Source organism: Coregonus clupeaformis, chromosome 8 (genome assembly GCF_020615455.1).
Source record: "Coregonus clupeaformis isolate EN_2021a chromosome 8, ASM2061545v1, whole genome shotgun sequence".
Classification (NCBI taxonomy): Eukaryota; Metazoa; Chordata; class Actinopteri; order Salmoniformes; family Salmonidae; genus Coregonus; species Coregonus clupeaformis.
In genome coordinates, this window is record NC_059199.1 from 10432593 (window position 1) to 10504061 (window position 71469).

The 71469-nt window shown below is 44.2% G+C and overlaps 6 protein-coding genes across 6 annotated transcripts in view; 3 read left to right on the plus strand and 3 right to left on the minus strand.

The window, feature by feature from the left end:
- LOC121583556 (C-C motif chemokine 4 homolog) overlaps positions 1–2658 on the plus strand; it is a 6877-nt gene extending 4219 nt beyond the window's left edge. Inside the window, exons 2-3 of the mRNA XM_045221787.1 lie at positions 1330–1441; positions 1583–2658. Coding sequence (XP_045077722.1) covers positions 1330–1441; positions 1583–1679 — 209 coding nt within the window. The 3' untranslated portion in view covers positions 1680–2658. The remainder of the gene's footprint in view (positions 1–1329; positions 1442–1582) is intronic.
- A 21761-nt stretch (positions 2659–24419) lies between these two features.
- Positions 24420–29206, minus strand: LOC121572692 (pepsin A-like). Its single transcript, XM_041884713.2, has 9 exons — positions 29136–29206; positions 28848–28989; positions 27416–27533; positions 26935–27053; positions 26387–26583; positions 26065–26181; positions 25657–25801; positions 25241–25339; positions 24420–24857 (listed from the first exon to the last, which is right to left on the minus strand). Exons 1-9 carry the CDS (start codon positions 29192–29194, stop codon positions 24720–24722), a joined length of 1134 nt encoding a protein of 377 aa, XP_041740647.2. The 5' UTR covers positions 29195–29206; the 3' UTR covers positions 24420–24719.
- Positions 29207–35229: 6023 nt separating this feature from the next.
- On the plus strand, positions 35230–40058 carry LOC121571083 (actin cytoskeleton-regulatory complex protein PAN1). Its single transcript, XM_041882338.2, has 8 exons — positions 35230–35490; positions 36158–36340; positions 36865–36924; positions 37268–37418; positions 37627–37698; positions 37981–38277; positions 39030–39143; positions 39585–40058. The coding sequence occupies exons 1-8, from the start codon at positions 35421–35423 to the stop codon at positions 39694–39696; spliced, it is 1059 nt and encodes a 352-aa protein (XP_041738272.1). The 5' UTR covers positions 35230–35420; the 3' UTR covers positions 39697–40058.
- Positions 40059–41057: 999 nt separating this feature from the next.
- On the minus strand, positions 41058–42762 carry ccdc96 (coiled-coil domain containing 96). The gene has a single exon (XM_041882335.2). The coding sequence runs from the start codon at positions 42749–42751 to the stop codon at positions 41228–41230; it is 1524 nt and encodes a 507-aa protein (XP_041738269.2). The 5' UTR covers positions 42752–42762; the 3' UTR covers positions 41058–41227.
- Positions 42763–43091: 329 nt separating this feature from the next.
- On the plus strand, positions 43092–47022 carry tada2b (transcriptional adaptor 2B). The gene is made up of 2 exons (XM_041882337.2): positions 43092–43394; positions 43912–47022. Exons 1-2 carry the CDS (start codon positions 43125–43127, stop codon positions 45085–45087), a joined length of 1446 nt encoding a protein of 481 aa, XP_041738271.1. The 5' UTR covers positions 43092–43124; the 3' UTR covers positions 45088–47022.
- Positions 47023–47923: 901 nt separating this feature from the next.
- grpel1 (GrpE-like 1, mitochondrial) lies at positions 47924–56451 on the minus strand. The gene is made up of 4 exons (XM_041882339.2): positions 56324–56451; positions 54698–54842; positions 51317–51398; positions 47924–48831 (listed from the first exon to the last, which is right to left on the minus strand). The coding sequence occupies exons 1-4, from the start codon at positions 56389–56391 to the stop codon at positions 48479–48481; spliced, it is 648 nt and encodes a 215-aa protein (XP_041738273.1). The 5' UTR covers positions 56392–56451; the 3' UTR covers positions 47924–48478.
- Between the last annotated feature and the right edge of the window lie 15018 nt (positions 56452–71469).

Consider the following 71469-nt stretch of genomic DNA (forward strand, 5'->3'; position numbering starts at 1 on the left):
GTGCTACAAAGAACTGTGCAAGGCGTCCACTGTGGTGGGATAAACCCATGTGCATTTCCTGTGAACAATTTTTTTTTCTTCTACTTTTGAGATTAAGTGGAAACTTTTGTCACCTACACACTCTCCCCCCCCCCCCACACCCCTCCCTCTCCCCACCAAAACCACACACCTCCCTCCCCTCCCACCCCTCCTCCGATCATAAAGGACAAAAGACTCTGTCCTAAGTTTAGAATCCTTTACAGTTGCTGAGGTGTTAACAGTGTTGGTCATTGTCTGCTCATCATCAACCAATCATGCGGTCTGCTCAGATCCTTCTCCTGCTGTGCATCCTGGTAGCAGCCCTGTGGTGCGCCGCGTTGGCCAACAGTAAGTTATCCCTGCTTTGGAATCGATTCTTAACTACTATCAATCCTTCTCTTCAGAACATTGTCTAACATTTAGTGTTAATCATAGTGTTACATTAACATTTGAGTCATTTAGCAGATGCTCTTATCCAGAGTGACTTACAGGAGCAATTAGGGTTAAGGATGTATGGGAGAGATATGGGACTGTACTTATCAAGAGTCTGGTGATCTAGGATCAGTTCCCTGCTGTTTATCCAATCTTATTCATTGTGATCTAAAAGGCAAAACTACTCCTAGATCAGCACTCCTACTCTGAATTGTTGCATTATAAGCTGAAATGAAATATTCCATGTTTAAGTTCTGACTTATAGACGGGTTGGTTGTTTAGCAACACAACCGACATGTGTGCAACAATGGGGCAAAACAGCTGGGCTTGGCTTAGGTTGTTGACAACATGTAAACTATATTTAGTCTCCAATGTTTATTAAAACCAATAAAGTTGCATTTTATTTTACAAATACATGATTACACTTATTGGTTAGCTAGCTAGCTAAAACATTTTTGCCATATCAGCAAAGACGTGACATCAGTCAAGAACAAGATAAAATTGGCTGAAATGAGGCACTTCCGATTCCCCACATGGCAGCTTCTTGTCATTGTTGCTAGCCATCTGACCATCCTGAATCCTAACACACAGCCTTTTGCCCCTTTGAAGCGCTGGCATCGTTTTCGTGACGTTGTCAGCTAACCTGTCTATAGCACAGGAGGCTGCTGAGGGGAGGACGGCTCATAACAATGGCTGGAACGGAGCAAATGGAATGGTATCAAACACCTGGAAATCATGTGTTTGATGTACTGTATTTGATACCATTCCCCTGATACCGCTCCAGCCATTACCGTGAGCCCGTCCTCCCCAATTAAGGGACCACCAACCTCCTGTGGTCTATAGTATGTCAGAAAAATTACAGATGGTCTCTTTATACAGATGGAAATGGTCCTGAAGAATGCTGTTTCAAGTATTACACAAGAAAAATCCCCGCACAATTCATCAGGGAATATGAAATGACCAGATCTGACTGCCCTAAGAGGGGAATCATGTAAGTACAGTATTACACACACACCTACACACTGCAACACACTACACATACACACACATACACACACACACACACACACACACACACACACACACACTACACACAGGGATGTTTACTCGGATATTGTCTGCTCTCTTCCAGCTTGGTCACAAGAAAGAGCTACCGCCTCTGTGCCAATCCAGATGATCCTTCGATTGAGAACATCATGAAGTCCGTCGATGACAGGAAATTCCAGTAACCACTTCCTGGAAGAAGGCTGAAGTCTAAACATGTCATCTCCTGCTCCTACTTCATTTTCAGCTCTGTGTTAAGTAACTGTTTTACATGTAGTGACAGAAAGTGTCAAATGATATCCTAGCAATCATGATGATCATTTAGTATATGTATAACACATGTATCAGATGTAATGATCATGTTATGTATCATGTTGTGTATCACTCAACAAAAGGGTTTACCAAGGAAAACTTCCAAAAGGACTAATTTGAGTCAGAATGGAGTTGGAGCACTCCACAAAAAAGGCAGAGATTAATTTCTAATTTGGATGAGTAAAGGTGACTGACGTTTCAATGTCAAGCTGACGTCTTCCTCAGAGTGACCTGACAATTGCACTTTACTCCTATTTATAGCCTAGTGGCTTACTGAGACACATCAATGGAAAAATTAAAATAAGGTCAACAGGAAATTCAAGGTAAATGGCAAATAATAATACTATAAATCTGGTGTCTTCTTGTTGACCAATAGGTCATATATATACATTGGGGGTATTTGAGTGTTTGTGAAAGGGGTGGCACTGAGACCATAAAAATCAAGGCAACTACATTAGAAAAACCCTAACCTTGAATCATGTTATTTTTATTTGTACTTTGTTGTGTCTCAGTAGGTCACTATGCTATGAATAGGAGTTAAGTGCAATTGTCAGGTCACTCTGAGGAAGACGTCAGCTTTGTTGAGTTCTCCAAATATTTTCTACCTCTAATTAGTCCTTTTGGAAGTTTTTCTTGTTAAGCCTTTTTGTTGGAATTTCGTCATTGTTGTCAAGCGCTCCCTTTATGTGTTTGCTGTAGCGCGGACGCCTACCTGATCTCTTATCTATACATTATCCCTTTTTTATTATAAGCTTTGTTATTTTCTTCTCTCACAAACATTTAGCATGTATGAACAATACTGCATGTACTGGCCTTCTTTTTTTTGGAACTTAATAAATCATACCACTTTTACAGGCTCGTTTTTTATACAGTATTCTATGTTCAATTTGATGGACACAGACGTCTAAGTTATCTTAGATCTCTTTTTCTTCTTTGTATCAACCATAGTATGTCATCTGAAGTATCAATGAAATTCTGCCGTGTTTAGTTAGGTCGTACCACACAGATAAAGAACAGAAACCCACAATAGGCTTATTATCTGGTTTTTCTACTGAAGAACTCAAATAGACCTTCCATCATTTGTTTCATTTTAGCTTAAAAGTCAATCAGTGAGATTAAAAGATGAGGCTGTCTTTACTGGTTAAAGGGGTCCTCAGCCTGCAACAGCTCAGACTAAGTCTACCTGATTTATTCTGTAAATAGTATTGATATTTCCAAAACTGCTCAGAACTTGGGGGGCCAAATAAAACCAGCTGGGAAACACTGACATACACAATCAAGACATCTCCATTTTTTAAATTAATTTAGAAAATGTTCTATACTTTTTCTTTCACTTTGAAAATGTGGAGCAGGTTGTGTAGATCTGTAGGAAAACAATCTAATGTAATACCTTATATTTCATTTTAAGGCAACAAAGACCTTCAAATAAAAAGCATGAGCTGGCGCACACCCAGGGAACATTATTTAGTGTGGAGGTGCTGACTAACGACACACCCAGAGAACATTATTTAGTGTGGAGGTGCTGACTAACGACACACCCAGAGAACATTATTTAGTGTGGAGGTGCTGACTAACGACACACCGAGAGAACATTATTTAGTGTAGAGGTGCTGACTAACGACACACCCAGAGAACATTATTTAGTGTGGAGGTGCTGACTAACGACACACCCAGAGAACATTATTTAGTGTGGAGGTGCTGACTAACGACACACCCAGAGAACATTATTTAGTGTGGAGGTGCTGACTAACGACACACCCAGAGAACATTATTTAGTGTAGAGGTGCTGACTAACGACACACCCAGAGAACATTATTTAGTGTGGAGGTGCTGACTAACGACACACCCAGAGAACATTATTTAGTGTGGAGGTGCTGACTAACGACACACCCAGAGAACATTATTTAGTGTGGAGGTGCTGACTAACGACACACCCAGAGAACATTATTTAGTGTGGAGGTGCTGACTAACGACACACCCAGAGAACATTATTTAGTGTAGAGGTGCTGACTAACGACACACCCAGAGAACATTATTTAGTGTGAAGGTGCTGACTAACGACACACCCAGAGAACATTATTTAGTGTGGAGGTGCTGACTAACGACACACCCAGAGAACATTATTTAGTGTAGAGGTGCTGACTAACGACACACCCAGAGAACATTATTTAGTGTGGAGGTGCTGACTAACGACACACCCAGAGAACATTATTTAGTGTAGAGGTGCTGACTAACGACACACCCAGAGAACATTATTTAGTGTGGAGGTGCTGACTAACGACACACCCAGAGAACATTATTTAGTGTGGAGGTGCTGACTAACGACACACCCAGAGAACATTATTTAGTGTGGAGGTGCTGACTAACGACACACCCAGAGAACATTATTTAGTGTAGAGGTGCTGACTAACGACACACCCAGAGAACATTATTTAGTGTGGAGGTGCTGACTAACGACACACCCAGAGAACATTATTTAGTGTGGAGGTGCTGACTAACGACACACCCAGAGAACATTATTTAGTGTGGAGGTGCTGACTAACGACACACCCAGAGAACATTATTTAGTGTGGAGGTGCTGACTAACGACACACCCAGAGAACATGATTTAGTGTAGAGGTGCTGACTAACGACACACCCAGAGAACATTATTTAGTGTGGAGGTGCTGACTAACGACACACCCAGAGAACATTATTTAGTGTGGAGGTGCTGACTAACGACACACCCAGAGAACATTATTTAGTGTAGAGGTGCTGACTAACGACACACCCAGAGAACATTATTTAGTGTGGAGGTGCTGACTAACGACACACCCAGAGAACATTATTTAGTGTAGAGGTGCTGACTAACGACACACCCAGAGAACATTATTTAGTGTGGAGGTGCTGACTAACGACACACCCAGAGAACATTATTTAGTGTGGAGGTGCTGACTAACGACACACCCAGAGAACATTATTTAGTGTAGAGGTGCTGACTAACGACACACCCAGAGAACATTATTTAGTGTGGAGGTGCTGACTAACGACACACCCAGAGAACATTATTTAGTGTAGAGGTGCTGACTAACGACACACCCAGAGAACATTATTTAGTGTGGAGGTGCTGACTAACGACACACCCAGAGAACATTATTTAGTGTGGAGGTGCTGACTAACGACACACCCAGAGAACATTATTTAGTGTGGAGGTGCTGACTAACGACACACCCAGAGAACATTATTTAGTGTAGAGGTGCTGACTAACGACACACCCAGAGAACATTATTTAGTGTGGAGGTGCTGACTAACGACACACCCAGAGAACATTATTTAGTGTGGAGGTGCTGACTAACGACACACCCAGAGAACATTATTTAGTGTGGAGGTGCTGACTAACGACACACCCAGAGAACATTATTTAGTGTGGAGGTGCTGACTAACGACACACCCAGAGAACATTATTTAGTGTAGAGGTGCTGACTAACGACACACCCAGAGAACATTATTTAGTGTGGAGGTGCTGACTAACGACACACCCAGAGAACATTATTTAGTGTGGAGGTGCTGACTAACGACACACCCAGAGAACATTATTTAGTGTAGAGGTGCTGACTAACGACACACCCAGAGAACATTATTTAGTGTGGAGGTGCTGACTAACGACACACCCAGAGAACATTATTTAGTGTGGAGGTGCTGACTAACGACACACCCAGAGAACATTATTTAGTGTGGAGGTGCTGACTAACGACACACCCAGAGAACATTATTTAGTGTAGAGGTGCTGACTAACGACACACCCAGAGAACATTATTTAGTGTAGAGGTGCTGACTAACGACACACCCAGAGAACATTATTTAGTGTGGAGGTGCTGACTAACGACACACCCAGAGAACATTATTTAGTGTAGAGGTGCTGACTAACGACACACCCAGAGAACATTATTTAGTGTGGAGGTGCTGACTAACGACACACCCAGAGAACATTATTTAGTGTGGAGGTGCTGACTAACGACACACCCAGAGAACATTATTTAGTGTAGAGGTGCTGACTAACGACACACCCAGAGAACATTATTTAGTGTGGAGGTGCTGACTAACGACACACCCAGAGAACATTATTTAGTGTGGAGGTGCTGACTAACGACACACCCAGAGAACATTATTTAGTGTGGAGGTGCTGACTAACGACACACCCAGAGAACATTATTTAGTGTGGAGGTGCTGACTAACGACACACCCAGAGAACATTATTTAGTGTAGAGGTGCTGACTAACGACACACCCAGAGAACATTATTTAGTGTAGAGGCACTGACTAACGACACACCCAGAGAACATTATTTAGTGTGGAGGTGCTGACTAACGACACACCCAGAGAACATTATTTAGTGTGGAGGTGCTGACTAACGACACACCCAGAGAACATTATTTAGTGTAGAGGTCCTGACTAACGGGGAATAAACTCGATGCCATTAACAAAAGAGAGTCGCACACTCCATATGTATAACCTCCCAGTAATTTATTGGGTAAAAAAACCCATCAACATTTCAGCATCACTGAGAGAGAGAGAATCACTAAAGAGAGAGAGAGAGAGAGAGAGAGAGAGAGAGAGAGAGAGAGAGAGAGAGAGAGAGAGAGAGAGAGACAGAGAGAGACAGAGAGAGAGAGACACAGAGAGAGAGAGAGAGAGAGAGAGAGAGAGAGAGAGAGAGAGAGAGAGAGAGAGAGAGAAGAGAGAGAGAGAGAGAGACAGAGAGAGAGAGAGAGAGACAGAGAGAGAGAGAGAGAGAGACAGAGAGAGAGAGAGAGAGAGAGAGAGAGAGAGACAGAGAGAGAGAGAGAGAGAGAGAGAGAGAGACAGAGAGAGAGAGAGAGAGAGAGAGAGAGAGAAGCATCACAATTACACTCTTAAAAAAACACCAACATTTTGGCATCCCTGTGCCTTCTTCAGGGTGGCAAAATGTGACAACTGCAAGAGCTGTGTAGACTTTCACTAGACACTGTACATAACCCTCATTACAGCAGCAGGTCATTCGTCTTTATTGCTAAATAATTACACTGTTTCTTCAATCAATCATTGAATCAGTCTTCGGTTGTTCTCTTGTATCTCAGGCCTGTTCTGTTCTCTGTACTGTCTGTTATAACCACAGTGGAATGGTAAGAGCCTGTTGTCTCTGCTGAGTGAACAGGAACACAGCACCCTGAGTCTGAACCCCGCACTGTGCAACTGGGTCCTGGACTTCCTGACAGGCCGCCCCCAGGTGGTGAAGGTAGGAAACAACACCTCCACTTCGCTGATCCTCAACACAGGGGCCCCACAACGGTGTGTGCTCAGTCCCCTCCTGTAGTCCCTGTTCACTGTGACCGTGTGGCCACGCACGCCTCCAACTCAATCATCAAGTTTGCAGACGACAAAACAGTAGTAGGCCTGAAGACCTGCAATGACGAGACAGCCTACAGGGAGGAGGTGAGGGCCCTGGCGGAGTGGTCCCAGGAAAATAACCTCTCCCTCAACAAAACAAAGGAGCTGATCGTGGACTTCAGGAAACAGCAGAGGGTGCACCCCCCTATCCACATCGACGGGACCGCAGTGGAGAAGGTGGAAAGCTTCAAGTTCCTCGGCGTACACATCACAGACAATCTGAAATGGTCCAACCACACAGACAGTGTTGTGAAGAAGGCACAACAGCACCTCTTCAACCTCAGGAGGCTGAAGAACCTCAGAAACTTTTACAGATGCACAATTGAGAGCATCGTGTCAGGCTGTATCACCGCCTGGTATGGCAACTGCACCACCCGCAACCGCAGGGCTCTCCAGAGGGTGGTATGGTCTGCCAAAGGCATCACCGGGGGCACACTGCCTGCCCTCCAGGACACCTACAGCACCCAATGTCACAGGAAGGCCAAAAAGATCATCAAGGACATCAACCACCCCAGCCACGGCCTGTTCACCCCACTATCATCCAGAAGGCGAGATCAGTACAGGTGCATCAAAGCTGGGACCGAGAGACTGAAAAACAGCTTCTATCTCAAGGCCATCAGACTGTTAAATAGCCATCACTAGCCGGCTACCACCCGGATACTCAACCCTGCACCTTAGAGGCTGCTGCCCTATATACATAGACATGGAATCACTGGCCACTTTAATAATGGAACACTAGTCACTTTAATAATGTCACTTTAATAATGTTTACATACTGCTTTACTTATCTCATCTCATTTGTATATACTGTATTCTATTCTACTGTACTTTAGTCAATGTCACTCCGACATTGCTCGTCCTAATATTTATGCATTTCTTAATTCCATTCTTTTAGTTTTAGATTTGTGAATTGTTGTGAATTGTTAGATACTACTGCACTGTTGGTGCTAGGAACACAAGCATTTCGCTACACCCGCAATAACATCTGCTAAATATGTGCATGTGACCAATGAAATGAAATGTGATATGATTTGATGTTCAACCACCAGGGGAACAAGCCCTTTAAGTGTGAGGAGTGTAACTACAGCAGTGTGTATAAGATGGATGCCAGGTCCAGTATGTACACACACACACACACACACACACACACACACACACACACACACACACACACACACACACACACACACACACACACACACACACACACACACACACACACACACACACACACACACACACACAGGATGTCATCAAATGCTCTGCAGTACACAATAAGTACCAGTATGTACACACGCACACACACACACACACACACACACACACACACACACACACACACACACACACACACACACACACACACACACACACACACACACACACACACACACACACACACACACACAGGATGTCATCAAATGCTCTGCAGTACACAATAAGTACCAGTATGTACACACACACACACACACACACACACACACACACACACACACACACACACACACACACACACACACACACACACACACACACACACACACACACACACACACACACACACACACACAACAAGGACCAGTATGTACACACACACACACACACACACACACACACGGATGTCATCAAATGCTCTGCAGTACACAATAAGTACCAGTATGTACACACACACACACACACACACACACACACACACACACACACAGGATGTCATCAGATACTCTGCAGTACACAATAAGTACCAGTATGTACACACACACACACACACACACACACACACACACACACAGGATGTCATCAAATACTCTGCAGTAAACAATAAGTACCAGTATGTACACACACACACACACACACACACACACACACACAGGATGCCATCAGATACTCTGCAGTACACAACCAGGACCAGTATGTACACACACACACACATACAGGATGTCATCAGATACTCTGCAGTACACAACCAGGACCAGTATGCACACACACACACACAGGATGTCATCAGATACTCTGCAGTACACAATAAGTACCAGTATGTACACACACACACACACACACACACACACACACACACAGGATGTCATCAAATACTCTGCAGTAAACAATAAGTACCAGTATGTACACACACACACACACACACACACACACACACACACACACACACACACACACGGATGCCATCAGATACTCTGCAGTACACAACCAGGACCAGTATGTACACACACACACACACACACACACACACACACACACACACACACACACACAGGATGTCATCAGATACTCTGCAGTACACAACCAGGACCAGTATGCACACACACACACACAGGATGTCATCAGATACTCAGCAGTACACAACCAGGACCAGTATGTTCTCTCCTGCCACCATGTGGGACATTCCCCTGTGAGCTCCATACAACTCACAGAACCAGACCTACAGTGGTGTAAAGTACTTAAGTAAAAATACTTTAAAGTACTACTTAAGTAGTTTTTTGGGGTATCTGTACTTTACTATTTATATTTTTGACAAATGTTACTTTTACTTCACTACTTTCCTGAAGAAACTAATGTACTTTTTACTCCATACATTTTCCCTGACACCCAAAAGTACTCTTTACATTTTGAATGCTTAGCAGGACAGGAAAATGGCCCAATTCACGCACTTATCAATAGAACATCGCTGGTCATCCCTTCTGGACCTGATCTGGCGGACTCACTAAACACACATGCTTCGTTTGTAAATTATGTCTGAATGTTGGAGTGTGCCTCTTGGAATCCGTAAATTAAAAAAACTAAAAAATAAAGTTGTCTGACTCCAAGGTTCTAGAAGCAGGCTGTTGGACGGGCATTACCTCGGCAACCGCGGGGGCAAAAAGTTGTGACCTTTCAAGTGTCTGAGAGCGGTGAGACCGTGGTGCAGGAGGTACATATATGGCATATATTATTTTGTATTATTATGATATATTTATGGCCAATATACCACGGCCAAGGGCTGTTTTAATGCACGACGCAACGTGGAGTGCATGGATAAGCCCTTAGCCGTAGTATATATGCAATATACCACAAACCCCCGAGTAGCCTTATTGTTATTATAAACTGGTTTGAAACATAATTAAAGCATAAAAAAATCATATTTTGTCTTACCCGTGGTATACGGTCTGATATACCAAGACTGTCAGCCAATCAGCCTTCAGGGCTCGAACCATCCAGTTTATATGATTATATATTTGGTGCAGTTTGTTTTTAGCGTTTGATTTATCATGGGCTGGACCTTTACTTCTAGATGACGTTGTGTGGTGTTGACTGGGTTTGTTGTCTGTTCTGTTTGTTGGTGTTCATTTTTGTGTTTGTGTGAAAATCTATCAAAATGTTAATCACCAAAATAATGATCCATTAGTTCCAGGAGGTGCAGGATGGTTATGAGGCGGGACCAATGAGAATGGAGAGATCACCCAGGTGGTCATCCAGGACTACAAGGGTCAGAAGGCATGTAGTGCTCCCCTGTTTTCACTGTGTTCCAATGTGTGTGTGTGTGTGTGTGTGTGTGTGTGTGTGTGTGTGTGTGTGTGTGTGTGTGTGTGTGTTGTGTTTTCAGCAGTGGCGAGGGGAGTCCCCAGCCCATGGAGGAAGAGGAGGAGGGAAAATAAATAGTCAGAGAGAACGGAGAGAAGTCCTACATGACCTCCCGCCTGGGAGACGGGGTACTGCATCAGAACGGAGAAAAGTACAACCTGACCTCCGGGCTAGGAGACGGGGTGCTGAAGCAGGTCCAGGTAAGCCTGAAGAGAACCTCCACATCCATAGCTCCATCTATTTAAACTCAGAAAAAAAAGTATTCTCACTGTCAACTGTGTTTATTTTCAGCAAACTTAACATGTGTAAATATTTGTAAGAACATAACAAGATTCAACAACTCAGACATAAATTCAACAAGTTCCACCGACATGTGACTAACAGATATTGAATAATGTGTCCCTGAACAAAGAGGAGGTTAAAATGAAAAGTAACAGTCAGTATCTGGTGTGGCCACCAGTACTGCAGTGCATCTCCTCCTCATGGACTACACCAGATTTGCCAGTTCTTGCTGTGAGATGTTACCCCACTCTTCCACCAAGGCACCTGCAAGTTCCCGGACATTTCTGGGGGGAATGGCCCTAGCCCTCACCCTCCAATCCAACAGGTCCCAGACGTGCTCAATGGAATTGAGATCCGGCCTCTTCGCTGGCTATGGTAGAACACTGACATTCCTGTCTTGCAGGAAATCACGCACAGAACGAGCAGTATGGCTGGTGGCATTGTCATGCTGGAGGGTCATGTCAGGATGAGCCTGCAGGAAAGGTACCACATGAGGGAGGAGGATGTCTTCCCTGTAACGCAGTGTTGAGATTGCCTGCAATGACAACAAGCTCAGTCCGATGATGCTGTGACACACCGTCCCAGACCATGACGGACCCTCAACCTCCAAATCGATCCCACTCCAGAGTACAGGCCTCGGTGTAACGATCATTCCTTCGACAATAAACGTGAATCCGACCATCGCCCCCGGTGAGACAAAACCGCGACTCGTCATTGAAGAGCACTTTTTGCCAGCGACGGTGGGTTTGTGCCCATAGGCGACATTGTTGCCGGTGATGTCTGGTGAGGACCTGCCTTACAACAGGCCTACAAGCCCTCAGTCCAGCCTCTCTCAGCCTATTGCGGACAGTCTGAGCACTGATGGAGGGATTGTGCATTCCTGGAGTAATTCGGGCAGTTGTTGTTGCCATCCTGTACCTGTCCCTTCAGGTGTGATGTTCGGATGTACCGATCCTGTGCAGGTGTTGTTACACGTGGTCTGCCACTGCGAGGACAATCAGCTGTCCGTCCTGTCTCCCTGTAGCGCTGTCTAAGGCGTCTCACAGTACAGACATTGCAATTTATTGCCCTGGCCACATCTGCAGTCCTCATGCCTCCTTGCAGCATGCCTAAGGCACGTTCACGCAGATGAGCAGGAACCCTGGACATCTTTCTTTTGGTGTTTCTCAGAGTCAGTAGAAAGGGCTCTTTAGTGTCCAAAGTTTTCATAACTGTGACCTTAATTGCCTACCGTCTGTAAGCTGTTAGTGTCTTAACGACCGTTCCACAGGTGCATGTTCATTAATTGTTCATGGTTAATTGAACAAGCATGGGAAACAGTGTTTAAACCCTTTACAAAGAAGATCTGTGAAGTTATTTGGATTTTACGAATTATCTTTGAAAGACAGGGTCCTGAAAAAGGGACATTTCTTTTTTTGCCGAGTTTATCAAGTCCCATTCCTCAGCTTTACACCAAACCATGTGGTCAGGATTGTGGCTTTTAGGTTATTTCCAGTTGAACAGAAGTTGGCTGAGAGGTCATCAGAGTGGTCATTAGTATGGGTACACTAGACGATTTCGTCACGTTTTTACCGTCCCAGATGAATTTTCATGATTGGGGTGAAATCCTGTGAACTCGCGTAGTTTGAGTTGGTCTAGAACGCACCGATGATGGCTGTTCCGTTCTCCAGACCCCTGTCGGATGTCCCTATAATTTTCTGACATGTCAGAAATATTGATTGTGCAATTTGTAGTCTGAACAGCGCTACGACTCAATTGGGCAAGGGCTACTGCCAATAGCCAATGAGCACTCAGCATGTGAGACCAAAACAATGATGGCGAAGAGGAAATCAGCAACAACAACAACAACAACAACAACACAACAACAACAACAACATGCACCGTGGGGACCTAGGGGCTGGGAGAGAGATCAGTGGAGCTGTGGAGAGAACACAGCTCCCTTTTCAACGTTAAACGTTTTATATGACCTCTAATTAACTCTGTAGAATAGAAAGTCCATATTGTCCAAGCCTGCCCAACCATTGGCTGGTCCATATTCTCCGCCTCCATCTTTTTTTTGATGATAATAACGTGCAACTTGCTGTTTGCATGTTGCCATTTTTTTCCTACGACAACCGAGAAACGCAGGGCAGGATCAACTAGGTGTAAAGTGAGCACCCACGTCCTGGGGTTGAGGATGGACGGAATGAAAGATTTGGGAAAAGGAAATGTGAGCAAGTTGTCCAAGTTGTTAAGATTTTAGAAGTCATGTAGGGTATGGCCATTATTAGGCTGCAGAAAGCAGTCTCATCCTCCCTCTGTCTGAGGACCCAGGTTCCCCCTCCATGGAGGGTTTTCAGCACCAAGTCCACCACAAAAGTTTGCTGTCTGATAAGTCTCATCCACGTGCACTCTTTCTCTCTCTTGCGCTCTTGCACTCTCTCCAGCTGAGCAGTGAGGCCCCAGGTTCTCCCTCCATGGTGGGTTCCCCCCAGCAGAACCAGCTCAACCCTAAGAGGTTCTCCTGTCGTATATGCATGGAGTAGTTCCACGGCTTCAGTGACACGGAGAACCACAAGAGGGCCCACATCGACCCCTCCACCTTTAAGTCTCCCGACCTTGACAGCTGGCCAGGAGGAGGCAGTGAAGTCACAGTTGGCCAGTTGTCAAGGTTGGGAGGACTATCTTTTATCAGCTCTGAGACATTTGAATTACATGGTGAATCTCAAAAGGCTTTTTCTTGATTTATCTTATCCTCTTTCCTTGCCTCCTTGAGGAGAAGGTCTGAGGGGATGAAACGTTCTCCTCCAATGCATTTTCAGAACGAGGCTAGCAAAGAGGGCACAAGGGCAGCCAGGAGATTGGGCTTGAGGGCGGCTATGTGTCACGGCCGTCTACGGAAGGAGTGGACCAAAGCGCAGCGTTTGTAGCGAACATGACTTTATTAAAGTTAAAGTGCACGAACGAGAAAACAATAAACAATGACGGATAGTGAAGTCCTCAGTACACAGACTGAAACACGGAACAAAAACCCACAACCCTAAGGTGAACACTGACAGTTTAAATATGGCTCCCAATCAGAGATAACGAGCCGACAGCTGACACTCGTTACCTCCGATTGGGAGTCACATGACGAGACAAGACACTACAACCAAAACCAAACACAACCAAATGAACACACCCTGGCTCAAACTACACAGTCCCGGAGCCAGAGCGTGACAGTACCCCCCCCTAAAGGCGCGGACTCCGACCGCGCCTACACCCCAAAATAGGGGAGGGCTGGGTGGGTGTTGCTCCTCGGAGGCGGCTCCGGCTCCGGGCTTGACCACCACCCCACTTCACTCCCCCCGTAGTGCCCCCGGTCCGATCTGACCCAGCTTGCTGGATCAGGACCTCCGACGCGCACCCCTGGCTTGGCGCGTGAGGTAGGAATGGACCGGAACTGGCAGACGATACGCACCCTTTGCCTGGTGCGTGGAGCCGGAACAGGCCTCACCAGGCTGAAGACTCGCATCCCTGGCTTGGTGCGAGTAGCAGGAACGGGCTGGACCAGGCCGACGACTCGTACCCCTGGCTTGGTGCGAGTAGCAGGGACGAGCTGAACCAGGCTGACGACTCGCACCCTTGGCTTGGTGCGAGTAGCAGGAACGGGCTGGACCAGGCCGACGACTCGTACCCCTGGCTTGGTGCGAGTAGCAGGAACGGGCTGGACCAGGCTGACGACTCGCACCCTTGGCTTGGTGCGAGTGGCAGGAACAGGCCGGGTCGGGCTGGCGACGCACACCGTAGGTTCTGTGCGTGGAACAGGAACAGGCCGGGCTGGGCTGGCGACGCACACCGTAGGCTTTGTGCGTAGAGTAGGGACAGGCCGGGCTGGGCTGGCAACGCACCCCGTAGGCTTGGTGCGTGGAGCAGGGATAGGCCGGGCTGGGCTGGCGACGCACACCGTAGGTTTAGTGCGTGGAGCAGGAACAGGCCGGGCTGGGCTGGCGACGCACACCGTAGGTTTAGTGCGTGGAGCAGGAACAGGCCGGGCTGGGCTGGCGACGCACACCGTAGGTTTGGTGCGTGGAGCTGGGACAGGCCTCACCGGACTGTGGAGACGGATAGGAGACCTGGAGCGAAGAGCGGCCACCACCCGTCCTGGCTGGATGCCTACCCTCACACACTCTGCGTGAGGCATCCGCACAGGACGTACAGGGCTGTGAACCCGTACCGACATGACAGCACGCGATACGGGAGCAGGATATCCGGGACCGCGGAGAGGCACTGGAGACCTCGAGCGTAGATCCGGCACACTCCGTCCTGGCTGCATCCCCCCCTTCGCACGACACGTGCGGGGTGCTTGCACAGGACGTACAGGACTGTGCCGGACCACTCGTGGCACAGTACGCTGCTCCGCACACCGCGGAACCTGCCCCGTCTCATGCTGCCATGCCTGAGTACGGGAAGTTGGTTCCGCTCTACCTCCAGGCCTCGCCAACCTGCCTTCTGCCTCCCAACACCCGGTGACCACCTCTCCAAAACGTCCTGTAGCAGCCGCCTGCTGCCCAGCCGCCCAAGCCATGTGCCCCCCCCCAATTTTTTGGGGGGGTTGCCTCTCTTCCATCCAACGATGGCCCTGCTGACGCCGTTGCTCCTCTCCTGCCAGGTTCTCCCCCTTCATCGCCCTCCGGTACCGGACGGCCTCCTCCTGCGTAATATGTCCCCAGCCGAGGAGGACATCCACCAGCGTTCTCTCCTGCGGGTGTTCCTGTATACGCTGCTTGGTCCTTTTGTGGTGGGTTTTTCTGTCACGGCCGTCTACGGAAGGAGTGGACCAAAGCGCAGCGTTTGTAGCGAACATGACTTTATTAAAGTTAAAGTGCACGAACGAGAAAACAATAAACAATGACGGATAGTGAAGTCCTCAGTACACAGACTGAAACACGGAACAAAAACCCACAACCCTAAGGTGAACACTGACAGTTTAAATATGGCTCCCAATCAGAGATAACGAGCCGACAGCTGACACTCGTTACCTCCGATTGGGAGTCACATGACGAGACAAGACACTACAACCAAAACCAAACACAACCAAATGAACACACCCTGGCTCAAACTACACAGTCCCGGAGCCAGAGCGTGACACTATGAGATGGGGCACGATGGTGGCTAGGAGATGGGGTACAAGGGCAGCTAGGAGATGGTGCACAAGGCAGGCTAGGAGATGGGGCAGTGCATTCGGAAGGTATTCAGACCTCTTGACTTTGTCCACATTTTGTTACGATACAGCCTTATTCTAAAATGGATTAAATCAATGTTTTTCCTCATCAATCTACACACAATACCCCATGAAAAAAGGTTTTCAGAAATGTTAGCAAATTTATATATATATACAAAATATCTATATATTTACATAAGTATTCAGACCCTTTGCTATGAGACTCAAAATTGAGCACAGGTGCATCCTGTTTCCATTTATCATTATTGAGATGTTTCTATAACTTAATTGGAGTCCACCTGTCGTAAATGTAATTGATTGGACATGATTTGGAAAGGCAAACACCTGTCTATATAAGGTCCTACAGTTGACAGTACATGTCAGTACAAAAACTAAGCCATGAGGTCAAAGGAATTGTCCGTAGAGCTCCGAGACAGGATTGTGTCGAGTCACAGATCTGGGGAAGGATACCAAAACATTTCTGGAGCATTGAAGGTCCCCAAGAACACAGTGGCCTCCATAAAGTTTGGAACAGTTGTGGAAAATAACCACTATACTTTGTGGGATTAAGAATTACTTTATTATAATGTCACAAAGCCAGGCCAATCTGCAGATTTGCCCCCTCTTCTTCTCTCCCTCCATCTTATATAGTGTCCTCCACACACCATAGCTTTAAATCCCTCCCTCCTCAGTTTCCCGCTCGTTTATTGCTCCGCCCACTCCCTTTGTCTATGGTGGCGGCTACATTCGACTTTCATTCAGTTCAGAATCAATAGTAATACACTCAATCAATCCCTTATCTTGCAAAAATACTCATGTTTAGGTTAAACTCTGTTCAACCTTGGCGCCGCTCTTTATCACTTTGTGTGAGGAGAGAGTCAAAAGGCCACAAGCTAGTTTCAGTCCCTGATAAGATAAGACAGCAATTTATTTCAGTAAAGGCGAGCAATCAAACCCTGAGTCAGATTCCATATTTTACCCACACACACAGTGAAATGACCCAATTCAGTTAGCCACAAAGAATGTTAACTATATGTTGATGATTAACTCAGTTTTACCTCATAGTCCACTAAACAATTTCCAACATATCCCCCCATATGCGATTACTAATCACATAAACTTACAAACGTATATTATGTTTATGCTATCATTCATTCAAGGTTATACTCATAATGAACAACATCAATATTTCAACTTAAAATAATTCCAAGATAAGTGTTACTATCCTAACACATTAAAACTAACGTAGCGTTGTTTTAACCATACTACCTAGGACATGTTTAAGAATAGTTTCAACATCTTTAACTCACATATATTCATTTAGTTCACTCAGTCAGCTTACAATTCATAATCATAATCAAATTACCCAAAACAAATTTAGAATGACAATTCTTAGTTAGTCACCTTGGTTCCATCATTCAAAGTTCAAACTCTCACCTTGGCACATACTGACACTGACAGAATGTACATTTATATTATCCATAATTTTAGCATTATCTTCCTCATAAAGAGAATTACAACAAATCAGTCTCTCAATGCATTCCTAGTCTAAATTACTATACATTTAGCAGTGTATAATACCTCCATAATCAACCTACTACCTCAAATAATAATTGATTCCTCCCACGGCACTTAATCTTCTGGCATGTCTTCATTTTGTTCTCCAGATAGTTTCATAGTTCATCTTGGATTGCCCATGGCAATGTCCCAATTCCAATGTCACACCTGAACCGCCCCACCTCTACCTTCGTTCTGTTTTGTCCATTTTGTTAACCAGTATACCCAAACTATGAGAAATGTTATATTTTAATGGACCCCCCCACATGGACCCCTGTCACATTCTTGAAAGAAAAGGCATAAGAGAAAAGACAATTGATTGCTTTGATTTGATGCTGGTTCTGATTCAGGTCTCCTGGTAGAGGTGGTGCTGGACAGGAACGTCTTCAACGCCTTTGTTGCTCCTCTTCATCCGGGTAGAGGGTGTTTGGTTTTTATTGAGGTTCACACCGTTCTGGACCGAATTATCTCTGCTATGCTTTAAGACACCATCCGCAGTAACCTCAGGAAAGGACAGATCATAACAGTTCAGTTGAGTTCATTTCCAATCCAGCACATCCCTATCCCAAGCCTTGACTATATGACAAATCATTATGTTTCACCACTCATTCTTAATACCCATTTCTAAAACTTGATCCTGCTGCCTGATAGATTTTTATTTGAGGGGTGTCTGCATTCCAAAGGCTATCTGTATAAATGCCACATAGTTCCACATTCTCCCTTGAATTCTCCCAAATTATATAACCCAATTGTTTTATTGTAACACTCCTATATTTCCTCATAATCTATTTGACATTACTCTGGTGTTTCCCTTTTCCTTGTTCCTATTCTAACAATTGCTTACGCTTCTCTCCTCATTCTGGTTGATTATAACATTGGTCATATTTAGGATTTCCTAAATATACCAAACATTCTTCTGGCCAATATGGACTTTCCGAGTCCCTTAAATGACAGAAGTTGTGGTTGAACATAGCACAGTCCTGGCAACTCTGAGGATTTGGAATTACTGTTAATTATTTTACAGGAGATGTGGTGCATATTAGACTATTTTCTTTATTTAATTTTAATGTACTATATTGTGCTCATCTATACCAATCATTGTTTAACGGCTCCTTCCATCCCCTTTCTTCTGCAGTTGGTATGGCTCTAACATGTACAGGGTTTAGTGCACTTTCCCAAGGAATAACTACTTCACCAACACTCCCCCTGGAAACGTAGCACTAAGTACTACATCAAATTGTTTATCTAAGTCTTGGGCTTCTACCCTTATGTCTATGATCCACCTGTCTTTTTCTTTTATTATCTTAAAGTCACAGTTACCCCATGTGATTTCCCCATACGCCTTGTGCTGGTTCCTCCCACACCAATAACCAGTTTACCCCTTGTACTTTAATGGCGATCCCTTTCTGTATTTTAGTACTGGTTCCTGTCTGTGCAGGAAGTGACATTTTAATCCTTTCTATATCTCTATGTCTGGATATTTTGCTCTTGACTAATGTCAGTATGCTATTCCCCTTATTTTTAGGGGAACTAATCAAGGTCAGAGAAATCAATGATGGGGATATCTGGTGCGTCTTGGATGTATGAAATACCCTGAAGATCTAGAAGGTCTTGAAGGTCTCGAAAGTCTCGAAGGTCTCGAAGGTTGCCCCTCCGCCGAGGGAATCAGCAAGAACACGTAGGTCATCCCAACTCCAGCATCCTCAGCTCCCTCATCTCTAAGTCATCGGTTCCCTCGTGGTACTCTGGTACAATGGATTAGATGATACCAGGTCGCGCTCCCCTCTATCCGTACAGCCACTGGTGTAACCTGGATGATGATGTATGGTCACTTTAGCTGTTAACCTTCTTCCGTCACTAGGGTCTCCGGATCCGCCAGAGTCCCTCTCAATCCATCGACATCTGTCTGCGAAGAGAGTGTCCATCTACCAGCCTACCCATAGGGAAGCTCGGAGTTACTACTGCAAAGACACAAACACAGACAAACACAAAAGACAACAATGCTACCCAATGGCGGGGCCATCTTCCTCTCCTGGGGTTGGAACACCCCTATAGTGGGAAACATGGACCTAAGTATCTGTCACTGCCACTTTTACCATCATTGAGGTAGCCAACAACACCTGGGACGGGTCCCTCCACATAGGGTCTTTCCAGCTCTTCCTTCTGTAACCTTTTACCGTCACAGTCTCCAGGGCGCAAAAAATGCTCAGATTCTCCTACTCAGTTAGGCAGAGTTCACCCATGGGAAGAAAGTGTTAAGAACATTGTTAGGTTAGGTGAGACACAGTATGCTACTTATGTCCTCTCTTCTGTCAGGAGAAGCTTTGAGATTATGAAGCGCACCTCCTTGCAGCTTGTTGTAGTCCACTCATTTCATAGACAGACCGCCTCTACACCCTGCCTCCTATCACAAAAACTAAACATATTTAACCTAACCCATAACACATTATTACTACTGCTCATATCCTATTCAAAACCATTACAACCCCTGTAAGCCAAAAAACATAAAAACCATTAAAACCCTTGTAAGCCCCCCAAAAAACAAAAAAAAAACATTAAAACCATTAAAACCCCTGTAAGCCCAACTTCCCCCCTTTGGACACATGCATCACATCGTGATTCATGTGTTCAAAAAACAAAACAACAACAATATTGCCTGTTAAAATGACAATCTTTGATAATATCTTAACCTACTTGCATCCCATAACATTATTCAAGGAATATCTCTCCTTCCGGACTAACTCTCTCACTTCATCCTTGTCCTATTTGGAATGATATATAGGATTAATGCCAAATTATATACTTCTTCACAATTCCTTATTATAACCAACCCCCAATTCAGCATGCCTCTAGGATTTACCGTGCGGGTGATCAAGTCACACTATAAAGCCAGGAAAGATTGCAGAGGTCATTGAAATCATTCAAGGAATTGTTCCATCCAATAGTATACTAAACATTACCAACATTCAAAACATCTCATAAATGTTGTGTATACATTAAGTCCTTAGTACAACTCTTTTCAAAAGAAATCACACATAGTTACTCATCATTCAGTAAATAAAAGCCCACAATACATGTGTTTTCCCCCTTAAGACAAACCACTTCTACCCCATGAAAAGAACCCTAAAATAAAAATAAAAATCCTATACAGCTAACATTTCATACTAAATAGGTTGTTTGTGGTTATTTGAACACCATAGAGTAAAACAATAAATAAACAAAAAATAGCCAGGCCTTATTTCTAGTCTCTGAAAATATTTCAAAGAAATGAGAAAATCACTCCCCCCTTTTTCCTGGAAGAAAAAGTACACATTTAGTTAGCTTCCATTTTGATACCTCTTAATCAGTCCAAACAATTTAAACAATTCGAAATTCTCACTCTCTATTGAATATACTAGTCCACATCTCCTGATCCCCCCACTCAGAAAACCCTCAAGAACATCACTCGTGACTGCTCCCGTCCCCGTTGAATTCCACAAAATAAAATCCCAGAAGATTTAAACCCCTAAGCTTTTCCCTAGTCGCACTGCTATCTCTCGATCACGCCCAACATGCTCCATGACTTCGAAAACTGAAATCCCCAAATATGCTATATCTTGCCTTGTTGGTCGTCCTTTCCTACATGCCCTGTGGCCCCCCTTCTACCAAAATAGTTTACTAATGTGATGATGGTTTCGCCCATGATCTTCTGTGGACATACCCCTTCCTTAACTATTATTAGCCCCTCTGTCTGTGCATCTTTGCCTGACATGGGGAGGTGAGAGGCATAATTTGGACTTACACATGAGTAAGTTGCTCCAGTATCTATCATCATTGGTGTGCCTCTATTGTTCACCTGAACCTGCAGCATAGGTTCTTCATCAGCCTGCATAGTTACTGCCACTAGCTGACCCTCCCCTCTAGGATTCCCTGGGCATCCCTAGTATCCATGATTTGGTCCTCCCCACGGGTTCACTGGGCCCTGTGGAGCCTGTGTCTGAGACTGCCGCCATTCAGCTAAGCTGGGCCCATTTCCTTGCCAATTACCCTGTTGTGGTTGCCTAGGCCACCACAGCTTGGTGGGACAACTCCTTCTTGTATGTCCTGATTGATTGCACCTCCAGCAGACACCTGGTCTTCTTGGTTCACCATTCTGGTGTGTCTGATGCTGGGGTTGGTACCATTGATTCTTGGGTCCATTTTCATTTTTCTTGTTTTGCCATGGCCCAGGGGATTGGTGTGTATACACATTCACTACTGGTAAGGCAGGACCTCTTTGGCCTTGCTGCTGAGGCAGTGGTTGTTGACCTCCCTGGATGACAAGTGCCATGATGCCCTCTACAGGCGGCGCCCGAGTGATCACTGGGGCTTGTGTTCTCTTTTTTTCCTTTCTTGTCAGCTCTTCTAGCTGCATCTGTGTCAGTTTTCTTTGAACGTCTCTACCTTGCTCTGTCAGTTTCTGTTCGTCCTTCCTGTATTTCTCCACTGCGTGGATAACATGGTCGCGGAACTCTTTGTGTGACTTTGACATTAATCCCACCACATCTTCTAGTCTGCTTCTGACGTTGGCATTGCTTCCATCAATGATGTACTCTACCATAAAGGCCGGATTGGTGGAGTGATGCAGAGATGGTTGTACTTATGGAAGGTTCTCCCATCTTAACAGAGGAACTCTGGAGCTCTGTCAAAGTGACCATCGGGTTCTTGGTCACCTCCCTGGCCAAGGCCCTTCTCCCCCGATTAGTCTGGCCGGCCAGCTCTAGGAAGAGTTTTGGTGGTTCTGTTGGAAATTGTTTAGTGGACTATGAGGTAAAACTGAGTTAATCATCAACATATAGTTAACATTCTTTGTGGCTAACTGAATTGGGTCATTTCACTGTGTGTGTGGGTAAAAGATGGAATCTGACTTAGGGTTTGATTGCTCGCTTTTACTGAAATCCATCGCTGTCTTATCTTATCGGGGACTGAAACTAGCTTGTGGCCTTTTGTCTCTCTCCTCACACAAAGTGATAAAGAGCGGCGCCAAGGTTGAACAGAGTTTAACCTAAACATGAGTATTTTTGCAAGATAAGGGATTGATTGAGTGTATTACTATTGATTCTGAACTGAATGAAAGTCGAATGTAGCCGCCACCATAGACAAAGGGAGTGGGCGGAGCAATAAAAGAGCGGGAAACTGAGGAGGGAGGATTTAAAGCTATGGTATGTGGAGGACACTATATAAGATGGAGAGAAGAAGAGGGGGCAAATCTGCAGATTGGCCTGGTTTTGTTGACATCATAATGAAGTCATTCTTAATCCCACAAACACTCTGGAAGGATTGATTTGTAATAAAGTATAGTTGTTATTTTCCACAACATAATGGGCGATCCCGGCAGGACCTGTTTATAGAGATCTTTGAGTGCTTTGCCATCGGAGGAGGTTTTGACGAATCACACAATCAGTGGCCACTGTTTAAACAAAGGTAAGCAACGTTCTTACTTAAACTGTGTGTTTCGATCAAGCTGAATCTGAGGGTAGGGTACAGAAGGGTTCTCTCCAGAATTTAAGGACCAAATTTAGTAGAAGAGCAGAGTTTTTGTTGGAATGAGAACTAAGCATGCATGCAATGTGATTATAGATAAGTGTAAATAAGACAAGCAGGCTAGTAGAAAAGGTGTGTGTCCTGGATTAACAGGAAATCAGGAGTGTGTGTGTCCTGGTTTAAAGGGAAATCAGAAGGAGTGTGTGTGCCCTGATTTAAGAGGAAATCAGAAGGTGTGTGTGTGTGATTTTCTCGGAGGGGTATGACAAATCCTGTTGGAGGAACAGGTCACGTGTATGGGGGTCTAGGTAATTAAATTGATGTTCCGCTGGGACTAGATTAGGGTAAACTAACTTGTGGCAATAAAGAATCATTAGAAATACGAGTGGTTTGGTTAATATTCATATATTAAAATATGATGTACGTTATGTGCGGGTAATTGATTAATAGAGAGTGGATAAAAGTGGAATAATATATAAGTGCTGGCTTGCGCGCCCAAACACGTAGACGTACGTGGGGGGTGGGAGACAGTACATAGATCATGTGATAGAAATAAAATTAAGCATTATAATAACTATCTATTATTTCAGAAGCAGAGGTGATATAGAAGGCCAGACAGAAGCCACTCCTCTGTAAAAGGCACATGACTGCCAGCTTGGAGTTTGCCAAAAGGCACCAAAGGGGACTCTCAGACCATGAGAAACAAGATTCTCTGGTCTGATGAAACCAAGATTTAACTCTTTGGCCTGAATGCCAAGCGTCACGTCTGTAGGAAACCTGGCACCATCCCTACGGTGAAGCATGGTGGTGGCAACATCATGCTGTGGGGATGTTTTTCAGCGGCAGGGACTGGGAGACTAGTCAGGATCCTATAAGAGATGGTTATCTATGGCTCTGGGCCTACCTGCCTCCAGCATATTCAGGTCAATATTCTATAGTATTCTATTCTGTTCCTATCTTTTTCTTACATTAAGAGGTTCCACAAGAGGATAGTTTCACTTCAGGGAGAAAGAGCTATAGGCAACCAAACACACACACTTTATTTGCAATGCTAAAATTTATTTTATTCATTAGCAGCTGTGCACATTTCACAATCTACAACATTTCCCCAACCAAGACAATTTTAGTGCTATAATCACATATATAACATAACTGGAAGACTTAGGCCTAGATTTAATCCAGACTTTGGAAGATCTGCGTTTTAGCACAATTTAAATTTAAAGGCAATGTTCTCACATTAGCAGAGACTGCATTCACGGTAAATGCTGCATATGTCGGCTCAATCATAAATTACTTTTCAATTTCAATCCCACTATAACACGGTACTTACGCAGTACAGATTACATCTAGCCCTTAAGGATCTTTGGGATCAATGGATCTCTGTTGATCTAGTGGATCTCTCAGTGGATATCTTACGCAGCCTGGGCCAGACCGACACTGTTGTTCTGCCTGTCAAAGATGGCATAGTATTGCCTGATGAAGACATCTCCAAGGATCCAGAGCTGCTGAGTTCCACCATTTCCAAAACCAGTCATGCAGCCGTTGGAGTTCTACAGAGATAGAGAGAGGAAGAGGAGGAAAATCAGGCATATGAGGCCCTTTGCTCCTAGGATCTAAAAGAAAGGTCAAGTCTCAGATGTACAGGTGCTCTGATGAAGGAGCTTGCTCTGAAACACATCAGCATTGAAGATCAGATAGGGCAGATAGGTTGTATGTAACAACATGTATTTTAGTAGACTACCTGGGAGGTCATAGGTTGTATGTAACAACATGTATTTCAGTAGACTACCTGGGAGGTGATAGGTTATATGTAACAACATGTATTTCAGTAGACTACCTGGGAGGTCATAGGTTGTATGTAACAACATGTATTTCAGTAGACTACCTGGGAGGTCATAGGTTATATGTAACAACATGTATTTCAGTAGACTACCTGGGAGGTGTAGGCGGAGGCAGAGATGGTGAAGGCGTTTCCGTTGAGGGTGAAAGTCACCTCGGGCATGCTGGGAATGTTGTTGCAGTTCACGGTGGCCTAGGAGAGGAATAAAAATGTTCTAGTTTATTCTGTGGTTGATTACATTTGACATTTTAGTCATTTAGAAGACGCTCTTATCCAGAGCGACTTACAGTTAGTGAGTGCATACATTGATCAAAGGGGAGGCAGTGATTGAGGGAAAAAAACAACAATGAGAACAGATGTATGCCCTTTTCACACAACCATGCCGCCCCAACCACAATGTGCTGGTTCAGATATTTGCTCTTCCCACTTGCTGGGCTTGGTTCCGCTCAGTAGTGTGAAAAGCCTTATAGTTGGACATGTCTGTACCAGTCAGTGTGTGTGTGACTCACATCTCCATACTGGTCAGTGGTGGCTCCGACCCAGCTGTTCATGTTGTTGATGTCACTGGTTGGCCCGACGATCAGGGAGGTACCAGTATCTATGATAGCCTGACAGCCACCATTGCAAGCCACTGTGTTGCCGTTGATGGTAACACTGGAAGGACAAATATTAGCTGAGTTTACCTGTTCTTTTGGTTGTATGTATATTTCTTGCTGTTGGGTTTTTGTTGTGAGCAAATAAACATGAACTTGCTAAGTGCACAGCAAGATTTTGTCATAGGCTCCAGACTGGAAGTAGGCATGTTCATTTTATGTACTGTTCCAATGTGTTCTGGGTAATGGCATGAAGGGATGATACATGAATATTGGTATGGATATGGACCAGGATATGGGCTCTGTGTGGACTAGTGTACCTACCTGTCCATGTTTATCTGCCAGTAGGTCTCGGAGGACAGGGGGATCCAGGTGATCTGTCCGGTGTAGTAGTTAGACTCGATGTCACCGAAGGACACCACACTACCCTCTGCTGAGTTTCTATTGGAGGAGGAGAAAAGGTCAACAAGGTTGTTTAATCATCAACACATTTTGAAATGGATGTCACCTCTCCTTCAAAGACAATTAAAGCAGTTGTATAATTGTATTTAATATAAAATCACTGGTACATTCTTATTTATTAATATCACAACTAAGAGAAAATGCCACCTCCCATCCAGGTGTATTTGTACAGTTACTATGTTACCCGCTCAGGTAGACAGAGAAGAGGTTCTGGGACACCAGGCCCTGGGTCATCATGTTGTCAAATACGGGTGTGGCCCCAGAGGCTGCCAGGTTGGGGAAAGCCAGGCCCAGGATACCGTCGGCAACCATGTTGGCCATGAAGGGAGCCTCGGTCTGACTGGCACCAAAGATCTGCTGAGTCACAGAGATACCTCCCACCTGGAAACACAGAACAGCAGGCATCAGTCACTGGGCACCATAGAAATAGAATTACTAGAATGGGTTTTCCCATTCAAGTCAGTTGTTTGGTGATGTGTGGACCGGAGGCCATATTGAGTGTACCCAAAATAGTAATTATATTTCTTTGCTGAATCTACTGGAGTCAGTTACTAATATGCTTGGGTATTGTTTATAGCATGTGATGTTATAAAATGGGACCGTTAGGGGAGGACGGGTGCTGAGTGGAATATTATTTGGTGGTTGTATTGTATGTAATGTACAGTATGTTGTATTTGAAAGTGTCAATAAAAAATGTATCACAATAATGTGTAGCTAGCTACATTTACATACTGAAACAGTGTCGTATGCCAGCTGTCCAGTCATGCTGCCAGTTCCGTACTGAATGGAAACAGGCTTGTTGGCCCATGAGAAGGTGCTAGACTGTGCAGGGTTGAATTCGGCATGGTTCTCTATCCAAAACATGAACATCTTCATTAAGTACACACCATGCCATTGCAAAACTGAACATTCATTTCTTCGTTGGTATTGAGCTATTTTCCACAATCCACGCTCTAAATGGGACAATACAAAAATACATTCCTCCTATTCTATTGTTTCATTGTGTTGAGCGAACCCCTTTATGCTGTAAATCTCAAGGTGCTCCCCCCAGCCCCTAACCTCAACCCACAACCAAGTCTCCCATTCTCTGGCTAGGTACTCAATATGAAACAGTTTTTTGCAACTCTGTCACAAGAGACTACTCAGAAACAATTTGAAATATAGCTATTCTCCAACGTCAACAGTATTCTCCAGACCCCTACAATATACTCACGGCAGGCCTGGCTGGAGCAGTAGGTGGAGGGAACCCACAGGTTGGAGGAGCCAGTGTCAAAGATGACGTTGAAGGACTGGGGAGGGGTTCCAATGGAGATCACACCATAGTAGGACAACTGCAGAGAGACGTTGAAACAGAGATGTACTGTAAGTCAGGGTCACACAAGTGAACATTTCAGAGTACTATGAAGAAACAGACATTTGTCTAACTATGTAGCTAGTTACTTGTCAAGAAGCATGGCTATATGCTCAACTCTAAGCTCATAATTAATTTGATCATGCCAGTGTGCATGTAATTTAAGCAAGACATGAACACAAACTGTAGAGTCAATGGGTTCAAACTATGCAGTCACAATATCCAACATGTAATGACATTTTTGAAACAATAATCATATAGTCTATAGACTAGCCTGGTCCCAGGTCTGTTTGTGTTGTATACAGTGCATTTGGATGGTGCCAGGTTTCCTCCAGACGTGACGTTTGGCATTCAGGCCAAAGAGTCCAGTCTTGGTTTCATCAGACCAGAGAATCTTGTTTCTCATGGTCTAATAGTCTTTAGATGCCTTTTGGCAAACTCCAAGCAGGCTGTCATGTTCCTTTTACTGAGGAGTGTCTTCCGTCTGGCCACTCTACCCTAAAGGCCTGATTGGCTCTGTCAGAGTGACCATCGGGTTTTTGGTCACCTCCCTTCTCCCCAATTGCTCAGTTTGGCCTGGCGGCCAGCTCTAGGAAGAGTGTTGGTGTTTCCAAACTTCTTCAATTTAAGAATGATGGAGGCCACTGTGTTCTTGGGGACCTTCAATGCTGCAAAAATGGGGACCTTCAATGCTGCAAAAATGTTTTGTTACCGTTACCCAGATCTGTGCCTCGACACGATCCTGTCTCGGAGCTCTACGGATAATTCCTTTGAACTCATGGCTTGGTTTTTCCTCTTACATGCACTGTCAACTCTGGGACATTACATTGACAGGTGTGTACCTTTCCAATCAATTTAATTTACCACAGGTCGACTCCAATCATGTTGTAGAAATATCTCAATGATGATCAATGGAAACAGGATGCACCTGAGCTCAATTTCAAGTCTCTTAGCAAAGGGTCTGAATACTTATCTATATAAAGGATTAGAAAACGAAACAAAAAAAACACACATATATATATATATATATATATATATATATATATATATACATTTGCAAAATAAAATAAAATGTTTTCGCTTTGTCATTATGGGGACAATTTTTATTTAATCAATTTTAGAATTAGGCTGGAACGTCATAAATTGTGGAAAAAGTCAAGGGGTCTGAATACTTTCCGTTCCGAATGCACTGTAGACAACTCCCTTGGTCATTGACTATACAGCAAAAACAGATCTGGGATCAGTCACCAGGCTAATACAGTATATCACCATACTGGTTCTGTCTCTGCCTTACATCAGCATCGTTGGTCATAGCCTCATCACCGGTCTGGTAGAACTTGGCCATAGGGTTGTAGGGGAACTTCAGCCTGGTCTCCTCCCATATACCCTTCTCCATCAGGGTCTCTCTGGCAGTCTTCCCCTTGATCAGAGAGATCCTAAAAACACACAATCACAATCACCTTTATTCGCCAATTACATGTACCAGGAATTTGACCTGGTGAAATGGTGCTGACAACAATAAACAGAATATGCAGACAGAAAATAAAATTAAAAAGAAGAATAGAACAGGACTGGGACTTACTTGGTATTACACTCGGAGAGGACCACTAGGGCACACAGGACGACAGCCCACTTCATCATGGTTGCTTCTGGTTCTTCTTGGACTCAGTGAGTGAAGTTAGAGTAGGAGAACCCAGGCCTTATATACAGTTATCATGTACACCAGGACCCAATCCACAGCCATATGACCATGTCATGCCCTCCTTTAACACACAATATCACGCAATCGAGTGTCCCAAAATGGCACCCTATCCCCAATATAGTGCACTACTTTTGAACAGGGTCCATATGCCTCTAGTCAAAAGTAGTGCACTAAATAGGGAATATAGTGCCATTTGGAACACAGTTGATAACACAACTTCAGATAAGAAAAGTGTGATGTGGTTACAAATATAAAACGCCTATGTAGCAAAAGTGAATATGATTTGGAACAATGTTAATGAACAGTGTGTCATTATCTAACCTTGGGAAACAAAATATAGCTGGATACTAGTCTGTGCCACGGTGGCATCAGTTCAGTTAAACCTAGGGTATGTCAAAGTGGGGTGTGGGGGGGAGGGGGACATTTTTTGGAAGTTTAAGCTCATTTACTGCATTTCTACACAATTGAAAAACTCTAAAATGCTATTTAGAGAACAACAACAAAAAATAATAATGACCCCAGCCATAAATTGCCGCCGCAACATCTGGTTTAAAGGTCTGTGGAACGGCATTTACACCGAGTGCACAAAACATTAGGAACACCTACCTAATATAGAGTTGCCCCCTCCCCCGTCGGGGCATGCAAGTTTCAAGTTTGTGGAAGATCTTTTTTCACCATAAAATAGCATCTTTATATTAAAGGATTGCATGCATCTATCATCGCATTTGCAGACTTATGTAAGATAGGCTTCCACTCCTAATGTGATAAGTAGATTGAATAGTCATAATTTAGGCTAACAGTATAACTCAATCACTGTTAGCGAAACAAAGCATGCCTGAGCGCGTAGTGACAGAGTTGGCCTAATCAGAGATGTTTCTTCTCCTTTCTTTGTACATGAAAAAAATGTGGCCTTTTATAAACACGTATGTGATTAGTCAAATTCAAATGATGACAAATGCCTTCCTCAGTTGGGTTCGCCCCCCTCTAGGCCACAATTGAAGAGTTTTCTTCCCAGGCGTAATGCAAAGCATTATCGCTGGGATATGAGGTTACACCAGGGCTTGAGCCGATGTTAAAAGTGTTTACAAAAGTACAAAGCGTTAGAAATGTATCCGTATGATCACCCTGTCCATATGCTCTATTTAAGTTGTTCCAAGAGACCACTTTTTTTGGACAAGCTATGTTTTCAAAACGGTATCCTGAACAACATCCTGAAATATATGTAGATATCTTTGTTAGACTAATTACGGTTAGAGCATTGGGCCAGTAACCGAAAGCCGACAAGGAGAAAAATCTGTCGTTAACCCTAATTTGCTCCAGGGGCACCGTACTACTATGACTGAGCCTCTAAAACAACATACACTGCTCAAAAAAATAAAGGGAACACTTAAACAACACAATGTAACTCCAAGTCAATCACACTTCTGTGAAATCAAACTGTCCACTTAGGAAGCAACACTGATTGACAATACATTTCACATGCTGTTGTGCAAATGGAATAGACAACAGGTGGAAATTATAGGCAATTAGCAAGACACCCCCAATAAAGGACTGGTTTTGCAGGTGGTGACCACAGACCACTTCTCAGTTCCTATGCTTCCTGGCTGATGTTTTGGTCACTTTTGAATGCTGGTGAATTCCTGGTGCTTTCACTCTAGTGGTAGCATGAGACGGAGTCTACAACCCACACAAGTGGCTCAGGTAGCGCAGCTCATCCAGGATGGCACATCAATGCGAGCTGTGGCAAGAAGGTTTGCTGTGTCTGTCAGCGTAGTGTCCAGAGCATGGAGGCGCTACCAGGAGACAGGCCAGTACATCAGGAGACGTGGAGGAGGCCGTAGGAGGGCAACAACCCAGCAGCAGAACTGCTACCTCCGCCTTTGTGCAAGGAGGAGCAGGAGGAGCACTGCCAGAGCCCTGCAAAATGACCTCCAGCAGGCCACAAATGTGCATGTGTCTGCTCAAACGGTCAGAAACAGACTCCATGAGGGTGGTATGAGGGCCCGACGTCCATAGGTGGGGGTTGTGCTTACAGCCCAACACCGTGCAGGACGTTTGGCATTTGCCAGAGAACACCAAGATTGGCAAATTCGCCACTGGCACCCTGTGCTCTTCACAGATGAAAGCAGGTTCACACTGAGCACATGTGACAGACGTGACAGAGTCTGGAGACGCCGTGGAGAACATTCTGCTGCCTGCAACATCCTCCAGCATGACCGGTTTGGCGGTGGGTCAGTCATGGTGTGGGGTGGCATTTCTTTGGGGGGCCGCACAGCCCTCCATGTGCTCGCCAGAGGTAGCCTGACTGCCATTAGGTACCGAGATGAGATCCTCCGACCCCTTGTGAGACCATATGCTGGTGCGGTTGGCCCTGGGTTCCTCCTAAAGCAAGAAAATGCTAGACCTCATGTGGCTGGAGTGTGTCAGCAGTTCCTGCAAGAGGAAGGCATTAATGCTATGGACTGGCCCGCCCGTTCCCCAGACCTGAATCCAATTGAGCACATCTGGGACATCATGTCTCGCTCCATCCACCAACGCCACGTTGCACCACAGACTGTCCAGGAGTTGGCGGATGCTTTAGTCCAGGTCTGGGAGGAGATCCCTCAGGAGACCATCCGCCACCTCATCAGGAGCATGCCCAGATGTTGTAGGGAGGTCATACAGGCACGTGGAGGCCACACACACTACTGAGCCTCATTTTGACTTGTTTTAAGGACATTACATCAAAGTTGGATCTGCCTGTAGTGTGGTTTTCCAATCCAAATCCAGACCTCCATGGGTTGATACATTTGATTTCAATTGATAATTTTTGTGTGATTTTGTTGTCAGCACATTCAACTATGTAAAGAAAAAAGTATTTAATAAGATTATTTCATTCATTCAGATCTAGGATGTGTTATTTTAGTGTTCCCTTTATTTTTTTGAGCAGTGTCTTTCACTGCACCTATCTGGGACTAAGTAATGCTGAATGTAAAAAATGGCTCAACATACCCCACTCTCCCCTAGTACTCCATGAAGGGCATTGCATTATCCTTTGCTGTACCTTTTCATAATCTTATCAAAATGTCACGTTTCCATTTGGAAAGTAGATTAGCTTGCAATTGCCAAAGTTATTTGATATCAGCGTTCAACAACAACACAGCAATATATGAAGAAAAAGGTTAATGTCCCAGACGATACATACAATATTGACTGACCAAAAAGTCAACAAAAGTTTATCTACACCATTAATGAACAATTGGTCTGTAATCAGGCGTTGGTTATCAGTACATTAAACAAAATGTCTGAAGGTGTAGAGGTAGTCTCTGATAAAACATTTTAAAGATCATATTTTAACCAGTTTGAAAATGAAAATGCTTGTTTATTTTTCTAATTTAAAACAATAACATACAGATGACCTGCAGGACACAATTTGAACTCTTGAAACGATATCTACTGCTTCGGTATGGCACCCTCCACAATATACATAAAACGCTAATATAACTGGGAATATCTTTTATCTGAATGAGAAAACATCAGTAGATATATTATTTCTGGATAATAGAGTTTACAGTGCTATGTAATTAAATCATTCTGAAGTATATTGGTATACAGTATCGTAATCTGTCACAATGTCCTCTTCCCTATTGCAGGAGTTTCAGTATTGAGTGTCCTCTTCCTTGACTGACAGGTTTTCAGTTTCATTATTTGAGTGCCAAAATCTCTCTCCACTATTAGTGATGATGATGATGAAGATGAATGTGTAAGGAACAGTACAGGGCTCACTAAGATGGTTTCTAACTGAATGATTAACAAACAGCAGAATGCAGCTATGAATATATGACTTAACTATTTTCTCAGTCAGAGTCATGACTTGTTTTTACAATCAGATTGTTCAGTATGAAAAAATGTATACACTCACTAACTGTAAGTCGCTCTGGATAAGAGCGTCTGCTAAATGACTAAAATGTAAATGTAATTTTTTTTCACAATGACGTTTCTTTACCCACAACATATGTTGAATATAACCTTTGTTGTGGCCTCATTTGACATTGATTCTCACATGTTTTAGTCAAAGGAAAGACAAGGGCATCAGGAGAGTTTTGAAGAGGCTGATTACGGCCACATGATACTCAAGTAAAACAAAGAGGTGTGGACATATACTGAACACAAATATAAACGCAACATGTTGGTCCCATGTTTCATGAGCTGAAATCAAAGATCCCAGAAATGTGTTTAAATCCCTGTTAGTGAGCATTTGAGCATTTGTCAAGATAATCCATCCACTTGACAGGTGTGGCATATCAAGAAGTTGATTAAACAGCCTGATCATTACACAGGTGCGCCTTGTGCTGGGGACAATAAAAAGCCACTCTAAAATGTGCAGTTTTGTCAAACAACACAATGCCATAGATGTCTCAAGTTCTGAGGGAGCATACAATTGTCATGATGACTGCAGGAATGTCCACCAGAGCTGTTGCCAGAGAATTCAACGTTCATTTCTCTACAATTAGCCACCTCCAACGTCGTTTTAGAGAATTTGGCAGTACGTCCAACCGGCCTCACCACGTGTAACCACGCCAGCCCAGGACCTCCACATCCGGCTTCTTCACCAGCGGGATGTCTGAGGGGAGTGGACGCGGGGTGCTGAGGAGTATTTCTGTCTGTAATAAAACCCTTTTGTGGGGTAAAATTCATTCTGATTGTCTCGGCCTGGCTCCCAAGTTGCTGGGCCTATGCCCTCTCAGGCCCACTCATGGCTGCGCCCCTGCCTAGTCATGTGAAATCCATAGATTAGGGCCTAAAGAATTTATTTCAATTGACTGATTTCCTTATAAGAACTACAAGTCAGCAAAATCTTTGAAATTGTTGCATTTATATTTTTGTTCAGTATAATATTAGACATCAAATGTTGAATGTTAGACATCAAAAGAGTTAACAATTGCTTCCAGCAGCCCATGGGCCATCAAGGTTTTATCAGGTAAAAGATAACAGAAAATGAGAACAGACTGTGGTTTCTGTATGGAAATGTTCATTATTAAAGGTGCAATCTGTAACTTTGTGCTCATAACTTTGTGCACAAACAATCAAAGCGATCCGAGCTCCATGTGAACTAAGCAGTGTCTTACCCTCGATAAGACCCCACCCCCTTCCGCAGTCTGAGACACTCAAAGCAGAAATGAAACTACAGGTTGCACTTTTAACAATATCTTTCAAATAGCACCATCTGTTGTCTATTTCTCTTCAATAAATATTGTAATTCTGTAATAGACCATTATACAGCATCTTTATATCTGTTTGGGTCAACCGCATTTAAAAAAGAGAACAGATTTTGTTATTATATATTTGTGAGATGTTTGATTACCCATCATTATTTTCTCTGACATTCAGACAGTTTGTCTGTAGTGCAAGTGTGGCCATCTCCGGTCTTGGAGCGCCCCAGTGTGGCCATCTCTGGTCTTGGAGCGCCCCAGTGTGGCCATCTCTGGTCTTGGAGCGCCCCAGTGTGGCCATCTCTGGTCTTGGAGCGCCCCAGTGTGGCCATCTCTGGTCTTGGAGCGCCCCAGTGTGGCCATCTCTGGTCTTGGAGCGCCCCAGTGTGGCCATCTCTGGTCTTGGAACGCCCCAGTGTGGCCATCTCTGGTCTTGGAGCGCCCCAGTGTGGACATCTCCGGTCTTGGAGCGCCCCAGTGTGGCCATCTCTGGTCTTGGAACGCCCCAGTGTGGCCATCTCTGGTCTTGGTACGCCCCAGTGTGGACAACTCTGGTCTTGGAGCACCCCAGTGTGGCCAACTCTGGTCTTGGAGCGCCCCAGTGTGGCCATCTCCGGTCTTAGAGCGCTCCAGTGTGGACAACTCCGGTCTTGGAGCGCACCAGTGTGTTAAAACTTTGGTCCTAACCCAGCTTTAACACACACTACTCATGCTGGGCTGGAAAAGTACCTAGTACGACACACTGTTGCAGGATCATCATTGAAACATTAGGGGGTGTCACATTTAGATGCACAATACTACACACCTCTGACTCACTTCACTTTAGTAGTTGTATGAGTTGATCCGCCCATTAAACACCACACACATCTTCAGACACAACTATTTACAATCTGTCTCTCAGGAGAAGACCACTCACTATAAGGATCCAGACAAGCAACAGTTATCCATAAAGCTGTAGTCAGAGAGACTGTGGATGATGGGTTGTCTCATGGTCACCGGGGTGCTCCTTTTGACTCTACTGTTCCATCCTCCAGCTGCTCAGAGTAAGTTTACCATCTATGTTTAGTAAGTTTACCATCTATGTTTAGTAAGTTTACCATCAATGTTTAGTAAGTTTACCATCTATGTTTAGTAATTTTACCATCTATGTTTAGTAAGTTTACCATCTATGTTTAGTAATTTTACCATCTATGTTTAGTAAGTTTACCATCTATGTTTAGTAAGTTTACCATCTATGTTTAGTAAGTTTACCATCAATGTTTAGTAAGTTTACCATCTATGTTTAGTAAGTTTAACATCTATGTTTAGTAAGTTTAACATCTATGTTTAGTAAGTTTAACATCTATGTTTAGTAAGTTTACCATCTACAGTATGTTTATACAAATATGTCAGCTGTATCGGAGATGAGCAAATGTTACAATTCAGGGGATCAAAAAAGTTGACATACTGCTTTGTTTTTTGAATGTGTTGTTAATACCATCTTTATTAGTTACATTTCTAATGATGTTATATGATATTATAGTGTGTCGTTGAATTTTGCAATAATACTTCGCATTTTCCGTAATACTGACTGTTGATTTCAATTAGATTTGTTGACTTTGTTGACATCACATGCGTTAAATATATTCTCTCAATTATCAGTATATGAATATGTTGTGTATATTTGCTGTTATTGGTATATTTGTTCCTGTCATACTGTCATTACCACAGTGGAGAGCCCAGATACAGATAGTGCAGATCTGGAGGCCGTGAGGTTCGGAGAGTTTTGCCTGAAAATCTCTGATGATTCCCACTGGAAAACCCCTGAACCAGAGCCCAGGCAAACAGTTGCCAACAAGGAGGCAGCTGAGAGCACACAACTGCCAATGTCTTCACCATCGGATGACAAGGAAGGTGGGTCACTCTAGCTTTGAGACTTATAACAAGATATCTTCATCCATAGAGCACAAGACCTCATACCACTAGTATAGATTAGAGGTTACACACATTCAACCCATCGCATCCTACTTTAATAACAGCTTTTAGTCATGTATTTTGCAAACTCAACTCTTCCCTCTCAATTGCCTGTCAGTTCCCCATCACTTGAAGCTGAGGTCATGGGTACGCTATTTTAGACTATAGGTTCATGTAAATCAGATCAACATGCTGAATTGTGATAGAGTTGTGAGTCAACAATAACACGTCATATGTAGTCGCATCACAAATAGAGGTTTATCAATGACCGATTGACTTTGTCAAGGCTTCTCACCAGACAGTGGTGAACTGGGGCCGGTAGAGAGGGAAGGGTGTCTCTGCAAGACAAGGGTCACTCCCTAGCTTTAAGACATCACAAGTCATCTTCATCCATACATCACAATATAATACAGATTAGAGAACAGAATAAGTCCATCACATCCTGCTTTAATATCTTTTATCAGATATAAACTCCACTCTTCAACCGGCTGTCAATTCTTCATCAGTCGTGGCAAACATCATGGGTAAGCTACATATTTCAGCCTATAGACCTATGTCAGTCAGTTCAACAAGCTGAATGGATACAGTCTTAGAAAAAAGGGTTCCAAAAGGGTTCTTCGGCTGGCCCCATAGGAGAACCCTTTTGGGTTCCATATAGAACCCTCTGTGGAAAGGGTTCTATATGGAACCCAAAAGAGTTCTACCTGGAACCAAAAAAGGTTATTCAAAGTGTTCTCCTATGGGGACAGCCAAAGAAACCTTTTAGATTCTAGAATGCACCTTTTCTTTTAAGAGTGTAGTTGTGATACTGTAGTTGCATCACAAATAACGGTTTATCAATGACCGATTGGCTTTGTTACTGTTAAGGCATCCCACCAGGCCCTGGACAACTGGGGCCGGTGGAGAGGGAAGGATGTCTCTGCAAGACGTGGCAGGAACGCGCAACCCACCGGTCTCTTGTCAGGAGCATAGAGTACAGGTTCCCTGCACCAGAAGTGTGTAACTCCACAGAAATCATGTGAGTTTGTGTGTGTGTGTGTGTGTGTGTGTGTGTGTGTGTGTGTGTGTGTGTGTGTGTGTGTGTGTGTGTGTGTGTGTGTGTGTGTGTGTGTGTGTGTGTGTGTGTGTGTGTGTGTGAACCGTGTATGACATTGTGTTAATGGTCAAAGGCCAGTTGAAGGGTCAGTATCTATCAGTCATTAACCATTGCTGATATTTTCTCCTAGTGAGACACTGGTAGATGGCAGGAAGGTGTGTGTGAATACCTCTCTCACAAGCTTCATTGCACCACTCTATGGGTGAGTCTGTGGGTAAGATATAATACGATATGAGGTCTTAGTTAAATGTGTAGGTTCTCCATTGATGCTTGTTTGTGTGATGTTTTCTTAATCTAATAAAATCCCCTAACTGTCATATCTCAGATCAGAGGGGACTTTCTTACTCGTTTCCTGTTTTTGCATGTTGTGTTAAAGATAAGGTGTACACACTTTATCTGACGTCCTATTCCTCTGTGTCCTTGTGGTTATTTTAACTGAGCATGTAACAAACCGTAATATTTCGATATTTTCCCCATTCCCCAGGCTTTCAACTGACCCAGACTGGGAAGGGACCACAACCCCCAGCCCAAACACCTCTGCAGTGTCCTCGTCCCCAACCACACAGACAGAGGAACCAATGAGCATGACACCACCAAGGGAATCAAGAGAGGAAGTATTCTACCTTCTTCTTGAAACTGGTGAAATAGAACAAGAACCCCCAGCACCCCCAGCACCCCCAGAACCCCCAGCACCCCCAGCACCCCCAGCACCCCCAGGAGACCTAGGACCCCCAGGGCCCCCAGGCTCACTAGGACCCAAAGGAGCCTCTGGAGTACTAGAGTAACTCACTACAGTTGTTATTCTCAGTTTACTGTGGTCAATCAGTATGTTTGTCTGTCTTACTGTGGTGGGTTGTGGGTAGTATTATAGCTATTTTACCTCCAGCCATTTTGAACCTTCACTATTAATAACATGGACTAAACTAAATGTCTAAATGTTTATCCTTGTTTTCATACCGGAAGAAGTAATTACAGTAAAAACATATATTTAATGTCAAGCTAAACGTGTGTACAATTCGTCGGGGCATGGATTCTACAAGGTGTCGAAAGCGTTCCACAGGGATGCTGGGCCATGTTGACTCCAATGCTTCCCATAGTTTTTTTCAAGTTGGCTGGATGTCCTTTGATTGGTGGACCAATATTGATACACATGAGAAACTGTTGAGCATGAAAAACCCAGCAGCATTGCAGTTCTTGACACAAACCGGTGTGCCTGGCACCTACTACCATACCCCGTTCAAAGGCACTTAAATATTTTGTCATACCCATTCACCCTCTGAATAGCACACATACACAATCCATGTCTCAATTGTCTCAAGGCTTAAAAATCATTCTTTAACCTGTCTCCTCCCCTTCATCTACACTGATTGAAGTGGTTTTAACAACTGACATCAACAAGGGATCATAGCTTTCACCTGGATTCACCTGGTCAGTCTATGTCATGGAAAGAGCAGCTGTTCTTAATGTGTTGTAAACTCAGTGTATATCAGTAGTGAATTTGATCAAGTGTCTTTCTGTTTCTGTCTCATGCAGGCTTGGTCTGCTGCACTGCAAGTGCCACCAGGTGGAATCCAGACGCATAGGAAAGCTCATCTCGAAAGTAGAGTTGCACCCACCCTCTCCAAGCTGCAACGTTTTCGAGGCTATGTAAGCTTCACTGCTGTACTTTATTACTGTATTATTGGACATCACATTACTGTATTATTGGACATCACATTACTGTATTATTGGACATCACATTACTGTATTATTGGACATCACATTACTGTATTATTGGACATAATTTACTCACCACTCTTTGTTTCACAGCACTTTTTTACAGTTTTGCTTTACAACCACACCCACAGAGAGAGAGAGAGAGAGAGCGAGAGAGAGAGAGAGCGAGAGAGAGAGAGAGAGAGAGAGAGAGAGAGAGAGAGAGAGAGAGAGAGAGAGAGAGAGAGAGAGAGAGAGAGAGAGAGAGAGAGAGAGAGAGAGAGATAGAGAAACGTACATTTTCTTCTGACGGTAAAATATCCACTTCCTGTTGTGAATGTTTGAGTTACCATAGCTGTTTCTTATTACTATCCCCTGTTGTCCTATGCACAGCGCAACTCTGAAGAGGTCAGATCAAAATATTTGCTTGGACATCACTGCACCCTGGGTCCGCAGATTCCTGGAGAAAATCCAGTTACAGTCAGACTCCCCTCCTGGGAGTTAAACTAATTTCATCCTCCTGAATGATGCTAGGCTGAAAAAAAGTTCTACTTCATGAAAGCTCAGCACGGTATTGCTTTGACCTAACAGTTGTTAGTAAGTAGATGTTGCTGATTATCAAAGTGCTAAATGTGTCAGCAGTTTGACACTTCTTATTTGATAAAGATGTTTAATCAGTCATTACTAATTCTTTCCACCCTGGCCTGTACTTGATTTGACAGGAAATTGAAATGTTTTTTTGGCATCTGATTTCTGTTATCTGGGCAACTAAACCACTGAGAGAAAGGAAAATTGCAAATGTAATTTGAATTTCACATTTTAACAACAGCTTAAACTCATTGCAAATAAACTGCTCTCCAATCTTGAGTATGATAATTTCTTCATGATAACTGTTATTATATAATCAGGGTGTTGTAAATGCAATACAACTAAAACGTGTCAGCAAATAAAGTAACAGACTACTTATTATAATACATATGGTTTTCCTCTATGACCAGTTGGTGATTTCTGACTGATCATATAGACCTTTGGAGGTTATCAATTGGGATAAAAGTCTGTCCTCTCCTTGACTCCTCAGTCCTTCTTTCCTCCGTGACCCGAAAACCGATAAGTGGTCGAGGAGTGTCAATTTGTTAGTAGGCAAACCGAGGAGTGTCCTCCGGACCTCGATAGCCTCCTCTCACGAAGGACACTGTAGTGCATCCTCTGTGTATCCTCTGTGTATCGTCTGTGTATCGTCTGCGGAAGAGTTTTGAAATCCGCCACAACCCATTTGAATCAGCTGTTGTTTACTCCGACGAGAAAAGCATGCACATATTAAAAAACAACTTGCTACTTATCTTTTATCTATAACATGTCTTGCACAACTAGCTTCATCACTTTACACATTTATTTTTGTGATTCCACCCCTATAAATGTCATTTGCCTGATGAAGGAGAGTCTAATTTCCAACAAGAACATTTGTTTCGACATTTCCTCTCCTCGCCTCCGCTCCTTGACTACCTTTGACCTTTTTCAAAAGCAGGCGAGGAGAGGACGGAGGAGGGAGGCAGTAGGAGTCGAGCAAAACCAATTGAGATTTTCCCCTAGTTCACAGCACTCTCCCTCATAGGGTGTGAATTGTCTATTTTACAATATCGCCATCTGTTGACCATTAGAGAGAATGGTTGGTTCTCTTATAAGAAAAAGTTATTGCAATAGCCTACATGACACAAGTCATGACGTTGATAGTAAAATGACTTGACTGATGTGATACAATGGTGTCTTTTTCTAATTAGGTGACAAAGGATTCACTGCAACACTGTCCACATCCTAGCTGAGGTTGTAGCCTATTATAGTCCTTTGAGAAATAATACGATAAGGACGTGAAATAAACAGAATATTTATTATGAATGTAAAAACATATAATTCCTACATTATCTACGCATTCATGATCATGCAAGCAATTCTGCATGATGAGTGTGCCCTTATGACAACAAATGTGTGATCAATTGTTCATCCTGTTTGTGTGTCTTCCTGCGTATCCTCTTATCTCCTCACTGCGCTGTGGGTTTGGAGTGCTCCAGCTTCTTCTTGATCCCGGCACACTTCAGTATGAGCTCTGCGTGCCTGCTCTTCAGCCCCTCCAGCCTCTCCTCCAGGCCGTCTGAGGCGTCCACCTTCTCCTCAAAGTCCCTTAACAGGGTCTCGTTGCCCAGCAGGCCGCAGCGCTGGCGCAGCTTCAGGTTGTCCATGCGGAGACCGTCCCTTGCCTGCTTGGTACGGGTCAGCACGTCCCTCTTCCTGGCCACCACCACCTCCACCTCAGCCAGCTGGGCCCGCTTGGCCTGGTTCTCCATCTGCACAAACTGGAGCTTCTCCTTCACATGGGTTAGTACCTGGACTGTGCTGGTGATCTTCTTGCGCAGTTTAAGGAGTTCCTCATTGCGCTCCTCAATCTTCTCATTGTACGTCTGGTTCTCTATCTTCAGCTGCTCGAAGTCGATGAGGTGCAGGCCCTCGGCGAGCATCTCCTTGGCACGCAGCGTGGCCTCAAACCTGCGCGTCTTGTTCTTCAGCTTGACGTTCTCCAGGCGTACGGTGACCAGCTCTTTCTGCCGCCGCTGCTCGGCCGCCTGGATCTGCTCCACCTCGACCGCCGCCGCCTGTTTCCCCAGGCGCCGGCTCAGGGCCGCCACAGCCGCGTCGCGCTTTAGTGCCATGAAGGCGCTCCACTCAGCCTCCACCTGGCCCAGCTTCTCATGGCTCTGCTGCCTCAGCTCCTCTGTCTGCTGCTGGGCTGCCTCCGAGTCGAGCCGGTGCTGCCACTTCAGCTCCTCCATGATGGCCATGTATTTCTGGTAGCGCTGCTCCTGGTCCGACACGGCTTTCTCCTTCTCAGGACGTGCGTCATCACCTGTCTTCTTGCGGAAGTACTCCACCAGCTTGATCTGGAGCTGACCGTTGACCTGGCTCAGTTTGTCCTTCTCCGCCTGCAGCTCATTGAGGAAGTTCATGTACTCTTTGTAGTCGATGCTGGGGCCCGTCTCTTCGGTTAGAGAGGGACCCTCTTCCTCAACCTGCACAGAACTCTCCCTCTCCGGAGTCCCTGGGTCTAGTTTGGGCGGTCCGTCTTCATCACCGTTGTTGTCATCGTCATCTTCGAGCGTGAGGCTCCCCTCGCGGGAGAGAGGCTCCCCTATTAGAGGCTTCATCTCCGGGCCCTCTCCCTCTTCGAATGTCTCGCTCGTGGGTAGGTTGGCTCCTGTGGGTGACTCAGAAGTGGCTGAGTTCCCTCCCTCTGTCTCAGCTGAGATGCCCTCTGTTGCCTGTTCGCCTGCAGTATCTGGTGAGGATTTTTCAGACTCCTGCCCACTCTGCTCCTCTGCTCCCCCCTCCTCAGCCTCATCTGTAGCTGTGTCAGCTTTATTCTTGCTGTCATCTGCATTAGCGGATTTGCCCTCTTCTGAGGGCTCTTCAGCTGGTGTCTGCAGGAGTTGCTCATCGTTCTTCAGCTCTGTGTTTTCAGTGCTGGGATTGGACCCAGGGTCCTTCTGTTTCTGCTCTGCCTCCCCATCCATGAGAATGGGAATTTAGTTTTTCTGGCTAAAAACAAACTAGAAAATCACATAAGTGTGTCAATGAAGTCCCAAGTTTTAAGGCAACATTAAAATATATAAACGCAAATCAAATTAAACAAAGATATGTGTTTTCTAGGATAAAACGAGGTCAAGAAATCCTAAATGAGAACTTAACACACAGAAGTCACTGTTCGTTAATGAAACCATTCGTGTTTTGAGTTGTCCTGGAAACTGGGCATGTAAGCCAATCATAGGCGTTTGCGCCAAAGTCATTAATATTAATGAGACGCAGTAGTCTGACTGGAGACACTCCTGTACGCAAGCCCTCCCTCCGCGGCACTGCTGCTTCCAACAACAAGCAGAAGCCAGCAACATGGCCGACCTAGGAAAGAAGTATTGCGTAAACTGCCTTGCAGACGTTACGAATCTGCGGCTTCGCTGTACTGACTGCCCAGATATCGAACTATGTCCGGAGTGCTTCTCCGCGGGTGCAGAAATCGGTAATCACCGGCGATGGCACGGTTATCAGCAAGTCGACGGCGGGCGCTTCACCCTCTGGGGTCCCGAAGCGGAGGGAGGATGGACTAGCAGGGAAGAGCAGTCGCTACTCGATGCGATCGAGCAATATGGCTTTGGAAACTGGGTATTTCACTTTATAGCCTACCTACTTTTCTGATAGCTATAGAATACAAACACGAGCATAAAAATATGTAGACTACATGTGAATGAGTAAAGTTACTCCCGTGAAAAATAACACAATATGGACCCCTATACATTTGACAACTTCAGACTGACAGCCAGGTCCTGTCGAGAGTTGGCCATATCGATGCAATTCTTGAAATTCACTTTAGACCTGTATACAGCTAGCTAGCTAAGTTGTGATGAATGCAACTTTTTCATGCAAACGCACATTACAATCCACGATGTTGCAAACGTGCAATGCAATATGAACATACAGGAAACTTTTGGTGTAATGTTGGCTAGTCAGTTTCAATGGATCTGTTGGGATCTCCTATCAATGGAATTCAACACACGGCTATGCTAATAGTGAACGTATAGCAATGCATGCATTGTGTGTGTGTCTGTGTAGCCTAAATGCTTGCAGGGATGTACCCCCCCCCCCCCAGTAACACTGGCCTGTGTGTGTTCTGGTCTTTCAGGAGGACATGGCCACTCATGTAGGGGCGTCTCGGACCCCCCAGGAGGTCATGGACCACTACGTCAGCATGTACATCCATGGCAACCTGGGCAAGGCCTGCATCCCCGACAGCATCCCCAACCGGGTGACGGACCACACCTGCACCAGTGGCGGCCCCCTGTCCCCCAGCCTCACCATCCCCCTGCCTCCCCTGGACGTGACCCTGGCCGAGCAGCAGCAGCTGGGCTACATGCCACTCCGCGACGACTACGAGATGGAGTACGACCAGGAGGCGGAGAAGCTCATCAGCGGCCTGTCGGTCAACTACGACGATGAAGACGTGGAGATCGAGATGAAGCGCGCGCATGTGGACATGTACGTGCGCAAGCTCCGCGAGCGCCAGCGCCGCAAGAATGTGGCCCGTGACTACAACCTGGTTCCCGTCTTCCTAGGCCGCGACAAGAAGGAGAAGCCGGGCACGCTGGGAGTTGTAGGTGGTGGTAGTGGCGTCGTCGGAGCGGTGGGGAGCCTTCCGACGCCAACTGCTCCCGTGGTGACACCGGGAGCTCCAGCCGGCCCGACAGTTCCCAAGCGTAAGATCCCCAAGGAGGAGAAGGAGCAGCGGCTCAAGTTGCGGGGGATGTGCCAGTTCATGGCTCAGCGGGAGTTTGAGGACTTGTTTGACAACATGCACAAGGAGCGCGTGCTGCGGGCCAAAGTACGAGAGCTGCAGCGCTACCGCCGCAACGGCATCACACGACTGGACGAGTCGGCCGAATACGAGTCGGCGCGGCACAAACGGGAGAAACGCAAGGAGAACAAGAGCGTAGCTACCTCGAAAACGGGCCGGGGCGGAGGGCTCAGTACAGGAGGAGGAGGGCTTGGCGGAGGGACAGGAGGTGGCGGAGCGGGCGGTGGTGTCATCAAAGAGGAGGGCAAGGATGGCGAGTTCCCGGCCATAGAGAACCTGGCGGGCTTCGAGCTGCTGTCGGACCGGGAGAAGGTGCTGTGCAACTCGCTCAACCTCAGCCCCACGCGCTACCTGACCGTCAAGACAATCATCATCAAGGACCACCTGCAGAAGAGCCAGGGCATCCCCTCCAAGAGCCGCCTGCCCAGCTACCTAGACAAGGTGCTCAAGAAACGCATTCTCAGCTTCCTCACAGAGAGCGGCTGGATATCCCGGGACGCATCCTAACCATCCATTGGGTTTGTAGGGACTGGGACGCGTCCTAACAATGTGTGTATGGAGTTTGTGGGGACTAAGGATTGTAGAGGGACGATGACTCTGTTCTCCGTTGGATTGTTGCGTCTCTGTGTCTTGTTATAAACAATGTGAGATGTGCAAGTCCCTAAGCACCAGATGGACCAAGCTACTGAATTTTACCACCTTTTGTCAAGTTCTGACCCAAGTCGTCGACCACAGGACTGTTTGTGAATATGTACATTGCAAAGGATTTCCCCTTTCTTAAAAAAAAAGTTTGGATACCATTTACAGGAGAGCGTGGAACAAATATATATTTTTGCATTTGAATCCCTATGAATGATAATGTATTCGTATGGGTAGATTATACATTATCGTTATTGCAGTGAATGATCGCCTAAAACTACTGGGCAAACCAGACAACACTGTTTTTCAAAGCTGTTCTCAAAGTATAAATCGTTGTGTAGTTTGCCTCCAGCTTCCTTTTAGCCTGGTCCCAGATCAGTTGGTGCCATCTTGCCAACTCCTATGGTCATTGGCAAGACGACACAAACAGATCTGGGACCAGGCTAGCTTTCTTTAGGTTAGGATGTTGTTTTGGAGAGCACAGGTTAGTGCCTATTCAAACAGCAATACAGTCACACTGTGTTGGAAAGCAGGGGGTATCATCATATTCTTACCATGAAGTGATGGCCTGCAAAGAATACAGGGGTCAGTATTTGCCAGCTGACGCTTTCATAAAGCACTGTGGTAATCCCCATTATGATAGCCTTGTGGTGTGTCAGCCTCAGAATGTGGCACTGTGAGGGGCAGGGGACATAGCCTAACTCCACCCACTGCACGTTTTCTGATTCTAGTAGGCTATTCACTCTACTGGACTTTATGTTGACCTTTCCAATATTGCGAGCAAGAAGAAAAGAAAACGCTTTAAATATTGGCATTAACCAACGACATGCTATCCTAAAGCACAAATCACAAAATTGCATATCTCTTTAAGTTTTTTCACCACCCCATTTTATCACTGGTTAAAAGTTTGCCTGCCCCTTGTTTGGGTGTTGTGGCGTTAACTGTGTCGGCCTGCCAGACTGTTTTTAGCCTCAATGTGTGGTGCATTATGACCCGTTGCTTGGCGTTTTGTTTGCCAGTGTTCCATCTATTCAAAGGGAGTGAAGTCATATTCACATTTTTTTGAAGACCTGCTTCATTTTCTCCATCTATCTTCCTGGTTCATTGTTTGTTTACAGTCACAGCATTCATATAGGCTAGTGCAGTGGTTCTCAAAGTGGGGTTTGTGAAACTGAATGGGGGAAAAATACATTTTTTGTTGATGTTTAGAACCACTGGGTTAGTGTACACACATGGCCTTGCAAGCACAATATCAAAGGGCTGAAATATTCTGGTACAAGAGGAAAGGACAACTGCCACAGAAAAGCACTGTTGGTATTGGACATCGATGTTTTCCATTATGTAAAATGTGTTTGTTCCAAGCACAGGTGCTTTAAAATGTCCCCTGGTACCTTCTCTCTCTGATGTCCAGTTAGCCTGTTTAAAATGGAGAAGGTGAACTTCAGTAGGGATGTGGGTTGGTTGTATAGAAACAGTATTGGAGTATTACATTGGACACTGTGAAATAATGTAACGATTGCATACGTATAGGCCTTGATATTAGCATTCCATCATAGTACATTTACAATGCTACAGGGGAAATAAAAACGCTATATTTTTCTTCTCCATAAGTTTCAGAGTATCTAAAACCTGACACTGACAAGGCCCCTTGGTTCTCCCATCACCTACTTGAAGATGTAGATTTTTGTCCCATCAACCGGCGTAGTTTACAATCAAAGACTACATATCTCCTTATCTGGTTGAAGGCTAAAAAACAACTGTTCAAGGGTGTTAGTATGTTCTGTATTAAAAGTGAAAATACTTTATGGCTTCCTTGGTTTATTTTTACAGCATTCGGTGAGTTGAGCATGTGGTAATATCGCTGACCGTGTCCTACACTTTATGTTCCTACCTACAAGGAAATAGTCCAATTAAAAGCAATAAAATCAGTGGACATGTGAGTTTGTTAATCTGTTTGTTAGATGCTGCTGTGGCACTCAACAGGACTGTCCACAGGCACACTAACCTAATGTAGGAGGAGTTATGGAGTGTCTCCTGGTTAACACAGAGTTTCTAAACATACTGTATAATCTTTTCTCGTTAACGTCCAAAAGCAGAATTCATGTCTGAGGCTCTCTTTCCAGTTCCCCTGAAAACCCAAGAACATCCAGTTGTTGGGGACTCGGGCCACAGACTATCCAGTCTAAATCGTTAAAACTAATCAACGACATTACATCCTGTCAATGTCCCACACCACTAGGGCGACATCTGCCATAGCAGTGAGGTACAGTGTTCTGCTGTCTTGAAGTCCGGAAATTATTACATCAGAGGTTCGACGGCATGATTGCTTATCTCCAGTGAATCTGTAGTAGATTTCACCAGAGCGTATTTTCAGTTTGACACCCATACTCTACTGCAACGCAGCAGCTGGACAATAGGTCTGTGGTTGCCTCCGAAGTGTTTTACATTAATTTTGATACAGCATTAATGTTTTGTGTAATTGAGAAACATTTTCATATTTCACCTCCATTCACTTAAATTTGTCTAGACTATTTATGAAAATGAATGTTAAGCTGTCCCTGGAAGCTATACTAAAAACGGCAATATACAGGGCTAAATTGCGCCAAAGACAGCCTTACATAATCTTACTTATAAGGAAAAAATAAATTGTTCAATTAAATTATTTGAGATTACTGTGGTTGTCCAATGAAAACGATGACAGCAGTTTGGTATATAATCATGAGGTACATTACATTCTCCCATCCATAACATGAGAAAACAATTACAATGACTGGACAAAGAATGGACTGGAATCTGACCCTGAAATACGACAGAAATGACTTTGTCAAACTGGTTCTGTGCTCTACAGTGTTACTTCTGCTAAAACATATTTGCGCCTGGCAGATACATGGGCTGTGGTCCAATTCTCCATCCTTCTCCTGAAGTATACACTTGCTCACTCCCTGTCATGGATTTTAACAATGCCGGAAAACTCCCACCAATCCAATGCTTTGTAATCTACAACGGGGAGTGTGCACAGTTCCGGAGAAGGGCGGAGAATCGGTATGCAAGGTCAAAACAGGCTGTGATGATGTCCATAATAATATCAGTTGAAGTTGGATTCCCACCTCTGAGGCAACGTTAGGTGGTTGGGTTGGGGTTGGGGGGTTGGGGGAAGGAGAGTTGGGGTGCTTTGACCAGCCTGCAGTAGCCAGGCTGATCTGTCACCCAGGCAACAACGACATCATCACGGTCATACGGAATCTCTTTTTTTTTTTTCTCAAGGGGCTTTGGCTACGCCCACCAGCGCCGGCCGGAGGGTGCGCCCGTGGAGCTTGTAGCCCACCTTGGTTACTATGGCGACCGTGCCGGGCTCTTTACCCTCCACAGGGGCGTGAAATAGAGCCTCGTGCTCATAGGGGTTGAACTTCTGCCCTCCGTCTGGGTTGAGCTTGACCAGGCCGTGCTTGGTGAATACCTTCTGGATCTGTTTATCGGTCATCACCAGGCCGTCGTACAGGTTCTTCAGGTGGGGGTTCTTCTGAGAGGACACCTCCTCACTGGGCACGCTCTCTGTCGCCTTCTCCAAGATGTCTGCCACCTCCAGCAGGTCTTTGCAGAACCCTTGGATTCCTGATAGGTAGGAAGAAAGGAGAGATGAGTTAGAATTCTGTTAGAAAACATAGAATGAACAACATCATGCAATATACAGTGAGCTCCAGAAGTATTGGGACAGTGACACATTTTACGTTGATTTGTCTCTGTACTCCCAGCACTTTGGGTTTGAAATGATACAATGACCTTGAGGTTAAAGTGCAGACTGTCAGCTTTACATTTGAGGGTATTTTTATCCATATCGGGTGAACCGTTTAGAAATTACAGCACTTTTGTACATAGTTCAGGATTATCTGTAATCATGGTAGCATCCACATTAATGTAGAAGTGTTTAGAAGCATATTATATTCTTATCTACAATAAAAGTGACTCCAAAATTAGACAATACATTATTTACCATTAATTTCTATTGGCCACAAAATAATCTGAAACACAACCAAAACAAACAGCAAACGCATCCAACAAATTTGTAGTCACAAGCTTGATTTAGTCATTGTGTGCTGGGAATATGGGACCAAAAAATACATGTTTTACTACACATAGGTAAACTGTCCCCTAAAATGGATGGTCTATATACAAGTGTATACAGTGGGGAAAAAAAGTTTAGTCAGCCACCAATTGTGCAAGTTCTCCCACTTAAAAATATGAGAGAGGCCTGTAATTTTCATCATAGGTACACGTCAACTATGACAGACAAAATGAGATTTTTTTTCTCCAGAAAATCACATTGTAGGATTTTTTATGATTTTATTTGCAAATTATGGTGGAAAATAAGTATTTGGTCAATAACAAAAGTTTCTCAATACTTTGTTATATACCCTTTGTTGGCAATGACACAGGTCAAACGTTTTCTGTAAGTCTTCACAAGGTTTTCACACACTTAATGGTATTTTGGCCCATTCCTCCATGCAGATCTCCTCTAGAGCAGTGACGTTTTGGGGCTGTCGCTGGGCAACACAGACTTTCAACTCCCTCCAAAGATTTTCTATGGGGTTGAGATCTGGAGACTGGCTAGGCCACTCCAGGACCTTGAAATGGTTATTACGAAGCCACTCCTTCGTTTCCCGGGCGGTGTGTTTGGGATCATTGTCATGCTGAAAGACCCAGCCACGTTTCATCTTCAATGCCCTTGCTGATGGAAGGAGGTTTTCACTCAAAATCTCACGATACATGGCCCCATTCATTCTTTCCTTTACACGGATCAGTCGTCCTGGTCCCTTTGCAGAAAAACAGCCCCAAAGCATGTTTCCACCCCCATGCTTCACAGTAGGTATGGTGTTCTTTGGATGCAACTCAGCATTCTTTGTCCTCCAAACACGACAAGTTTAGTTTTTACCAAAAAGTTCTATTTTGGTTTCATCTGACCATATGACATTCTCCCAATCCTCTTCTGGATCATCCAAATGCACTCTAGCAAACTTCAGACGGGCCTGGACATGTACTGGCTTAAGCAGGGGGACACGTCTGGCACTGCAGGATTTGAGTCCCTGGCGGCGTAGTGTGTTACTGATGGTAGGCTTTGTTACTTTGGTCCCAGCTCTCTGCAGGTCATTCACTAGGTCCTCCCCGTGTGGTTCTGGGATTTTTGCTCACCGTTCTTGTGATCATTTTGACCCCACGGGGTGAGATCTTGCGTGGAGCCCCAGATCGAGGGAGATTATCAGTGGTCTTGTATGTCTTCCATTTCCTAATAATTGCTCCCACAGTTGATTTCTTCAAACCAAGCTGCTTACCTATTGCAGATTCAGTCTTCCCAGCCTGGTGCAGGTCTACAATTTTGTTTCTGGTGTCCTTTGACAGCTCTTTGGTCTTGGCCATAGTGGAGTTTGGAGTGTGACTGTTTGAGGTTGTGGACAGGTGTCTTTTATACTGATAACAAGTTCAAACAGGTGCCATTAATACAGGTAACGAGTGGAGGACAGAGGAGCCTCTTAAAGAAGAAGTTACAGGTCTGTGAGAGCCAGAAATCTTGCTTGTTTGTAGGTGACCAAATACTTATTTTCCACCATAATTTGCAAATAAATTCATAAAAAATCTACAATGTGATTTTCTGGAAATTATTTTCTCAATTTGTCTGTCATAGTTGACGTGTACCTATGATGAAAATTACAGGCCTCTCTCATCTTTTTAAGTGGGAGAACTTGCACAATTGGTGGCTGACTAAATACTTTTTTTCCCCACTGTAAGTGCTGTAATTTCTATACGGTTCATCCAATATGTATGAAAATACCCTCAAAATAAAGCTGACAGTCTGCACTTTAACCTCACAGTCATTGTATCATTTCAAACCCAAAGTGCTGGGAGTACAGACCCAAAACAACAACAACAAAATCACTGTCCCAATACTTTCGGAGCTCACCGTACCTACAGATTAACTTTATACTGCATGTTCCTTGACGTCAATGAACCAAAAGGATGGTTTTAAATACCACCTATAAGTATGTCTGTCTACTGGGTCCGATTCTCTGGTGAGAAGCAAATAAACATGCAAACGTTAGTTTACCATACAACTTTGTGTCTTCCACCATCTTCTGACTCCTCATCCTGAGGTTCTCCGTGTCTGCCAGGGCCCGCTTGTACTTGTCCTGTAGACAGAGACAGAGAAGCTGAGTACAAGAGCAGATGACTTGTTCTCAGAGCTCTTCTGACTAGTGAGATTCAGAAAGGGTGAGGTTAACCAGGATACTAGTCTATGTTTACCTTCCAGTGTCCACACTAGCATACCACTGAGAAAGCATGCCAGGTCTATAGCTTATCATGAGATACTCTACCTCAGGCGAGCAAAAACCTAGAGACTTCCTTAGTATTAGATTTCATGCACCAGCTGTTGTTTACAAATATACACAGACCGCCACCCCTTGTCTTACCGGAGTCAGCCGTTCTATCCTGCCGATGTAGCGTATAGCCCGCTAGCTGTATGTTATCCATGTCGTCGTTCAGCCACGACTCGGTGAAACATAAGCTATTACAGTTTTTAAATGTCCCGTTGGTAGGACAACCTTAGTCTTAGGTCATCCAGTTTGTTTTCTAATGATTGAACGTTGGCTAATAGGATTGATGGAAGAGGCAGTTTACTCGCTCGCCGTCGGATCCTTACGAGGCACCCCGACCTACGTCCACGATATCTCCATCTCTTTCTCATGCGAATGACGGGGATTTGGGCCTTGTCGGGTGTCTGTAAAATATAATTTGCGTCCGACTCGTTGAAGAAAGAATCTTTGTCCAGTACGACGTGAGTAATCGCTGTCCTGATATCCAGAAGCTCTTTTTGGTCATAAGAGACGGTGGCAGAAACATTATGTACAGAATAAATTACAAATAACGCGAAAAAACACATAATAGTACAATTGGTTAGAGGGCTGTAAAACAGCTTATAAACTAAAACTAAAGCAGGAAGCACCAGTGACTCGGTTAATAAAAAAGTGGTCAGATGACGCAGATGCTAAGCTACAGGACTGTTTTGCTAGCACAGACCGGAATATGTTCCGGGATTCTTCAGATAGCATTGAGGAGTACACCACATCAGTCACTGGCTTCATCAATAACTGCATCGATGACGTCGTCCCCACAGTGACCGTACGTACATACCCCAACCAGAAGCCATGGATTACAGGCAACATCCGTACTGAGCTAAAGGGTAGAGCTGCCGCTTTCAAGGAGCGGGACTCTAACCCGGAAGCTTATAAGAAATCCCGCTATGCCCCCAGACGAACCATCAAACAGGCAAAGAATCAATACAGGAATAAGATTGAATCGTATTACACCGGCTCTGACGCTCGTCGGATGTGGCAGGGCTTGAAAACTATTACAGACTACAAAGGGAAGCACAGACGCAAACTGCCCAGTGACAAGCCTACCAGGCGAGTTAAATCACTTCTATGCTCGCTTCAAGGCAAGCAACACTGAAGCATGCATGAGAGCGTCAGCTGTTCCGGATGACTATGTGATCACGCTCTCCGTAGCCGATGTGAGTAAGACTTTTAAGCAGGTCAACATTCACAAGGCCGCAGGGACAGACGGATTACCAGGATGTGTACTCTGAGCATGCGCTGACAAACTGGCAAGTGTCTTCACTGACATTTTCAACATGTCCCTGACTGAGTCTGTAATACCAACATGTTTCAAGCAGACCGCCATAGTCCCTGTGCCCAAGAACACTAAAATAACCTGCCTAAATGACTACCGACCCGTAGCACTCACGTCTGTAGCCATGAACTGCTTTGAAAGGCTGGTCATGGCTCACATCAACACCATTATCCCAGAAACCCTAGACCCACTCCAATTTGCATACCGCCCCAACAGATCCACAGATGATGCAATCTCTATTGCACTCCCCACTGCCCTTTCTCACCTGGACAAGAGGAACACCTACGTGAGAATGCTATTCATTGACTACAGCTCAGCGTTGAACACATTTTTTTATTTTTAGTGATTTAGCAGACGCTCTTATCCAGAGTGACTTACAGTTAGTGTGCATACTTTTTTTTTTTTTTTTTATTTCATACTAGCCCCCCGTGGGAATCGAACCCACAACCCTGGCATTGCAAACGCCATGCTCTACCAACTGAGCTAAGCTAAGGATCCTGGGACTAAACACCTCCCTCTGCAACTGGATCCTGGACTTCCTGACAGGCTGCCCCAGGTGGTAAGGGTAGGTAACAACACATTTGCCACGCTGATCCTCAACATGGGGGCCCCTTAGGGGTGCGTTCTCAGTCCTCTCCTGTACTCCCTGTTCACCCATGACTGCATGGCCAGGCACGACTCCAATACCATCATTAAGTTTACCGACGACACAACAGTGGTAGGCCTGATCACCGACAACGATGAGACAGCCTATAGGGAGGAGTTCAGAGACCTGGCCGTGTGGTGCCAGGATAACAACCTCTCCCTCAATGTGACCAAGACAAAGGAGATTATTGTTAACAGGAAAAAAAATAGGACTGAGCACACCTCCATTCTCATCGACGGGGCTGTAGTGGAACAGGTTGAGAGCTTCAAGTTCCTTGGTGTCCACATCACCAATGAACTATCATGGTCCAAACACACAAAGCCTATTCCCCCTCAGGAGACTGAAAAGATTTGGCATGGGTCCTCAGATCCTCAAAAAGTTATACAGCTGCACCATCGAGAGCATCCTGACTGGTTGCATCACCGCCTGGTATGGCAACTGCTCGGCCTCCGACCGCAAGGCACTAGAGGGTAGTGCGTACGGCCCAGTACATCACTGGGGCCAAGCTTCCTGCCATCCAGGACCTCTATACCAGGCGGTGTCAGAGGAAGGCCCTAAAAATTGTCAAAGACTCAAGCCACCCTAGTCAGACTGTTCTTTCTGCTACCGCACGGCCAGCGGTACCGGAGCGCCAAGTCTAGGTCCAAAAGGCTTCTCAACAGCTTCTACCCCCAAGCCATAAGACTCCGGGAACAGCTAATCATGGCTACCCTGACTATTTGCACTGCCCCCCCACCCCACCACATCTTTTACGCTGCTGCTACTCTGTTTACTATTTATGCATAGTCACTTTAACTCTACCCACATGTACATATGACCTCAATTACCTCGACTAGCCGGTGCCCCCGCACATTGACTCTGTACCGGTACCCCCCTGTATATAGCCTCCCTACTGTTATTTTATTGCTGCTCTTTAGCTATTTGCTTTTATTTTTTAAAATAAATTAAACATTTTTACTTTTTTCTTTAAAAAACAGCATTGTTGGTTAAGGCTTGTAAGTAAGCATTTCACTGTAATGTCTACACCTGTTGTATTCGGCGCATGTGGCAAATAATATTTGATTTGATTTAACACATTGGCTACTAATGGTTAAGGTTAGGATTGGGGGAGGGCAAGCTGATCCTAGATCTGGACCCTGGAGCCAGACTCACCGTGACCTCTTTGAGCTGCTCCTCCAGCTGGCCCTTCTCCTCGGCCAGGACCTTCTCCGCAGCGCTCTGCTCAGCATTCTGGTCCTCCTCCAACCCCTGGCCGCTTTTCTGCTGGGCTGCTGTGCATAGGAGCCGCAGGGACGCCCTTAACAGAGCAGAGAGAGAGACAGAGAAACGGGTTAGATACACAACATGGGTTTAGCTGTTAATGCAGTGGTCACTTCAGTGCACTGTACTAGTATCCTGTAAATACAATCCAAACATCATTAATTAATTTATTAATTAATTAATGTTTTTGATATTTTTTATTAACATGGTAATACCGGGGTAATGGTTAGCCTCTTCGCTCCAGGAGACCTGTACACATTGGTATCCCGTCGCTGAAGGCTACATCCTGTACCCCGAAAACATATTTACCAGCCCTCTGGTTGACTTATTTCAGAGAAACTTTTCCCAAGTCATCTAAGGCAAATCTATAATCAGGAATGCCTTACCAGTCAGTACAGGCTATACAATGTGTGAAAAGAAACGAAGATATGATACTTTCCCCGAGTTTACAGAATTCACACCAATTAGCCTAATCTCCCTAAAATAGCATCGCCATCTGGGATCACGTGGTAATCTCGTGTGGCAACTAAATCAAACCAAATTGTATTTGCCACATGCGCCGAATACAACAGGTGCAGACATTACAGTGAAATGCTTACAGCCCTTAACCAACAGTGCATTTATTTTTAATAAAAAAGTAGAATAAAACAAAAAAGTTTTGAGAAAAAAAGAGCAGAAGTAAAATAAAATAACAGTAGGGAGGCTATATATACAGGGGGGTACCGGTGCAGAGTCAATGTGGGGGGCCACCGGCTAGTTGAAGTAATATGTACATGTGGGTAGAGTGAACTATGGAGTGAAACTTCGGAAAATGTGTATTTCAACGTTTATTTGTTTTACAACAGTGCACACATATAGCCCGTACAGACAGGTAAGGCATTTCGGATTACAGATTTGCCTTCGGTGACGCCAATGTGTACAGATCTCCCGGAGTTAAGAGGTAATGGGTGTATGGTACATACATTGTAACTACTGTAAATATAAAAAGTAATCAGGCAAGGCGATAATTGGTGGCACGTGCCATTAAAACGTTTCCTCCCCCTTGGCATCTTTCAGGTTATGTCATCTCCCACTTGGCGAGTCTCTCTGATTACAATCTCTACTTGGCCAATATACAGGTAAACTACATTGTGGCATTTTAGTAGCGAAGCCAACCGACTTTGCTATAGCGTGCCACCAAACTACACCACCCAAAATAGCGTAACGTTAAAACGTAAGGTACTGTTGCTAACTAGTTAAAGTTAGCTGCGTTAGCATTGGATTAGCTGCTAGGCTAACAGTTTCCAACAAGCTTCATAGCAGAATCCCATGTTCTAACATTTCATTCAATTAGCTTTCCTATCAGAAATGTGCTATTGAACAAACCCATTACGAAAGCAGCATGATAGGTCGACGTTACCCAGCTAGTTAGCACCCGGCCAAGGGTGATGGCAAATGGCACAAGCTACTTTACAAACGACGACGTTACAGACAATGCTCTGAACAAACATATTAACATGTACACTCGTAATTTATTACCTTATTAATGAAGGAGATGCTACAACTGAGTAGCTCTGTTTCACAGCTCGGACACACCAGCTCGCCATTTTCACTGATAACACACGCTGAAGGAGCAGAGTACCCGTGGTACGAGCGTTGAGCCAATCACCAATCAGAAAGAGATACACCTAGTAGTCGCGTCCAATCAATGATGTTATAGAGTATGACGTCTTCCTGTCGTTTGGTTGAGGTGACCATAAAGGTCGAAAACTGGGCACGTGACCAAGGCTGGTCCAAGGACAGAATTTGTGCCGTCTGTAAACTGAAGGTTATCCCTCTTTTGTAACTTTTTAACAGTGTTGTATCATAACCAAACCCATCTGTCATCACCATGTTATGTTTTAGTTCTTTTGAATGGCAGAATGAATGAATGGATAGATATGATGATGATTGTGCTGATAATGGGATTGAGTGGTAAAAGCCAATTTATGCTTGATCCGAAAATGTGGTCATAGGGTATGGAGGGTGTGACGCAATTGCGGCGCCTTCGGAGGCACGCAGAGACTAAATTGAGCTCCATACCCCATCGCTACGCGCAACCCAAATGATTTAACAATGCGAGGGCTCCCATATAGCTCTGGTATAGTTCCGCATTGACATGATTGGTTGACGGTAGGTGGGGGCGGGAGGTCCACTATAAACACAAACTCACTTCCTTCTTAGCAGCTCTGCTCAGTGAAGCTCAAAAAGTATACATGCCCAGACTTCTCCAGAGGCCATATCGCAGTAAATTGTGGATGGCCACTGCAGACGTCAGATTGACCATGTAGCCTTTAAGGCTGAAGCAACCTACTGCAGACGAAAGCCGAGGTGTGAAGTCGGGTAGGTGCATCTGCTAGAGCCGAAAGTGGGACACTAATGTGGTGTTATAACTGCAGGGCTCAGTGCAACATGGTAGTGTTGCCATTGTTTATAAACGTTATTCTTTGTAATGTTGAAATAAACATGTATCCAACCCCCATATCACACACCCACAAACTAGTTATGTGTGTACATTGTACTATCGGTTGGGGGGGAGAGAGCCTTAAATATCACGTTCATTTGTACATATCAACTATATGAATCGCGGCAAAGTTGCTTCCTGTTTCAGTCACATCTTCAGTCCAGTTCGCGTGGGTCAAACAAAAACACTAATGATTGGTTTACAAATAGTGCCTCCCACAATGCAAGCGATGGTTGCAAGTTGCAGCTGGTGAGGAGCAAGTGCAGAAAACTGAAGTAGACTGCAGCAATTCGGCTGAAAATCTGTCTCCCTACAGCAGGTGACGTTTTTGTTTTGTTTCGCCCACCAAGCAAGGAGTTTTTGAATGGAGGTCAATGAAAGTGTCGAATTTGGTCAACAACAAAAAATGAATGGCTTATTTGCTACGTGAGGTTTATTTGACCGAATGTATGTTTCATAATGCTTAAGTTGTTACGGGTATACTGATATAAGTAGGACACGTGACATCCCGGCAATTTTGAGAAAAAACACTTTGTATCAGAGTTGTCTCGAGATGGCTATGCATGTTCATGGCATGAGGCAAGTAGCATAGCATCTCTCTCCATTGAATACAGGCAGTTGACATCAACAACCCTCATCGAGTATTTAAAAAAGGATTACAATAATGAGATGTATCCACCAATCCAAAGAAAGGATAGGCGGGAGCTAGACAGCCCTCTGTGCCACTTTGTGGACAATGACTCCCGTTGTTAGGGCGAAGAGACAAGTATCTTGTCAGTATTTCTATAATCTTTGGCTGCAGTCAAAACTTCATGACCTTTGATCACATTAACTAGGTTTCCATCCAATTGGGACAGATTTTCTTGCAAATATATATATTTTTTAATGGCATAAAGAAAATATGTGAATTTTTGCACTAGTGGTGAGTTTCCACCAAACAGACTTGTTGTGGATAAAATCACTGCGTGATGACAGTGCACACAAAATGTATATTTGTTTTGTTTTCATGTACCAAGTAAAAATCTGAAGTGCAATGTGTTTTGTCACAAACTGTTGCGTTAAATAGCAAATGTGCCTACTATGGTCGTGGCATGTGAGCTGTAGCCAACAGCTTGCAGATACAGTGTGGGTAGGCTAGTCTACATGATGAGATTATTATGGATAGCTGTTGATAATCACAAGTTTACTGGAGAACTGAGACCAAGTAGAGACTTTGGACAGGGTGGATATGGTATAATAAAGGCAGTTTATTCAGAGGTAAAGATATCTGGAATCGCGTGCACGGACTCATTCGTCAAACTCTTAGGGAGCTATCTGAAGAGAGCCCCGAAACATTGTGTGCAGACATTTTATGCAATAAATGATGTAGGTTGAATCTAGTAGTTCTGATCTTCTGATTGGTCCTGATGAGTTGGGCGAGGTCCCCTCCAGGCTAGTGTCACTGTTGCATTGGCTCTGAGTAGAGTTCTCTGTCTTCAAATGTTCAGCCTAAAAGAGGGGATTTTGTGTGTGTGTGTGTGTGTGTGTGTGTGTAACAGTGATGATGTGTGTGTGTGTGTGTGTGTTTGTGTGTGTGTCAAGGCAGAACTCGTGAGTTGGAAGAACTGAGAGGCCTATGGCGTGGGTGTTGTCCTTGGCCACCTGCTGACAAGGCTGACAAGATAGGACCCTTTTGTCCATTGTTATTGGATAGGAACAGAACTTATAACCAGCTCCTGACCTAAATAGATCTTAGCACAACATTTTACTCAACATATCATATTCCATATTCACTATAACAAATATATTTACTACGACATAGCACAGGAGGTTGTTGGCACCTTAATTGGGGAGGACGGGCTTGTGGTAATGACTGGAGCGGAGTAGGTGGAATGGTATCAAACACATGGTTTCCATGTGTTTGATGCCATTCCATTTGCTCCATTCCAACCACTATAATATACTGAACAAAAATATAGTGCATTCGGAAAGTATTCAGACCCCTTCCCTTTCTCCACATTTTCTTACGTTACAGCCTTATTCTAAAATGGATTAAATAAAAACATTTCCTCATCAATCTACATACAATACCCCATAATGAAAAAGTGAAAAAAGTTTTTAGAAATTTTGGCAAATTATTTTTTACTTTTTTTAATTTTTTAAATATCTTATTTACATAAGTATTCAGACCCTTTGCTATGAGACTCGAAATTGATCTCGGTGCATCCTGTTTCCATTGATCATCCTTGATGTTTCTACAACTTGATTGGAGTCCAACTGTGGTAAATTCAATTGATTGGACATAATTTGGAAAGGCACACACTGTAATGTTCATATGTGTCAGCATACTGAATTGTAATTGGATGCATTCTACCGTCGTATCATACTGCGCTATGATTGGTTAAGACCACCCAGGTGGTGAGGTCATTTTAAGATTATCATGGCCGGAGACACATGAACATGCCAGTTATAGCTAGTTAATAAAGAGCTACGTTTATAAAGATCCTGTCGTATTGCATTTTATTATTTACTACAAAGTATACAAAACAAGACACACACCTATCTATAAGGTCCCACAGTTGACAGTGCATGTCAGAGCAAAAACCAAGCCATGAGGTCGAAGGAATAGTCCGTAGAGCTCCGAGACAGAATTGTGTCGAGGCACAGATCTGGGGAAGGGTACCAAAAAAATGTCTGCAGCATTGAGGTTTGGAACCACCAAGTTTAGAACCACCAAGACTCTTCCTAGAGCTGGCCGCCCGGCCAAACTGAGCAATCGGGGGAGAAGGACCTTGGTCAGGGAGGTGACCAAGAACCTGATGGTCACTCTGACAGAGCTCCAGAGTTCCTCTGTGGAGATGGGAGAATCTTCAAGAAGGACAACCATCTCTGCAGCACTCCACCAATCAGGCCTTTATCGTAGAGGGGCCAGACAGAAACCACTCCTCAGTAAAACACATGACAGCCCGCTTGGAGTTTGCCAGAAGGCACCTTAAAGACTCAGATCATGAGAAATAAGATTCTCTAGTCTGATGAATCCAAGATTGAACTCTTTGGCCTGAATGCCAAGCGTCACGTCTGGAGGAAATCTGGCACCAGCCCTACGGTGAAGCATGGTGGTGGCAACATCATGCTGTGGGGATGTTTTTCAGCAGCAGGGACTGGGAGACTTGTCAGGATCAAGGGAAAGATGAACGGGGCAAAGTACAGACAGATCCTTGATGAAAACCTGCTCCAGAGTGCTCAGGACCTCAGACTGGGGCGAAGGTTCACATTCCAACAGGACAACGACCCAAAGCACACAGCCAAGACAACGCAGGAGTACAAGTCTCTTAATGTCCTTGAGTGGCCATGCCTTGAACCTGATCGAATATCTCTGGAGAGGCCTGATAATATCTATGCAGTGACACTCCCCATCCAACCTGACAGAGCTTGAGAGGATCTGCAAAGAAGAATGGGAGAAACTCCCCAAATAAAGGTGTGCCAAGCTTGTAGCGTCATACCCAAGAAGACTCGAGGCTGTAATCGCTGCCAAAAGTGCTTCAACAAAGTACTGAGTAAAGGGTCTGAATACTTGTGATATTTACAGTGGGGAGAACAAGTATTTGATACACTGCCGATTTTGCAGGTTTTCCTACTTACAAAGCATGTAGAGGTCTGTAATTTTTATCATAGGTACACTTCAACTGTGAAAATCCAGAAAATCACATTGTATGATTTTTAAGTAATTAATTTGCATTTTATTGCATGACATAAGTATTTGATCACCTACCAACCAGTAAGAATTCCGGCTCCCACAGACCTGTTAGTTTTTCTTTAAGAAGCCCTCCTGTTCTCCACTCATTACCTGTATTAACTGCACCTGTTTGAACTTGTTACCTGTATAAAAGACACCTGTCCACACACTCAATCAAACAGACTCCAACCTCTCCACAATGGCCAAGACCAGAGAGCTGTGTAACGACATCAGGGATAAAATTGTAGACCTGCACAAGGCTGGGATGGGCTACAGGACAATAGGCAAGCAGCTTGGTGAGAAGGCAACAACTGTTGGTGCAATTATTAGAAAATGGAAGAAGTTCAAGATGACGGTCAATCACCCTCGGTCTGGGGCTCCATGCAAGATCTCACCTCGTGGGGCATCAATGATCATGAGGAAGGTGAGGGATCAGCCCAGAACTACACGGCAGGACCTGGTCAATGACCTGAAGAGAGCTGGGACCACAGTCTCAAAGAAAACCATTAGTAACACACTACGCCGTCATGGATTAAAATCCTGCAGGGCACGCAATGTCCCCCTGCTCAAGCCAGCGCATGTCCAGGCCCGTTTGAAGTTTGCCAATGACCATCTGGATGATCCAGAGGAGGAATGGGAGAAGGTCATGTGGTCTGATGAGACAAAAATAGAGCTTTTTGGTCTAAACTCCACTCGCCGTGTTTGGAGGAAGAAGAAGGATGAGTACAACCCCAAGAACACCATCCCAACCGTGAAGCATGGAGGTGGAAACATCATTCTTTGGGGATGCTTTTCTGCAAAGGGGACAGGACGACTGCACCGTATTGAGGGGAGGATGGATGGGGCCATGTATCGCGAGATCTTGGTCAACAACCTCCTTCCCTCAGTAAGAGCATTGAAGATGGGTCGTGGCTGGGTCTTCCAGCATGACAACGACCCGAAACACACAGCCAGGGCAACTAAGGAGTGGCTCCGTAAGAAGCATCTCAAGGTCCTGGAGTGGCCTAGCCAGTCTCCAGACCTGAACCCAATAGAAAATCTTTGGATGGAGCTGAAACTCCTTATTGCCCAGCGACAGCCCCGAAACCTGAAGGATCTGGAGAAGGTCTGTATGGAGGAGTGGGCCAAAATCCCTGCTGCAGTGTGTGCAAACCTGGTCAAGACCTACAGGAAACGTATGATCTCTGTAATTGCAAACAAAGGTTTCTGTACCAAATATTAAGTTCTGCTTTTCTGATGTATCAAATACTTATGTCATGCAATAAAATGCAAATTAATTACTTAAAAATCATACAATGTGATTTTCTGGGTTTTTGTTTTAGATTCCGTCTCTCACAGTTGAAGTGTACCTATGATAAAAATTACAGAGCTCTACATGCTTTGTAAGTAGGAAAACCTGCAAAATCGGCAGTGTATCAAATACTTGTTCTCCCCACTGTACGTTTTTATTTTGAATACATTTGGGAATATTCTAAAAAAATAATTAAAACAATTTGCTTTGTCATTATGGGGTAATGTGTGTAGATTTGATGAGGGGGAAAAAAACAATTTAATCAATTTTAGAATAAGGCTGTAACGTAACAAAATGTGGAAAAAGTCAAGGGATCGGAATACTTTCCGAATGCACTGTATAAACGCAATACTTAAATTGTTGTTTCATGAGCTAAAATAAAAGATCCCAGACATTTTCCAAGCTTATTTCTCTTATTTTGTGCACAAATTTGTTTTCATCCCTGTTAGTGAGCAATTCTCCTTTGCCAAGATAATCCATCCACCTGACAGGTGTGGCATATCAAGAAGCTGATTAAACGGCATGATCATTACTCAGGTGCACCTTGTGCTGGGGACAATAAAAGGCCACCCTTAAAATGTGCAGTTTTGTCACAAAACACAATGCCACAGATGTCTCAAGTTTTGCGGGAGCGTGCATTTGGCATGCAGACTGCAGGAATGTCCACCAGAATAAGCCTCATCCAACGTCGTTTTAGAGAATTTGGCAGTACGTCCAACTGCCCTCACAACAGTAGACCACGTGTAACCACGTCAGCCCAGGACATGCACATCTGGCTTCTTCACCTGCGGGATCATCTGAGACCACCCACCTGGACAGCTGATTAAACTGTGGGTTTGCACAACTGAAGAATTTCTGCACAAACTGTCAGAAACCGTCTCAGGAAGCTCATCGTCCTCACCAGGATCTTGACCTGACTGCAGTTTGGCATCGTAACCGACTTCATTGGGCAAATGCTCACCTTTGATGGCCACTGGCACACTGGAGAAGTGTGCTCTTCACGGATGAATCCCAGTGTCAACACTACCGGGCAGATGGCAGACAGTGTGTGTGGCATTGTGTGGGCAAGCGGTTTGCTGATGTCAACGCCCCATGGTGGCGGTGGGGTTATGGTATGGGCACGCATAAGCTACGGACAACGAACACAATTGCATTTTATCGATGGCAATTTGAATGCACAGAGATACCATGACGAGATCCTGAAGCCCATTGTCGTGCCATTCATCCGCCGCCATTACCTCATGTTTCAGCATGATAATGCACAGCCCCATGTACACAATTCCTGGAAGCTGAAAATGTCCCAGTTCTTCCATGGCCTACATATACAACAGACATGTCACAGATTGGGCATGTTTGGGATGCTCTGGATCGACGTGTACAACAGCGTGTTCCAGTTCCCGCCAATATCCAGCAACTTCGCACAGCCATTGAAGAGGAGTGGGACAACATTCCACAAGCTACAATCAACAGCCTGATCAACTCTATGCAGAGGAGATGTGTCGCTCTGCATGTGGCAAATAGTGGTCACACCAGATACTGACTTTAAAAAAAATAAGTATATGTAACCAACAGATGCATATCTATATTCCCAGTCATGTGAAATCCATAGATTAGGGCCTGATGAATTTATTTCAATTGACTGATGTCCTTATATGAACTGTAACTCAGTAAAATCTTTGAAATTGTTGCATGTTGCATTTAACTTTTGTTATTGACCAAATACTTATTTTCCACCATAAGTTGCAAATAAATTCATTAAAAATCCTACAATGTGATTTTCTGGATTTTTTTTCCTCAATTTGTCTGTCATAGTTGACGTGTACCTATGATGAAAATTACAGGCCTCTCTCATCTTTTTAAGTGGGAGAACTTGCACAATTGGTGGCTGACTAAATACTTTTTTTCCCCACTGTATATGAGCCTTCCTCCCCTCAGGAGCCTCCACTGATGGATAGCCGAAGAGCGAGAATATTTGTATTTGTCAAACGGTAGTCAAGCATCGATCATGTCACTAGAATAAGACCCTCGATATGTATTGGAAAGGAGCATCAAGATCACCATGCACTTTCACCACCCTGAGAAGTCCATCATAAGTTATTTCATCTGTAGCCTAATAACCTGAGTGGTAATGGGAGGAGGACCACACACCTTATCATCGCGTGACTCCAAGTTTACTTCGATATGATGGTTATTATATCAATATTTGTGCATAAAGGCGTTTCCACCGCCATTTCTCGCATAATTATTTTTACAGACACAAAAAGATCCCACCATGTCGAACGGACAAATGATCTGTTTCCATCACAGTTGTCGTGATTTTTTTTTGATATGGTATGACTTTACTTGCATAAAAACTTTTGATGGAAACGTGGTTATGGTCGTTGTAAAGTTAATGTAGTCGACAGGTAAGTGCAAGTCGGACAATTTTTATCCCCATAATGCAACACACTTTGAATGGTGGTGACCAACAATGCGCCTAGTAATGATGATCAGTTTGTTGACCTGAAGCTATGATGAGATATCATAGCATAATTCCTCTTACAAATATGACACCACCCTTTTCCTCTTGAATTTTTATTTGGATGGCAATGTTTTATTCCCAGGGAATCGCCAGAGGTTGCATTTCACACAACTCTACGTCTCGTTACATTTAACAAACCATGGAGGTTACATTTCACACAGAACTCAGTACGTCTCGTTACATTTAACAAACCATGGAAGCTTGCCATCATTTTATACAACTAGTATGAAACCCCCTCCAGGCAATTTTAATCTCAGTTGAAAAACCTCAAAGCCTTTCCTTCGCTTCACAGGAGCAGCTCGGAGAGAGAAATTTTCTCAGAAGTAGACTGAAATTGTATTGTCCATCTGATGCACAATTCTAGCACAAAAACCAGGGTTATGACAAGTGGCCTTCAGAGTCTGTCTGGCCGTCAAGATAGGCCATTCATTCTGGCGCTTGTCAAATGGAAAAGGCAGCTCAGAGACACTGTGGATAATGTGGTTTTACCCTTGCAACATTTGTGCATGTCCTTCATTTCATTCATTATATGCCAGACGGGCGGTATGTCAAACAGAAGGTTGTAGGGGAGAGGGGGGGAATTGAACAACCTTTGAAGAAAAATACCATAGCCTTATAACACTAACTCTCTCTCTCTCTTTGTGAATGAGATGACGCTGTGCAGCAGGGTTGGGGTCAATAACATTTCAATAACAGTCAATTCAGGAAGTACATTTTAAGTTCTAATTTAAATTTGTTCAATGTTTTTCATTTAGGAAAATTTGGAATTGGAATTATGTTTACTTTCTGAATTGACTGGAATTTAAATTGAATTAACCCCAACCCTGCTGTACAGTAAGTCAAGCAAAATGATAATGTTCTGGTGACATTTACACAATAATATTGTTTGAGGGCTTATAAAATGTTGTTTAAATTTTTTTAGAATGTCTGAGCTAATCTTAGATGTTTTTACCATCCAAATGTCTATCTGAAGAAAATGAAAATGATATCCAAAGGTATGTGGACACCTGCTTGTCCAACATCTCATTCCAAAATCATGGGCATTAATAAGGAGTTGGTCCCCCCTTTGCTGCTATAACAGTCTCCACTATTCTGGGAAGGCTTTCCACTAGATGTTGGAACATTGCTGTGGGGACTTGCTTCCATTCAGCCACAAGCATCAGTGAGGTCGGGCACTGATGTTGGGCGATTAGGCCTGGCTCGCAGTCGGCGTTCCAATTCATCCCAAAGGTGTTCGATGGGGTTGAGGTCAGGACTCTGTGCATGCCAGTCAAGTTCTTCCACACCGATCTCGACAAACCATTTCTGTATGGGCCTTCCCCAAACTGTTGCCACAAAGATGGAAGCAAAGAATTGTCTAGAATGTCATTGTATGCTGTAGCGTTAACATTGATCTTCACTGGAACTAAGGGGCCTAGCCCGAACCATGAAAAACAGCCCCAGACCATTATTCCTCCTCCACCAAACTTTACAGTTGCCACTATGCATTGGGGCAGGTAGCGTTCTCCTGGCATCCGCCAAACCCAGATTCGTTTGTCGTACTGCCAGATGGTGAAGCGGGATTCATCACTCCAGAAAACGCATTACCACTGCTCCAGAATCCAATGGCAGCGAGCTTTACACAACTCCAGCTGACGCTAGGCATAGCGCATGGTGATCTTAGGCTTGTGTGCTGCTGCTAGGCCATGAAAACCTATTTCATGAAGTTCCCGACGAAACGTTCTTCTGTTGACGTTGCTTCCAGAGGCAGTTTGGAACTCGGTAGTGAGTGTTGCAACCGAGGACAGACAATTTTTTCACGCTATGCGCTTCAGCACTCGGCGGTCCCGTTCTGTGAGCTTGTGTGGTCTACCACTTTGTGGCTGAGCCGTTGTTTCTCCTAGACGTTTCCACTTAAGTGATAATGCCCGAGAAGCTTGTGTTTGGAGGATATATTGGCACGTGTGTTGTTAGGACCGAGACAAAGTTGAGGGCCGGCAAACCATGCCAATATATCCTCCGAACACCGGCTTCGAGGGCATTATCCCTTTTATACAATGGGTTACCAACATATTCAAATAATGATTAACATATTTTGTTATTTTGATGAATTTATTCATACTATTTCATCCTTCCACAAGATATAGTCCCGGCACAAATCTAGGGTTGCTACCTAAGCTGGCTGGTCGTTAGTTCTACCGTTTCATTTGCCAGAGACGAGACCCAGTCGTTCAGCCTTTTTGTTTTGTATCTATGGACGCAACCCAGTTGTTGGTTCTAAATGTTCTATTGCCATACTGGCTGGCAACATTCTTATCCCTTGCTTGCTAGCTAGCCAACTACGGCTAACTTACAGTCACGTCAAACAGTGCAACCAGAATAACAGCAAAATAGCTGCATTTGCATTTGTTTAAGCTGTTTTCTAGTGACATTTATTTGGATACATCCATAACAATGAGCTAATGATGCGTGATTTCGCCTGGCATAGAAAATGTATTCTCTCGTCAGAACACTGTTGTTCAGAGGAGTTAGCCAACAACACAGCTAACACAATCACTTCAAACTGAAGCTGGAAAGACTGCAAACTAGCTGCACTTAGTTTCATTTTACCTGTTTTCTATTGATATTTTTTGTATATATACACATACAAATTATGCTGATTCATGATTTCGACTGGCTGAGAAAAGCTGTCTGCCTGTCTGTCTCATCCCGACTCCCGACACGTTAATTGCTATGGGACAGTTGGAGATCGAATTTGAATATTGAAACAATGTTGCAAATGTCGGAGAGACAGACAGCAAGGTTTACACAAATCTCCGCTGTTGAAAACGAAATGTTAGTCTAAAAGAAATGTGAGATAATGTCTAGATGCTTTTTATAGTGGAGATCAAGTTTATAAATTGCCTGGCTGGGCTGATGAGACGGTGGATTGCAAAGTCAGATGGAACAGAGTAAATAGGCATTTTAACATCATAGATTTAGCCGGTGGTAACTTGTGGAATAGACACCAGCTGGAATGCGGTCTTAACCAATCAGCATTCCGGATTGTATAATTCACAATAACAGCACTTACAGTTGACCGGGGCAGTTTAAGCATGGCAGAAATTTGACAAACTGACTTGTTGGAAAGGTGGCATCCAATGACGGTGCCACGTTGAAAGTCACTGAGCTCTTCAGTAAAGCCAGTCTACTGCCAATGTTTGTCTATGGAGATCGCATGGCGGTGTGCTGTATTTTATACACCTGTCAGCAACGGGTGTGGCTGAACTAGACGAATCCACTCATTTGAAGGGGTGTCCACATACTTTTGTATATATATAGTGTATCTCCTGTGGAATCTCTCAAACTATAGCTCTACGCTACTGCTATCATTAGGTTGTTGAAAGTCCCTTCACTTTGCATCACTGTTCTGCGTAGGCCTCCTTTTTACCCCTTTCCTGTGATGATTGACAAGCTGAATGAATACCAATGTCTGCCTTTCCAATGACAATGTATTTGGGACTTGGTGCGTTTTGTCACTGTGTGTCCCGAGCGAATAAATCCCCCTGGTGGATCAAACGGGCATGATTATGTTTATTCCACATCTCGTTAGGGAATGGACCTGAAAAAAATAAGAAACATCACAGGATTTGTGCCACGTGTGAGGGAACAAATCGGCCTCAGATCATGCTCAGTAGTCTTTCTATCTACCCCTTTTATTTCTCTCTCTCTCTCTCTCTCTCTTTCTCTTTCTCTTTCTCTCTCAGCCACATCTGATGAGGCGGAGCCAATTGATTTCCACCACTTCTCGCTCCTCGCTGCTCCACCTGTACAGATGTTTGATAAGCGTGCCCAATTAAAGGGAAGCACCAGATTATTAATTTGCACAAAGCGGAGCAGATGGAATCGAGGAGCGGCGGTGTGTGGCCCTTACAGATTCCTCAGTAAAAGACCCTAGATTCTATTGATGCACTGGTGCGTCAATCTAAGTAACATAATAAAAGAATCCCCATCAAAATGTGTCAAATTTAAGCTAGAGATAGGTTTTTTTTTTTGCATGGGCTGCGTCTCAATTCCCCGCATCAGCCTATGTCGGCCTTCCGTACCTGCGGTGGAAAGTGGCAGAGCTACAGCGCTGTTTGTCAGACCAGGAGACGTCCCGAAAATCGTTCTCATCACGAAAACGTATGTAGCGTCTGAACCGTTTGCTCTACGACCCCCCACAAGTGTCACATGACTTGTCTAAAGGTAACCCATACAAATGAATGGAAGTATGGAGGTAGTTTGGTGGCAACAAAAATAAGAGGTTAAATATGTTTCCAAAAAATATTTCCTGAGCTTTCTTATATCTACTAGATATAGGACAGACACTTCTAAACCTTATTCCTTATGATTTATTTATTGACTGTCTCCTTTTGCCATTTATGAATGTGTTATTCAATGTGTATCTATGGGCTATAGTAGTAAAAGCCAAATTTAATATTTTATCAAATAATTGTAACTTTTTTTTTTATATACCTAAAGGGGTCCTAAAATTCAAAATCAAGTAGCTAAATGATCCATGGTATGACCTTCTTAAAACAAATCCATATGTCAGCTTAGACTTTTAAGAATTAACTTTCACAGGCCTGATATGGAGCATGACTCTCTCTGTTGTCGTCTGATGATCCCAGGATGGTGTCCTGTCACACCTCTTTGAACTTAATGAAGATGTACTGTATCAGTCTATGGCTTCAGAGTAGCATGTCTTACACAATCTCAGCGTCAATCAATTAAAGGCCCAGTGCAGTCAAACATTTTGATTTTCCTGTGTTTTATATATATTTCCACACTATGAGGTTGGAATAATACTGTAAAATTGTGAAAATTATGATAATGCCCTTTTAGAAGTGTAAGAGCTGTTTGAAATACCGCCTGAAATTTCAGCCTGTTTTGGTGGGATGGAGTTTTGGCCTGCCTGGTGACATCACCATGCAGTAAATTAGTTAATAGACCAATAAGAAAGAGAGTTCCAAACTTTTCTGCCAGCTAGTTTTCAGTTTTCCCCTCCCTACTCTGACCGCTCCCAAACAGTCCTAGCAAAATTCTTGCTTGAGAAATTGGTCTTTGCTATGAAGCTATTTTTGTAAGGTACCTAATTGTTACCCAGAAATCATTTGATATTGAGATAAAAAAAAACAGCTGCATTGGACCTTTAATTATAGAATTAGAGGAGAAAAATGCAAACTGACATTCAGTAATCTGGTATTTTGCAAAACTATTAGCAATGAGCTGAAGGAGAATTCCAAATGCATTGACCCAGATAATGACTGGATGATTCTTTCATTGCCTGAGAAGGTTATACGAAACAGCACTAACCAATTATTGACGGAAGATCTGATCTGTTTGGTCAGAAGACCAATTACTGGCGAAAAATCAGATTTGGGCTGCCTGTTTCGTACAATCCAGGATCCATCGCTGCTCTTTATCTGTACTGGGGCCAAATGCAAAGAGGAAGACGCCTTAGAAGATAGTTTTAGTTTCTTCTCATTAAAATGTCTTCACCAATGTACTGTACTTTTGTAGCTGTGTTCTCTTTAAACACTAACATGATCTGAGAAGGAGAGTTTAGCAGCGGGGACAGCCACCCACCGACATCCTCATCACAAAGACAAAAGATGAAGACAAAATGATCATCCTGTCTTATCTCATTGGTGAAAGATCAGCGCAGATAAATTTAACTGATGCAATATATTACATTGTGTGACGGGGTAGGGACCTTTCCTAGGGGACCCTAATTTATGGAGAACATGTACAATGTATAAAAGCACCCCTTAAACACCTGTACAGATTGTACCTTGTCAAAGGTTGTACCTTGACATTACTGTTCGATTTCTTAGGGAAACCATTTTGTGACCATGCTGTTTTGGTTGATGACTTTTTTGCAATTCCAATCAGTTTTTCACTAATAATTTAATGTCATCATATATATTTTTTGGGGGTTCAAGTGACGTGTAAACCATTTTTTGGAAAGAAATGTAATCCACATTATAACTGGGTTATTCCAAGGTCCGAAGCCCCTGAAATGAGTCAGTGACCACATCCCTGCTCATCTGTCTGTTTTCCCAATTCTGCTACCTCCCTGAGGTCATTACCCGTTACTCTATATCCAGACAACTCTGCAAAACTTGGAGTGGGTAGACAGATGACTGTTTGTTTTTCTCCGCCGTGGTTTTTATCTAGGTTAAGGGCCTAGTCCTTATGAATAGTCATTGTGACTGTACCGCCCTGAGGACCTGGCTGGGGACGCGCTCTTCTGCTGCTGTGCGGTTAATGGTGACAGAAGAGAAGCAGAAGAGAAGCACTGAAATAGCGGACCGATGTCATGCAGAGAGAGGGGGAGGGGAGGGGAGGGGAGGGGGAGTATAGATGGAGAAAGAGGGAGTGGGGAGGGTGAGAGAGGGGGAGATAGAGATGGGAAAGAGGCAGGGAGAGAGGGATAGAGCAGCCTGAAAGGGAGTGTGTGTGTGTGTGTGTGTGTGTGTGTGTGAGAGAGAGAGAGAGTTTGTTAAGTTAACTTTTCATAAAGATCTTAATGGATTCGGGGTGGCAGGTAGCTTAGTGGTTAAGAGCGTTGTGCCAGCAACCGAAAGGTCGCTGGTTCTAATCCCCGAGCTGACTAGGTGGAAAATCTGTCGATGTGCCCTTGAGCAAGGCA

Excerpts from the sequence above, each read along its gene's own strand:
- LOC121572692 (XM_041884713.2), bottom strand. The coding sequence starts at position 29,194 with ATGATGAAGTGGGCTGTCGTCCTGTGTGCCCTAGTGGTCCTCTCCGAG. Across the intron at positions 27,054-27,415 it reads CTGCTCCAGCCAGGCCTGCC|AGAACCATGCCGAATTCAAC; the intron begins GTGAGTATATTG and ends TGTTTTGGATAG. Across the intron at positions 26,584-26,934 it reads TGGCATACGACACTGTTTCA|GTGGGAGGTATCTCTGTGAC; the intron begins GTATGTAAATGT and ends CTGTGTTTCCAG.
- LOC121571083 (XM_041882338.2), top strand. The coding sequence starts at position 35,421 with ATGATGGGTTGTCTCATGGTCACCGGGGTGCTCCTTTTGACTCTACTG. Across the intron at positions 36,341-36,864 it reads ACCATCGGATGACAAGGAAG|ATATAAACTCCACTCTTCAA; the intron begins GTGGGTCACTCT and ends ATCTTTTATCAG. Across the intron at positions 37,699-37,980 it reads TTCATTGCACCACTCTATGG|GCTTTCAACTGACCCAGACT; the intron begins GTGAGTCTGTGG and ends CCCATTCCCCAG.
- ccdc96 (XM_041882335.2), bottom strand. The coding sequence starts at position 42,751 with ATGGATGGGGAGGCAGAGCAGAAACAGAAGGACCCTGGGTCCAATCCC.
- tada2b (XM_041882337.2), top strand. The coding sequence starts at position 43,125 with ATGGCCGACCTAGGAAAGAAGTATTGCGTAAACTGCCTTGCAGACGTT. Across the intron at positions 43,395-43,911 it reads AATATGGCTTTGGAAACTGG|GAGGACATGGCCACTCATGT; the intron begins GTATTTCACTTT and ends CTGGTCTTTCAG.
- grpel1 (XM_041882339.2), bottom strand. The coding sequence starts at position 56,391 with ATGGCGAGCTGGTGTGTCCGAGCTGTGAAACAGAGCTACTCAGTTGTA. Across the intron at positions 54,843-56,323 it reads GCATCTCCTTCATTAATAAG|GGCGTCCCTGCGGCTCCTAT; the intron begins GTAATAAATTAC and ends TGCTCTGTTAAG. Across the intron at positions 51,399-54,697 it reads AGCAGCTCAAAGAGGTCACG|GACAAGTACAAGCGGGCCCT; the intron begins GTGAGTCTGGCT and ends CTCTGTCTACAG.